The sequence below is a fragment of the Cryptomeria japonica genome, chromosome 7 (genome assembly GCF_030272615.1).
Source record: "Cryptomeria japonica chromosome 7, Sugi_1.0, whole genome shotgun sequence".
Classification (NCBI taxonomy): domain Eukaryota; kingdom Viridiplantae; phylum Streptophyta; class Pinopsida; order Cupressales; family Cupressaceae; genus Cryptomeria; species Cryptomeria japonica.
This window is the reverse complement of record NC_081411.1, coordinates 56,283,932-56,356,020: the sequence shown is the minus strand read 5'-3', so window position 1 is coordinate 56,356,020 and position 72,089 is coordinate 56,283,932. Positions and strand designations below refer to the sequence as shown.

The following is a 72,089-nucleotide window of genomic DNA, read 5'->3' as shown; positions in this document are numbered from 1 at the left end:
TTACAACCACATCACAATAGATGACGATGGTGTCCCAAATTGTTTTATGTCATTTATCACTAGAGGGAGTACCGATTTTTGAAATAGTGCATCGGTTTCAGAGAAGAATTGTGGATTTAAAATTGAAGGTGCTCCATCTACTTCTTTTCCAACAAGAAGAAGAACCTATGGCAACATGCCTTGCAGTCAAAAAAGAAAAAGGAAAAGCACCATTTTCATTTATCAGTAACTTAGATATTATTTAGTAAAATCAAGGTAAAATTAAATTGAAGGTTAATACTAAAAATTTTATACTAATATTTGCAAGGTTTGTTTGGAGTACAGAAAATAGCAGTTCTGCAAGCTCCCCACAATAAAACAACTGAAAACTTTCCAATGCATACAACTCATCAATACCTTTTATAGTTTGTAGCTTGTCACAATAGCTCATTGTAATCTTATGCAAACAGCTCAATCTGACAAGACTTGACAACTCTTGGAGCTCCGGACAATCTGATATGCATACATCTTTCACATTTTGGCACTTGAGCAACTTAAGATTATTCAACATCGCATATTTGTCGATGGTAAGAATCCCATGTTTGTCAATGGTAAGCTTCCCATAGTCATGTATCATCTCAGATTGTGAGAAGTCCGACTTAAAATAAACTTCGGACAGCTCAGTTGGGCCACATTGACAACTCCTCTAAGCCAAAACATTCATTATGATCCTTCCACCAAGGTTTGAAACAATGTGTACACCCATCTCATGAAGAAAATGTGGATGCATGAAATGAAGAAGTTTTTGGTAAGTCACTTGATCAATATGGTCACAAGGTCTATATTTTAGTTTTTAATCTAGTCAAGGATGAAATTTTTTAATTTTTGGATCGATATTTTAAAAGGTAGCAAAATTTTGAAAAAATTCAAAACATTGATCCAAGTTAAGAGATCCAACAACCTCCCTTGAGAATTAAAAATATGGGGACATCATAATGGATAAACCATTTTAAATAAGTAATGTGACACAAGCATTTAATGCCTAATGAAACTATTAAACTCCCAAAAAACTAAAAGTAAATAAGGTGGAAATGACTCCATTATTACTAACTTCTAGAATGCCACCTAGTACCTAGAAGTAAACCTAACATGTGAATAGGTCCCACTAATGACTAGTTAGTTAAATAACTTTATTCATGCAAAAAGACCCCTTTAAGTGCAACTAAGGGAGATGAAATTATTATGCAAATGAAATAATATGCAAAGATGGGTCCTAGGCATTAAGCAATGTTAGGTACCCATTTACTAATGACCTCTCACAAATGGAAAAAATGAGAAAATCCATTGGGACAAAACTCCTCTCCAAAAGAGAGAAAAGATATAATCAAGGATGTCATGGAGGACTCAGTGATATTCCCAAGAACTGTATCCATCATGAAAAGATCCATCACAAAATCAATTAGTCTCCCTCTATACAAAGGATGGCAAAACAGACTATACAACCTACCCTTTCCCCCTCCCCATAATGAGATAGTGTGTCAAAAGAAGCACTAGAAGCACTATGTGAAGTGAAATTGAGAATATACACAACAAAGAACAAGATAAATATATGAAAATAAGCAAATATAATAAATCCTACTATTAAGGAACAATTGGAAGACTCCCAAAAGTTAGCACAACCTTTGAATGTGATAAAAAATATAGTTGTTTGAAAAATAATCTAGAACTGAAATGAATTGCAATGATAAAAATTGCACCTTCCTAAGTGATAGTATGTGCACGTAATCCTTCAGGGTACACAAGGGGAAAGAAATGATATAAAATATGCCTTAGGTTGAAAATGGAAAAAGTACATGGATGGCTATGAAGAGTTCTTCAATACCTTTCCAACACAACAAGAATCATGGATATTGGAAATAGTGGCAAAAGATTTATGAGCTTAAGAACCAAAAAAGAAGATCTGAATTCAATAGTAAAAATGACACCAAACAATAGAAACTCCAAAAAAATACTTACTCCATTGGATAGTACATTATAATAGCTTTTTGATGATATCTCATTTTTTTAAAAACAAGGTCTTATGCACTTGAGGGCCTATTTGACATTCTATTTTTGCTTGTGAAAAGTGAGAAAACAATCATCGACTGTAAATTGACCATTAATAAGGATCATAATTGGGAACATATATCCCCTTAACACAAGACTAGTAAACAACTTGAGGGTGAACCCACAATAGTGGGTTGCACTTTTTTGCCAACTTTGACACTGCAATATTCATTTTGAGAAAAAAAAAATTCACATTCGGACACCGATTACTACTAAACCGTAAGGAATTTGTAGATGATGTGAACTAATGATTTGTGACATTTTGTGTGTAGATTCTAAAAATATTTTTTTGAAAACTTTTGGAATCAAATGATTCCATTTTTCTATCTCCCTCAAAAACTGGTTTTTTACAAAAAACAACATTTTTAAAGAGTGATACTCACTTGGTTAGGCATAACTTATTTTCTAAAATAGATATGAATGTGATTATTTTGAATTTAGTATTGTAACATCCATATCTAATATTTTTAATTGGTTTCTTAACATTATCTTCAATATTTCATATTTTATTAATTTTGAAGTCAAGTTAACTATATTTTTGACATATGTCCATTTGGTTGTTCATAACTTGTTGTGTATGGAACAAATTCTATTTTTATTTTTTTTGGAAAGACTTCAATACCTAGTGCATAGATATTTTTCAGAATTTTTTGCATTTGTTTACTATTTTTTCATAAGCGTTGAATTCATAAGTTGATGTTTGGTGTGAAACCTATATTTAGTTAATCTTAATAAATTCAATATATATTAAAATTATAATCATTGGATCTCACTTTGAGCACTACTATCATGCAATTGGGTTTGTCAAAATTCATCCATTTGAGCCCACAATTTGAGCTTCGAAGCCCAAAAATTTGCAGAAACCATGAGAGTTTTGGGGGGAGATCTCTAGCAAGCGAGTTGGATAGAACATATGTTCTATCGAAAGGGGTTCTATTTAACCCCTTGGGGTTGTATCAAACCTATGTTCTATCGAACCCCTTTAACCATAAAGTTTTTAAAGACCGTGTTCTTTTTTTTAAAAACCATTAAAAAAAGGGGTTTGATTGAAACCCTTCTTTTAATAATTTTATATTTGATCGAATGTATTTAAAATAATACAATCGATCGAATAGTTTTTTTGGTTAGATAAGTGCAATTTCTTTGTCCAAAAAAGTGTAACCCACTATTGTGGGTTTGCCCTTGAGCAAGGAGATATCCAAAATTTTCCATGACCAAAACATAGAGAGATAGGATGAGAGGTGTTTATTGTCTATTGGATGGGTAAAATGTATAAAAGGAGGAGATTGCCAACTAGAAATGGTAATACAAGAAAAAGAATCTATAAAAATCAATTGAACTAATTGGATGAATCGCAAGCCAAAATCAAGTATCTGGAGAACAACCATTCCATGTGATCATAAGCCTTATCATATTCAATTCTAATAAAAACTCATGGTTGTTGAAAATGTTGGTCTTGTTCCATTGCTTCCCAAATCACTATAATGTTATCCAGAATATATATGAATTTGATAAAACATGCCTACTTAGATCTAACAAAAAAAGATAACAACAAGCATAGATTAAGGGCCAATGGTTTGTCTTTGATCTTATATGATACATTAAAAAATGTGATAGGGTACCAATTATTTATATCCTTTGGGTTGTTAGTTTTAGGTATGAATTTATTGTTCCTTTTGTTGATTAAATTACCCAATGACCTTGTTTGCATGGCTTCAAGATAAATGTTGTGTAGGTCACTACCAACTATGTTCCAAAAGTCTTTGAAGAATTAGAAAGATAATCCATTGAGGCCAAGAGAATTTGCATTGGCCATTGAAAATATTTCATCATAAAGATCACCTTGGGAGAGGATTTGGTCAAGAAAAATGCATTGAGTATTTGACAACCCACAAGTCATGGCTGCAATACACCATTATAACTTCAGTCATCTTGTAGGTGTGTAATCCTAAACAATAAGCACGTTCTCATAACGTGAAATAAATTCCTAGAAAACATCAAGAAACTCTTGGAAGATTTGATGTTATTTATGAATTATCTTAATGGTATGAGAGGATTGGTAAGCCCATAAGTATTTGAAATTATTCCTTCAAGATCTTATACCCAAATTTAAACCAGTGCAACTTGGATTTGATCTAGGGTGGATCTAGGCATTGTAGGTAGCATAGGGATCAAAAGTATTATTTTGTTAGCATAGTTGTCCTAGCCAAAATTTAAGTGATGGAAACAAATGGTTGAGCCTCCAAAGTGATTATGGCCAAGAAAAGCTCTCCAGGAGTAGCTCCATTTGAGAAATGTGGAAAGAAAGCCACTTGGAACTCATAGATGTAAAAAAATTGGGGCATACAAATAATGACTTACCATTTGATCCTACCAACTCCATGAAGGAGATGTAGCTCAAGATTCTAGACATATTGGATATGAGCAGATATGGCCTTGTGATTTACTAAAGATGTGTTCAAGAAGAACTAGCTAAATCATGTTAAAATATCTACACAAGATAGAAGTGGTTATTGGAGATGAATTGTCTATCTAAAACCAGAGAGAGAGAGAGAGAGGGTATGGGAGGGGTTGAGGTAAAGAAAATGAGAGACTAGAGAGAGGGAGGAAGGTAGGGGTTGAGGGATATGAAGAGATAGAGGGATGAAAGAGATGGGAGGGGTTGAGGGAAAGAAAATGAGAGACTAGAGAGAGAGATAGAATGATGATAGGAGCATGCTAATTACTAAAATTTGATATTCTAAAAACTAGAATCTACATTAGAACTCCTCGAGATCTAAAACCACTCTCAAACATCCTACCAATATATACATAAAATACATTTTAATATGTCTTTTTCCTCTTTTATACTTGAATTATATATATATATATATTGCACTAATGAATAGAAAGAGGGGGAGAGAGAGAGAGAGAGAGAGAGAGAGAGAGAGAGAGAGAGAGAGAGAGAGAGAGAGAGAGAGAGAGAGAGAGAGAGAGAGAGCTAGAGAAGAGAGAGAGAGAGAGAGAGAGAGAGAGAGAGAGAGAGAGAGAGAGAGAGAGAGAGAGAGAGAGAGATGGAGATGGAGAAATTATTAATGTAATACATTTGGCACTTGCCAAACTTAGTGTTGAACACATTACAAGACTGAGACGGTGGTGAATGAGTCTCAAAATTCAAAATAGACTAATTATAAATAACATTAACTTACCTAGAAACAACACAACAATCATCAGCCATCAACACATGAACACTAGATTTATGTGGAAAATCCAAATAGGAAAAAACCATGGTGAGAATATAAATCACAATATATATCAATGGTTTACAATAAATATGGCTTCCTACCAAAGAGCTCACTACTCTAGACTTCTAGACCAAGGTGCACACATAACCAAATCAATACTTTCTTTGTCGATACAAAATCAAGACTTATTTAGTTGAAGATCACTTCTTTAGGGAAAGATACAAACTATTGTCACGAATCTCATTGCCAATTAGAAATGAAGGAAATAGTTGAATCATGTGTTGTAAAAATTGGATCATGTTTTTCTTTGAGCATTTACCATTTTAGCAATATATTGTATTATGGGAGGCTACATAGTCTTTGTCTCTTTCCAATTTATGGTACAACATGTTATATACTTATGATGGATCTCATCATTTGCAGCTCTTGAATTCTCAATCCATCATTTTTCATGTTTGTATATTTTCTCTCTTTTGGAGAGAAGTTTTGTCCCATTGAATTTTCTCCTTTTCTCACTTGTAAGAGATTACATTGTAAATGGGTACCTAACATGGTCTAGTAGCTAGGACCCATAATCAAAACCATAATCATCATCATTTTTGCTTCATTTTTATTTTTCTACATATCCCTAAGTTGTACTTAAGGGGGTTGTTGGTGTGGATAAGGTATTTTTCTAATTATTTCACTACTTGGTCTTATGCACATGTTAAGTTTACTTAGGTCCTAGGAAGCCTTATAAAGGTCTTAGTGGGTACTAGATCTTATCTTATATTGATTTTTACTTCTTGTTTCCTAGGTTATTTAATATTTTTCATGTTAGTTGTCCCCATTTAGGATCAAGGAACATATCATGATCTTGTCTAATCTTGTTTGTCTACCTTTCCTATATAAGCAAGACATCATATGTATATTTGGTAAGTCCATCATCCAATCTAATCGATTGTGGAAATAATTAAAAAATAATTTTCTCCTTTTCTCTCTTGTGAAAGGAATATTTTAGTTTTGCATGTGATCTAAGAGGATTGAGATTATTGCTGCCTAATGAATTTGAATTCTATATGACTTGCTTGTTATTCATTATAAAATTGTAATGACTTAAACTTCACAAAATGATGATGCAAAAATAATTAGTTTCCAAACCATTCCTTTATTGTAGTGCTTGTAGCTAGTTCAATTATCTAGAATAGTTCAAAGGCAATTACAAATTTCGCTTGCTTTATTTAAAAATAATGTAATAATATATTTTCTTCTTTGCCAACTTCACATTGAATGCATGTGAATGAATTTTTTAATATTATTAAGTGCAAGAAGTAGTGTCCACTTAATGTGGAAGTTTTACAATTAGAAAAAAAAAAGTGCAAATTAGGCAGAGAACATGGAAGACCAAATGGGATCCCATTTAGGAAAAGGGGTCCCAAGCCAAAAAAATAACGGGATCTCGTGGGCCTCGGGATCCTGAGACTAAAGCTTGAAATGGGATCCCATTTAAATCCTGTTTTGAAAAATATAATTTAAAAAAAAATGGGTTCTAGTTCATTTTTTTCCAAATGGGATCCCGATCAAGGCCATCTAGCAAGCCGCTAGCAAGCTTTCCATGCACGCTCCCTGCTATCTTTTTTAATAAGTTTTACTCTTTAATATTTTTTTGAATTGTTCATAGTTATAATAGTTTTTTAGTTAAAAAATTATGTTTTTAGTTAAAAAATTATTTTTTTTGTTTAAAAATTAGCTTTTTAGTTTACAATTTATTTTTTAATTGATTATGAATTTTGTTTTTTTGAATTTATTAGATTAGGTTTATTTTTTAAAATGTTAATCTAGGTTTTAATGAAATTATTTTTTTATAGAATTATTTTTTTATGGTTGATGAATGAAAACAAAATGTTGAAAAAGGCACATAACCAAAACCAGAAGCATTCATAATATGAAAATTAAATGTTCAAAACCTTGAAACAAAAAATTAAAAATGAAACCAAAACCCAAACAAAAATTTAAACCAAAACAAAATCCAAAATCAAAACCAAATTCAAAATGAAAACCAAAACCAAAACTACAACAAAAATGACAGTGAAACATTATTAAAAAACCAAAGCAAAACCCAAAATATAGATAAACCAAATCCAAAACCAAAATGTAGATAAACCAAAACCAAAACCTTTCAAGATGAAAATGAAAATGTTGAAAAACCAAAGTATAGGATCACATATGACCATATGACCCATATGGTCCCCAATATGATCATTTATGATCACATAGTGTCCTAAAAGGTCATATGTAGTCCTAAGGAGTCACACATTTGTTCTAATTAACACACATGTGTGACCCCTTAGGACCACATATGACCCCATAGGATCACATATGACCCCTTTCAACCTCCTAGTATCTTAAGGGGTCATATGTGGTCCTAAAGGGTCACTCATGTGTTTTAACACGTGTGACCCCTTAGGACAACATATGACCCCATAGGATCACATTGTGTCCTAAGGGGTCATATATAGTCCTAAGGGGTCATACATGTGTTCTAACACATGCATGACCCCTTAAGAGAATATATGACTCCTTTTAACATCCTAGTGTGTACAACATACCCCAAGTAGGACCCAAAATGACCAAATAGGATCACATTGTGTCCTAGGGGGTCATTTGTGGTCCTAAGGGGTCACACATGTGTGACCCCTTAGGAACACATATGACCCCTTTTATCATCCTAATGTGAACACATGTGTGACCCCTTAGGAGGACATATGACCCCTTTTATCATCCTAATGTGCACAACATACCCCTTAGGACCCAATATGGCCATATAGGATCACATTGTGTCCTAAGGGGTCATATGTGGTCCTAAGGGGTCACGCATCATGTATTCTAATACATGTGCAACCCTTAGGACCACATATGACCCCATAGGATAATATAGTGTAGTAAGGGGTCTCACATGTGTGACCCCTTAAGAGCACAAATAACCCCTTCTAACATTCTAGTGTGTACAACATACCCCAAGTAGGATGAAATATGACCATATAGGATCATATTGTGTCCTAAGGGGTCATATGTGGTCCTAAGGGGTCATGCATGTGTTCCCAAGGGGTGCACAACATACCCCTTTTAAAATCCTAGTGTGCACAACATACCCTTAGAACCCAATATGATCATATATGATCAAATTGTGTCTAAAGGGATCATATGTGGTTCCAAGGGGTCACGCATCATGTTTTCTAACACATGTGCAACCCCTTAGGACCACATATGACCCCATAGGATAACATAGTGTCCTAAGGGGTCATATATAGTTCTAAGGGGTCTCACATGTGTTCTAACACATACATGACCCCTTAAGAGAACATAGGACCCCTTTTAAAATCCTAGTGTGTATATACAACATACTCCAAGTAGAAACCAATATGACCATATAGGATCACATTGTGTCCTAAGGGGTCATAGATGTGTTTTAACACACACTTGACCCCTTAGGAGCACATATGGCCCATTTTAACATCATAGTGTGCACAACATACTCCTTAGGTCCCAATATGACCATATAGAATCACATTATGTCCAAAGGGGTCATATGTGGTCCTAAGGGGTCACGCATCATGTGTTCTAACACATGTGTGACCCCTTAGGACCACATATGACTCCATAGGATCACATAGTTTCCTAAGGGGTCACACGTGATCTAACACATGCATGGCCCCTTAGGAGCATATATGACCCCTTTTAACATCCTACTACATCCTAAGGGGTCATATGTGGTCCTAAAGGGTCACTCATGTGTTTTAACAAATGCTTGACCCCTTAGGACCCCATACATGACCCCTTTTAATATCCTAGTAGATATAAGGGGTCAGATGTGGTAGTAAAGGTCCACTCATGTGTTTTAAGACATGTGAAAAACCCCTTAGGACCTCATATGACCCCATAGGATCACATAGTGTCCTAAGGGGTCATATGTGACCTCCTAAGGGGTCACACGTGTCCCAACATATACATGACCCTTTAGGACCACATATGACCCCATTAAACATCCTAGTGTGTACAACATACCCCTTAGGACCTAGTATGACCATATAGGATCACATTTTGTCCTTAGGGGACATATGTAGTCCTAAGGGATCACGCATGTGTTCTAACACAGGCATGTGACTCCTTATGGCTGTATATGAGCTATTATAACATCCTAGTGTACCCCTTAGGACCCAATGTGACCAAATAGGATCACATAGTGTCCTAAGTGGTCATACATGGTCCTAAGGGGTCACACATGTGTTTTAAACACATGTGTGACCCCTTAGGACCCCATATGATCCCTTTTAACATCCTTGTATCCTAAGGGGTCATATGTAGTCCTAAAGGGTCGCACATATGTGTGACCCCTTAGGAACACATATGGCCCGATAGGATCACATAGTGTTCTAAGGGGTCATGTGTGGTCCTAAAGGATCACTCATGTGTTTTAACACATGCTTGACCCCTTAGGACCCCATATGACCTAGTGTGTAAAGCATACCCTAAGTAAGACCCAATATGACCATATAGGATCACATTATGTCCTAAGGGGTCATATGTGGTCCTAAGGGGCCATGCATTTGTTCTAACACATGCGTGACCCCTGAGGAGTACGTATGACCCCTTTTAACATCCTATTGTGCACAACATACTCTTAGGACCCAATATGACCATATAGGATCACATTGTGTCCTAAGGGGTCATATGTGGTCCTAAGGGGTCACACATCATGTGTTATAACACATGCGTGACCCCTTAGGACCACATATGACACCATGGGATCACATAGTGTCCTAAGGGATCATATGTGACCTCCTAAGGGGTCATGCTTGTGTTATAACACATGCATGACCCCTTAGGAGCATATATGACCCCTTTTAATGTCCTAGTACATCTTAAGGGGTCATATGTGGTCCTAAAGTGTCACTCATGTTTGTAACACATGTGTGACCCCTTAGGACCCCATACTTGACCCCTTTTAACATCCTAGTAGATCTAAGTGGTCGTATGTGGTCCTAAAGGGTCACATATGTGTTTTAACATATGCATGACCCCTTAGGGCCACATATGACCCCATAGGATCACATAGTGTCCTAAGGGGTCATATGTGACCTCCGAAGGGGTTACACATGTGTTCTAACATATGCACGACCCTTTTCGAGTAGATATAACCCCTTTAAACATCCTAGTGTGTACAACATACCCCTTAGGACCCAATATGACCATATAGGATCATATTTTGTCCTTAGGGGCCATATGCTATCCTAAGGGGTCATGCATCATGTGTTCTAACAAATGCACATGATATCTTAGGACCACATATGAACCCATAGGATAACACAGTTTCCTAAGGGGTCATATGTGGTCCTAAGGGGTCGCACATGTGTTCTAACACATGCATGACCCATACACGTATATATACACACACACACACACACACACACATACATACATATATATATACATATCTAAAATATATACATATATACATATACATATATATGCATATACATATATATATACATATATACATATATACATGTATATATATATACATATATATCTATATATATAGATATATATGTATATACACATATATATATACATATACATACATACAAATATACATGTATATATATCTAGGGGAAAGGACCCAGTAGTTGTGCACCCTAACTTCGCATTGCTCAAAATTCTATGTAGAAATTTCAAATCACTCCAATTTTTTTATGAAAACTTACTTGGCAAGTCCCCTACTTATAACTAAGGTTCCAAGGCCACATCATCAAATATGATCTCAAATCAACATGCTTTTTGCCAAGCTGTCCAAAATAGCCTAAAAACAAAGTGAGACCAATAGGTGTGTAAAAGGGACCTAATACTTGTGCAACTAATGTAGCATCACATGATTGGATACTTTTCATAGCAAATAGTATATTTCATTCAATTATTGGTACTTATCATACAATTATTGGTGCAATGTTGTACAAAAGTTGGAAATTAAATCAACAAGTTTGGGGGTATTAAATCAACAAATTCTATCACAAGAATTGGAACGCGCTCAACTACTGGATCCTTTCCCCTATATATATATATAAATGAAGCAATTTTATTTAACTAGAACATACACATACTAAAATCTTATATAAAAGTTTAATCCATGCACATCTTAAATATAAAAGTTTGATCCACATCAAAAATTTAAAAGTTTCAAGATCCACATCTTAAATATATATTAAAGTTCAAGATTCAATCTAAAACATTAAAAGTTTGATCCAATCTAAGACATTAAAAGTTCAATTTAAATATCTAGAGGAAATAACATTTTAAATTTCATCCCTACACGGAGACAATTAGATTGTTAAAACATCTATAAATTAGATTCCTGTCAAAGAGACAAATTTGTTTAAATTGTACATGATACTTACATGCAAAAAAAATTAATGAGTACTTCAGTTATTAAATGTACACATTAAAAATAGAAATTAACCAAACATTTAACAAAAAAATGATGCTTACCAATTCATTGGAAATCTTGATTTAATTAGATTCATGAACTCGTTTCACATGAGACCAACAATAAAAACTAAGATAAACCTACAACAACAAAAAAGTAGTTAGATATATATTATAAATAAGAAATAGTTAGATATATTATACATGGCTTAAGGGAAAATTAACTAATTAGGACATGAGGCTTAAGGAGATCAAACTAAATAGGACATGTTGCCTAAAAGGGGATCATTTGAACTAATTAGGACAAGGCAAGTAAGGGGATCTATCTACATAATTGGGACATGTGTCAAGGAAGGGGATCGAACTAAATAAGACATGGCTTAAGGGGACATAAAATTAGAATTTAGATGGAAGTACAAATGGTTGAAATTTATTAAAAGAAATTTAATAATTTATCATTGAAAAACATCATAAATAGAAATTAAAACTAAACATTGAACAAAAAAATGATGCTTCCCAATTCATTGTAAATCTTGTTTTAATTAGATTCATGAACTCGTTTCACATGCCACCAACAAAAAAAAAAAAAGATAAACCTACAACAACAAAAACTAGTTAGATATATATTATAAATAGGAAATAAGGGGAGTGAAAAGTTAACAAGGGCGTAGGCTTAAGGGGAAATTAACTAATTAACATGAGGCTTAAGGGGATGGGCGTAATTGGGACATGTGACTTAAGGGGATCAAACTAAATAGGAAATGTGGCTTAAAAGGGAATCATTTGAACTAATTAGGAGAAGGCAAGTAAGAGGATCTATCTACCTAATTGGGACATGTGATAAGAAAGGGGACCAAACTAAATAGGACATGGCTTAAGGGGACATAAAATTAGAATGTAGATGGAAGTACAAAATGTTTTATATTTATTAAAAGCAATTTAACAATTTATCATTGAAAAACATCAAAAATAGAAATTAAAACTAAACATTTAACAAAAAAATAATGCTTACCAATTCATTTGGAAATCTTGATTTAATTCTAAAGTTTCATGAACTCATTTCATATGCCACCAACAACAAAAAACTAAGATAAACCTACAACAACAAAAATAGTTAGATACATATAAATAGGAACTAGGGGGGTGAAAAGTTAACTAGGACGTGGCTTAAGGGGGAAATTAACTAATTAGGACACATGAGGAAAGCTTAAGGGGATGGGTGTAATTGAGACATGTGGCTTATGGCTTAAGGGGGTCAAACTAGAAATAAGACAGGTGGCTTAAAAGGGGATCATTTGAACTAATTTGGAGATGGCTTAAGGGGAAATTAATTGATTAGGACATGAGCCTTAAGGGGATGGTTGTACAATTGGGACATGTGGCTTAAGGGGATCAAACTGATAAGGACATGGCTTAAGGGGACATGTATAAAAATAGAATCTAGATGGAAGTATAAAATGGTTGAACATTTTAAATGAGTTATGAAAACCTGTATTAAAAGCAACTTATCAATTTATCATTGAAAGACATGTAATTTTAAAAACAAGTATACGTACCTCTATATAAATTAAATACTTATTCCATTACATGTACCAAAATTGTGTAAGCTCAATAAGGGGATGGCCATATATATCAAACATTAATATTTAAACCATAGATCAAATGGTACAATAAAAAGAAATTATATATAATATATACATGTGCATACATACATACCTCTTTATTTAAATACTTATTCCACTGTACCATCTGCATCCTCTCTTTTTTCCAAAGCATCTATAATTGTCTCGTGATCTTCCATAGAAATTGTCCACAACTTTTTATTTCTAAGTCTCCCGCGATATCTCACAAGTTGCATATTTGTTGCAACAATCAAATGTGAGAATTGTATTATCTTCTTGTGTGTTTCATAATCTTCAAAAGTAGGAAAACCATTCTTCCTTGTCAAATATTTCCTTAGCCGAGTTCCAACAACTACCACTGAAGCAATTGGATAATGAAAACCATCATCATCTTCTCGAGGATTAACTAATTTGTGTTTAGTCTCAACACATCGAGCTAACCAATATTTTGCTTCCTCCTCATTGTCCTTGGGTGCAACAACAACATACACATGTCCTACACACAAAATTAATTTTATCATTTAATTTATAATAAAAGTTTGAAACTAATTATTAATCATTCAAATTACAAACATATATTTATTCAAATACAACAAATTAAAATTAAATAAATTTTACCTTTATATATATATATATATATATATATGTTAAAGTTTGAAGCTAATTATTAATCATTCAAATTAGAAACATATATTTATTCAAATACAACAAATTAAAGTTAAATAAATTTTACATTTTTGTGCAAGGTCTAAAACATGTTCATAATCATTTGATGCAAACAGTTGATCATTATCTTCAATTGTGTCAATCTGATCTTGTACTTGAGTAGGAGTCAACGATCTTTGATTCCAATCTTCAACCCATTCAGTATTCTCACATACATTAGAATCACTTGAAATATAAAATTGACAAAAGTATGCAAGTTCCCTTGTCCATATAGTCCATGTGCTTGGATTTGAAATCTTAAATGAATGCCATTATGTCGATCCGCTAATTGCCTCACAATCAAGTCTGGGCACAACGTTCTCTTCTTCAACTAACCAAAAGAATCGCTGAATTGTGGAGTTCACACCTGATCTAGTAGATAATATTGTATTGCACCAATCTACAATTGCACATGCATCTTTAAATTTTACATTATTTCAAATTTTAATTGCTCTCTAGCAAGAATTATTTTAACACATGCACCATCTCCATCATGTTCTCCTTTGCCATGTCCAGCTTCAAAAAAACTCCATATATGTTGGATATTGTATTTCTTGTGAGCACTGCTTAACCAATAAAATAGTCGAGCATTCTTGAATTATTAGGTGCACAATTATCTAACCATATAAGATGTTCTATCATATGGATTCATCTTTCTCTTAGGTTTTTGTAAAATATGTTGAAACAATATTGAACAAACTCTGACGAGTGCATCCGATTATCACTTACTTAGAAATGGTACTCCCTTAAGATTTTTCTATCACCCTTTGTGCTATCATCTGCATGTCGATAAACAATATGAATAAAAATAGAAACTTGAGTGGAATTGTAATGCTGAGACTGAATTTCCTCTTGTGGCTTAAGAGTATAGTTTTCCACAAAGTCCACCACTAATAGTATACTTCCAATTGGAAATGAATTTCTACATGTGCGAAATTGAGCATCAAGCCATATGGCATGTTGAGAGTGTGTCACATATTTTGGTGCAATCTTACTTTTAAATTCTGACATGAATACATGTACACTAACCTTTTTTGTGATTAAATAGACACACTTTCCTGTTTTCCCATCCTTTAAGGGATACTCAACATTCTTAAACCTTTTAAAATCGACTAGTTGTTGTTCAAAATCAGTTTCATTGCTCTCATCCATACACTCTTCTAGTGATGAAAAATTGCCACAACTAGAACATTGTCCAAAGATACATGAACGTAAATAAAATAAGTGTCCATCAGTTCTTTCACAAAATAAACTTGCTACAAATTCCTTGATTGATTCACATGGCATATGAATACCACATTCCTAGCTAAGCATGTTACTATACAAAATAGAACTTATGTACCGAAAAACATCATAATAGTAACAAAATTGCACGTGAGTTTTACAAAAGAGATTCTTTTCTTATTAATTTTCACATACCAGGGCTTGCATTTTTCAAATGATATTTGACTTATGGTAATTTTTCTAGGTAACACAACTTCATCCAAAAAATTTCTGTAAAATTCTATTTGAGTTGTGTCTAATAGGTGTTTTGGATGAGGGTCACAAATTTTCAACCCCACTCTCAAGTTTAGAGCATATCTAGCATTAGATGATACCCTTGTATTGTCATGCCAAAACTTTTCAACCAAAGAATTCACTTCAATATTCAATTTCATAGCTGACCTTCGAAGTCTACCACTAAAACTCCAACTTTGATTGATTGGATCATTTTCAATACTTTATCTTCTTTTAGCTACTCTAACCAATATCTTAGGATGCATCTTTAAAATTCCACTAATGTTGCTTACCATCCTTTTATTCAAGGTTGATTTATTCACTATAGAAGTTGTTATAGCTCGTCATGCTACATTCTTATCTTTAGATCGACTCATTGTTCCAATAGATTCAATGGCATTTGCAACAGTAGACATAGCATGCTTAACTAATTCATCTTTTTTGTAGGTTTCACAAATATGCCTATTTTTTTCATCATTTTCCTCATTTTCCACATTCTCATCAATTGAATCATCAGTTGACATTGAATTGTAATTTTTCAGAAAAAAATTCTTTGCATATTCTATTGGTATAAGCTCTTATCTATCTCCAACAATTATTACTAGGAAGATTATCAAAAACATTTTTTTTCAATTTTTTATAAAAAGGTTTTCCCGACCTTCAACAATAGGAGGATTTTCATTTTCACCATGTTTATAAGGATTTTCACTTTCAACATTCAAAGGAATTTTATCTTCACCAATAGGAGGGTCTTCATTTTCAATATCTCTAATTTGCTTCATTTTAGAGTCATGGACAATTGTATCAACCTCAACATTGGTATATCCAACTTCTACTAAATCATCAACATGAATATCATCTATAATCACATTATCCATGTCTTTCTGAGAAGGATTTGAAGATGTACTTATATAATTGGAAGATGTACTTAGATTTGAAGATGTAGTACCTGGAATATTCTCCATAATTATATCATCCACATCAACATCATCGATAATTGCATCATCTATGCCCATCTTATCCCCCAAGGCATCATCTTGAATGTTTGTCTCTTCCATTGTTGTGGATCTAGAAGCATCAAGATTATTCATTTGTTGAATCATCATTCTTCTATCTCTTGGATGTTTGGCCTCCTTCTCTCTTTCTGTGGCAGTCATTTCCCTCCTTTTTTTCTTCTTCTGACATTGTTTAGACCCCATGACTAAAAAATTAAGCAATGATTGCCACTGCAAAAAATGGATCTAAAATTACAACAAAAGAGCATCCAAAGGACAACTAGATCATAAAATGTTGAATAAAAAGTAACACATAAAAACACATATTTTATCAACTCAAACAATGCCTTTTTATACATATTTAAAAAAATAATAAAAAATGAAATGGGATCTCATTTTTCGTTTTGCCACTTTTAATTAATTAAAATAACCCATTTAAAAAAATATGAATGTGGGCCCGCATCTAGCTTCGGAATTTGGCTTGAGAAATGGTTTGGAGAGCCGAACATGGGGCTTGGACCTCGTTTGATTTGCAACTTGAAGGCTAAATCAATCTACTTACAAAAAATGACTTCAAAACTATATTTTAACACCTAATTTTCAGAATTTTTTAAACAATTAAAACCTATTACAGAACAAACTGTCTAGATTCCAAATATATAATTTAAAAAAAAAATGGATCAATATTTTTCTTTTAAAAATAATTTCTAATGAAAGAGGTCCATAAATTTGAAATAACAAGGTTTTTTAGTTTTTTAATAACTTTTTTGTCTTTATGTTTTTTGGAAAAAAAATTATATGGTATCAAACTAGTGACACTTCTATAAAGTTAAAAAAAAATATCAAAAAATATTAAATTTAGATCAAATTATGCTTGTTGTAGTACATAGGGATTTTTCAAAACAGTGTTCATGCCCAATAAAAAATTAATTAAAAAAATACATACAAAAAAAATTTACAAGAACAATCCTCATCAAAGGTGAGTGAGTTATAGATCTTTTCCCAAAAGCTTTAAGAAAAATACTTTCATTTAGGTCAAATTATGCTTGTCGTACATGAGCATGGTATGGTCTTGAAAAGTGACTTTTAAACTATAGGTTTTAGTAATGCCTATTCAAACTTAATTTTTAAGATCTGGGTATTAAAATAAATTAAATATTTGGAATGTAGACTTCGAGCACTAGATTTTCTATTACTAAATTTTTTCAAGATTTATTCTTCAAGTGCTTCAAATTTTTAGGTCAAACATGGCGAAATCTAAAAAACAGGGAAAACACTTCCACTTTTTGACCAAAAAGTGAACACAACTTCTTACAGGCACAATGAATTTCAATGCCCTAAACTCCAAGGATAAGAAAACCTTAAGAACTGATAGAAAAACTAGAAAATTCCAACATATATTATAATAAATATTCGGATTTAGAGTTAAATGCAAATCTAGAGTACATTTTGATTGTTTAAAGCATCAAAATCATATATGGCATCTACATGCTTAGAATATTGTCTTCAAGTTTGTGGAGTTGATGATAAATTAACCTCAATGATCCATGAATTTCTTCAAAGGTGTTTGTAAACATCACCTCAACATATTTAGACATAGAGAAGGCAAATACAAAAATACTTATGTTATTTTTTACTAGATCATTCTTGCAAGACACCATCTAAATTTATGTATCAAATTTGATTTGTATGACCTAGATTCAAACCCAAGACACTTGAAATTGAACCACCTAAAATTGTAAAACTATTTTAACTAAATCAAATTAACAAGATCTTAAGGATAAAATTTATGTATCATAACACAAATGAATTATATATATTATCAATATACATTCTTTATCATGCATCTTCAAACTAAATACATTTATCCACTACATTTGTCTTCTAATTAACACACTAAACTAATGAACACTTATTATCCGCATTTATCCGAGTAGCTTAAAAGTCGTCCCGATCAAATTTACCTTATACTTTTATAATTTTAAAAAGGAACCTTAGTTTTACAAAAATGACTTTTATGATACTACTTTATCTATCAAAACAATTCTATACTATTAATGAAGATTAAAAATATAATCAAAACTAATTTACATAAATGGTACAGAAATTAGTAGTGTCAACTAGTATAACCCAAGCTTCATTCAAAGTGATGTTTATTCTTCAATTAGTAGAGCATCTTTTCTATATACATAAAATGATGACAATGAAATTTTCCTTAATTATTATCATGTTAGTTTTGCATGATTTAAATAATAATAAGTCATGCAAAAGAGCTTCAACTTCCATGAAACTATTTTGGATTGTTTTCACCTTTAGGTAGCTAAATTTCTCAATTTTTTATTTTTTTTTGGCCTCTAGATTTTATTTTCTTTGCTTGGACATCTATTAGTTTTGAGATAAATATGTCTCCTTCATGAATTTATCCTAGTCCGTCCCTCTAACAATGATTAATTTATTGAGAGTGTTTAGTTCTATTTCAATCAAGGTTCCTTTTCAACATGATGTTCTTAAAAATTTGTATTATTAGTCTAATCTTTGTGGATGTTCTTATGACTATAAGCTTTTTATTGGAACATACATCTTGGTGCTTCTTATTTTAAGAAGATCAATTCACCAATGTTTGATAAGATCTATGAAGGATTGATCTTAAAACTACATAATTTTAAACTTGTACCTTTTATTTATTCTCATCATGACCTGCATCTTTAGAATTGTCCCTCACTTATCCTTAAAGGGGCATCAAATTTTATCTTCTAGACATAATATTCTAGTGTAGGTGTCATCCCTCTAATAATATGCCTACACCATACATGACGCACATCCATCAGTGCACTGTCACACATCACCTTATCATAATGAGAAGCTATGTTGAACTTTACCAAATATTTTTCTACTATAATATCTCATCTCACTGCTACAACCATTTAATCTTGTATAGTTGTGACTACTTCATCCAACCTAGGTCAATATCTTCTACCATTTCTGTGGACACCAAATTATCCATACACAGTACTCCTTGTTCTATACTCATAATCTCCATCCTAAGAAATTTACAGTAAACAATTACATATTTTTTTTTACTTTTATTGAACTCATAAATAATTACATATTTTATATTTTATCTAAACTCAGATTAAAATTTAATATTATATTTTATTGAATTCACAAATAATTACATATTCAATTTGTAAGATTTATATTTATAATTAATTAATTTACAATTTAAAACTAATTAGTTTATTTTTAATATTAAATATAGTTTACTCTTTGTCAATATTGAAAGTGAAGTATCTGTTCAAGAGGACTACTAATATATAATTTAGCAATAATTTGGAGGGAGAAGTTTATTTAATTTTACTTTAAAGAAAATTTATATTATGTATTTTTGGGGAGCTTGTATTAGTTTTTGAGAAGTGTGGATGGAAATTATAGGTGAAGAGATTCAAGTTGGAAGTTTATTAATTAATTAAAGGAATATAATAGATTATAGAAAATTTTAAAAGCTATGTTCTCAAATTTTTTATTTTAATTTTGTTTTGTTTTATTTTATTATTTCTTTTGTTTAAGTTTTTTTTCAATTTTGTTTGAGTTATATCATCATGACTTATTGTACTTTTGATTTATCTTTATTTCTTGTATGAATAAGAACCCGAACAAACCTACCACTAATAAATCTAAAACATATTGAAAAATCTTTTTTAATGAGAGGATACTTAAGTCATATAATTTTGTTTTCTTTTATTTACTTTTTTTACTTGTTTGAAACAATTTTTTTATGAAATCTTTTTCAAAGTTTAGTCTTTCATTAGAATTATATGATTATGTCTTATTGTATTTTTTATGTATCTTTGTTTCTTATATGAATAAGAATGCCAACAAACAGGTATTACTTATAGATAAAGGGAAGACCTATAACAATTGCCTCTTGGCTATTACTAATTTTTTTAACAACTAGTTCTAGCTTATGTGATCAAACATCTTCCATTTAACTTAGAAATGGTGACTTTATAACTTTTCCAACCACAATCGTGAAAACAAATCTACACAACCATTCATATGCTTTCTAGAAATTGGTATGCTCCCAAAGTTAGGGCCATGTCTAGATCTAAACCTAAACCTTAAGGGATCATTTGAGATGGCCCTAGGTACCTAGATATATTTTTTAAGAACTAGTGGCTATGTTGTTTATACATGAATAATAGAGAGAATTAATCATCTCCTCTTGTATTAGATTTATAATTTTTTTACCTTTAAATCATGACTATTCTTTAAAAATCTGCTTTGAAATTAGTCAAGTTACAATAGATTGATGATAAACACATTCAAATCATACATGTTGGTTTCATATCAATCATTATTATATAAAACACAACCACATGGAGAAAACATCACTCCAACATCTCATTTTTACAAAGCGGTTGGCTCAATCATACATCAATTAACACAAAAGGTTACTAGCTTATACACATATCATAGGTATAATAATGACTAGACCATACACACATAAAAAATACAATAGTGTGTAGCTCATACACACATTGATACAATGTGAATAAATCAAAAACACAAGTTCACATAAAATCAACTACTAAAATGGAAGTGGATATAGCCTATTAAATGCATAATCCAACAACCCAGTTCACAATCACATAAGCTTGTAAGTATATCCTCTCTAAAAATGGAATTTTTGTGAATCCCATGCTAAAAAATGGATCCCATCACTTTCCTTTCTTGTAGAGATATTTTTAATGAACGTAAATCCTTTGCATCTAGGAGGCTTGCTACTCTACTCAGAATGGTGACATAATCTCTTCCATCCATATATAGGTAGGCTTGGTGAATAATCTTCATCTGCTCCAATTGATTAGGTTTCTTGGACTTCTCAAGAAGGTGCTCATTTATATGGACCATTTGGTTATTCTCCTCTACATAATATTGTTACCCATGAGTGATTTCCACCTTAGCATATGTATCATATTTAGGAATGTGGAAGATAATTTCAATTGCATCAAGAGAGATATCTAAAATGATGTATCCTAATGGGTCATAATCCCTTCTCTCATTTGAATTATAGTTTGTTGCACATTCCACAACCAAGTCTATAGACTGCAAGGAAACAAGAAATATAGCTATTTGCCCCAACCTTGAGTAAACCAAAGATGTAGCCCCTAGGGGTCCTCCGATTTGGATTTGACATTCGCCTTACGAACTCATCTAGGCCTGTATGTCCTAGATCAATGTTTGTGATCTCCCTATCTAGTATGTGCAATTTAGTAGGAGAAATATAATCATTGAATTTGTATTTCATTGGGATGACCTTTTGTTGAGACATTATCGACTCTACACAAAATGTCTTGAATTAGGAGTCTTTATTAAATGTAAAAAAATACTACACTATTGCTGAAAACATCTTATTGAAAGTAGAGACTAACTAAGCATTGAAAGCAAATAATCCACTGACTATAAAACATTCATGTCTTTACCCAATAAACAAACCTTTGTATTTGAGGGGTCGAGGATGGCAACATCCTTGATCCTACTTTGAAGCATATAGGAGAAACATCATGTGTCCAGGATATTGAAATACACACAAAAATTATGTATAAAGTGATAAGGGGTCAGGGATGTTGGCATCCCCAATCCCTGATAGCATTGTCTATCGTTGGGATTGGGGACGTGACCATCTGATAGGGAGATTGAGTGAGAAGTTACTCAATAAGCCTAAATTGGTCTAAATTGACAAGTGGAAAAAAAAATGTTCTTTTCTAATGTATTCAATTAGTGTTTGGCAACATCAAAACTCCAACACCCATACTTCTCCTCAAACAACCACCCTATTGTGTGTTATGCAACATTTTTCTAGTTTGCTTCCTCAAGTTACTCAAGTCCTCCACCAGGGGTCCAAACTCCAAAACCATGTCTTGATTGTCTAAAATGATGGGAATAGGTCCATAGCATGTATTTCAACTATTTTAGAAAGCTTGGAAGGTTCATACTTTGTTTGGACAATCAGGTTCAACTTTTGTGAAAATAGGGCTAAAAAGGGCTACTAGCCCGTGGAGGGCTAATTGAGTGAAATTTGCTTGCAGAGGGTAATGATGACCACAACCTTCACAAAAACTAACATGGATGGTGTCAATAAGGTGTAAAATCAAATATTTTCTTATTTTTAGCCCTTGAGAAGTTGGTATGGTGACTTTCCACTTTTTTAGGCTAAAAAGTAGGGTTTTGAGAGGGTTTCAACCAAGTTACAAAGGAAGTCAATTCTAAACTGCAAACCAAGCCCCCAAATTCATGTCAGACCTTTGGCACACCATTTGAATCAACTTTCCATCACTTCCCTGCATGACAATCTGACAAACACTTGCCACACAAACATTTACTTGACTGTTTTATGTATTATGACTGCACTTTCACTATTTTTGTTGCACTTTCAATGTTATAATAGCATGGAAACCTCCGCCAAGGTCTGTGGTAACTTCATAAAACCTTTCCAACATCTTCCAAAATATTCCAAAGCATGGATATATACAAAAAGCAAGTTTAGACCCAAAAATTCATTAATTCCCCAAAACTGGGTACTTGCTGCCAACTTGAGTTAACACACACTCAGACATTAATAACTTCCAAACCCGAAAACAATAGTCCAATCTATCTGGTGGAGTTTTAGAAAAATTGATTAAGCAAAACATATCCAAAATTAATAAATATCCAATGGTGAAATAAATAGTTATCATCTCTACACTGAGACCAATTTTGACTGTCATAAATCTAGTAAATGTATGCTTGCTGCCAGGTAGAATTAACACACACTTGCAAGATTAAAAGTACATTTTTTGGGGCTCCAAATGGATCCAAAACCCCTTGAATTCTAGTTCATACCTCTGCCTCAAGTTTTCTTACTCAAATTGATCTTGAGCACGAACAAGTTTGGTCTTACTCACATTGCTAGCCAAATCCATCACCAATTTGCCTAGCATATGCTCAAAAACTCTTCTTTCTCACAACCCTGGCCAAAATGTGAAATATTTACATGATACACGGGCCATACAACTTTTCTAAGTCCATCCATGGGATCCCAAACTTGGATTTAGACAAGTTGATGTATTTTTCAGACCCAAACCCTTGACAGGGCAATCATAAGCCAAAAATGAAACTAATTTGTACAAACTTCCAAATTATTAACAAATGAAAATAATACATTAAATGCCTTGAATTCAAATTAAGAAAAATCTACAGCAAGTACTGTACAAAAAGAAACTATCCAAGTACGGACTGTCACAAGAAAATGAGTCTAGAAACCATTAAAAGCCAGAATTCTTGATATTTCCAATTGAGAATGTCTTCAAATACAATTGAAAACCCTATAAAAAGAAGAGGGAGGAATATTTATACCACCATGAAGTATTTATGATGTCCTGTATGGACACACAGCTGTAGGAGGTTTTCTTTTACAATTTTTTCTTAAAAATGACAACTTTTCCAAACAAGAAAGCAACTTTTGTTGCTCCAAATGACTTTTTTGAGAAAACTAACTTATCTATCCCTCCTAGACACTTAGGAATGATTAAAATAACTCACAAAACATGTTCCAAAACTTTCCCAACCATTTCTAGGCCTATAAGGCAATTTCTCACTTTCTAGCCATTTTTGGCCTAGAAGCACAAAATTGACAATTCAACCTCTAAGAAGCAAAATTTGATCTCTCAAGCACAAAATGAGATAAAAAACCAATTAAATGACTAAAAACAACCTATTAAAACATTTCAAAACTAACCAGACACTAAAGCGTGAAAAATACCAAAAATGGAGAATATAAGCAAAACTAGGTGCTCCTGCACCACCATCCCTGATCCCCGATGCTTGGCATCAACATTTCTTGAGTTAGGCTTCGTGGGTCTAGGATGTTTCATTCCCAACTCTATAATGGGTATTGGGGATGGAACATCCCAAATCCCCATGGGATTGTCTTCTGCATTTGCCAAGATTCTAATAGTTAGGTGTCGAGGATAGCGATATCCCTGATTCCTACTAGGGCATTGCTTCATCAAAACACTTATCATTTTTTAAGAAAACATTTTGAAAATCATTCAATCATCTATCAAAAGGTTTATAAGTCTATTTTAAAGAATGAAATGTGGGGAATAATCTCGTTTATTGACAAACAAATGAAAATAAAACTAAGGAAACAAACAAATGAAGTATATGCATAGCTTGTTTGCAAGCTTTCCTTCAGACACAAGATTGAAGTAAGGATGTCATCAAAGGTTGTGGAGCCTACCTTTACTTATTACAATTACTTTTTCTCAAAAGATCATGAACCATTTTGAACGAATCTAGTTTTGAAAATATCCTACCTAACAAGGCAGTTTATGTAGGCCCCTACCCTGTTTTAGGTTCCAACCATTGTCCATGGTTGCTCCTCCTGCTTGCCTTCTTTCACAATTGTCTATGTAAATCTCCTTACAATTGAAGCATAAAGACTAGATATCACACATTATTTCATACAATTGAAGCAAAAAGACTAGATAGCCAAGGGGAAGGATGCCATGTCTTATTAATAGCATGACAAACCCCCCTTTTCTCTCGTGCCATCACTAGTTAATGTGAATTGTAGGAGGTCATCCAACTTTCCTCTCCCTTTCTTGTACATTCATTTCTTTTTATTAATTAATATTAACTAATATGTTATCCACATAATGCCCAAGTTAAAGGGGCCTAATGTAGGGATGTGATAAGACCATTGACTTTTATTTTATTTGACAATCATACTTTATAACTAATGTGATAAATGACAAGCACACAAAAGAAATAAGGTAAAATAAGAATGCTACTAATGTACTAAATATAAAAGTAGAATACTTTCTTAAATCTAGCAATGATTAAAAATAATTAAAATAATATCTTAAATCGGTGCATAAGCAACCAATTTGCAAGAAAAATTATAAACACGAGTAAAGTTGAATCTTCATCTAAAAAGAGAGAATGCTTGGGAGTGGTGGATGGTTGGGGGAGATGTTGTACAATGAAGGTGAACAATATGAAAATGCAATGGCAATTAGTATCATAATGGATTATAGTCAAGGAATTTTTTTTGTCATCTCAAAGTCATCATTTGTATCAAAACTGAAAAGGTGTTAGCAATATGAAGATGCAATTAAAGTCAAAATCATAGGTGGCATGGTCAAGGGAATCACATATGAGAAAGTATTCAATCATATATCTAGATTCAATCAATTTAGAAATTAGAATTCTAAAGAGCTCATAGAAACAAATGACTCTTTCACAACAGGATAATTTGAAGATGATGTTGAGGAAGATGATAAATTTTGAAATAGAAAGTGATGGTGGTTCTAAAGAAGAAAAAGAAGATGAGAAGAATGACTTTATCTTAGTATATGAAAACATAATCATCAAAAATATTCGTCCAACTTTTTTATGCATATTGAAAGGTCCATTTAAATTTTTCTTTATATAGTATATACCCAAGTGAATTAATAATAAAAGGTATTCCTCAATTGATGTTTTCATGACAATTATTCACCTACTATTTCATGCCTTGTACAACAATTTCTTAACATGCTTAAATTTTTTATGACTATCCTTTTATATTTGGATATCAAATTGTCATGAAAATGAAGTAATAAATTTACACAAAATAATAAAAATATTTAATAATGCATAGAAATCCAACAATGAGAACTGATTGAGAGATGACTCTATAACATTATATTAATCCAACTTGGTCCATCAAACTCATGTTTACTTGTTTTGACTTCTAACATATCTCTCAATGACTATTGAGATTCACAATAAAATATAAAATCTGATTTGGTTTTCATGACTTTTGGTTTTGCAATGTTCATTTTTTTAAACTGAAAAAGATATGTAATTATATATGAGCAAGAAAACATCCTAACTAGATCTATTTTAGATAGAAACATTTTGGTTGAATCTATTTTGAATACATTGATACCATTAAACATTTGACTAAACCAAGTTTGAGATCTTGAATAGACATTCTAAGTAATCCTTATCCTCAAACCCGCCACTATATAAATAAACTAATATATCTTATGTTACTAGTGAAAGCTATCTTATCCTCAAAATCCTAAACATTGTAGTGTGATTCTTTTGATTCAGAACTGATTAGATCACATTAACATGTTACAATGACGACTCATTTTTTATAGTTTTCTTAAAACCTATTATAAAGTGTGATAGAACTTTAGAATTTCACTCCATAAATCTAGATGAATTGAATAAAAAATGTAAATATTTAAAATTCTGAAAAATTGTTTTGGCGCTCCATTAAGAAGACATCCTCAGCCCATTTTGTTAATATCCTGCAATCAGGGCATTTCATGTGGACGTATTTCTTTGAGGCATTTTGTCAAACAGTTCACATGCCTTTCCTATGCTTTCGCATTTTGCATATCTAGAAACCATGGCACTCTCTCAAATAATTCTTCAAGCCATTCTGTCAAGCAGTTCACGTGCCTTGTCGAAGCCAACACATTTTGCATGCATACCTACCAGGGCAGTTGCAGCTACAACATATGACAGAGTTCCTCTATCATTTACGCGGTGATGGATGCCCGTACCCTGTTTTAAAGCTCCCATTTTCGCACAGGCTGTGACGATACTGGTAAAGGTTGTGGAGTCTAGGTTTACACCCACCAATCGCATTTGGTTGAGAGTTTCTGAATCCTATTCAACAAATTCAATTTGTGCATATCCTGCAATCATAGCGTCCATGATACCACATTTCTTTGAGGCGTCTAGTCAAACAGTTCGTGTGTTGTCTTTCCAGCTGCAACCTCTCATAGTAATCGCCCTTTTGTTATGCTTTGATGGATACTGATACCCTGTTCCAAAACTCCCATTTTGGCAGAGACAAGTAGTACGCTGGAAAATAAAATTGATTGATATGGAAACCTGTTGCATCAATTACATCGTGAGGATGCCCATGTCTTCTATCCGTTGAAAAATCTATTTGCATAAAGCAAGAAAGGCCCTAAAAATACCTCAGAAGCTATGGCATGCAACTGGTAAATACTTCCTTGACAGCGGTGAGACAAATGGGAGTGCCCGCTTTATTTTATGCGAAAACACTTTGAAACTTTTGGGCGGGATCGGCGTTCAAATTCAAAGTTAACGGCGACTCTTATTTGGACGGGACGGAGGGGAGGAAACGGACGTTAGGCGAAATAAACGGTGGAAACAAACAAAGCCGTAAACAGAAACGTTATGAACGGGAAATCTCTTGTTGAGTGGGCCCGGCGACCTGAGCAGTCAACGCTTAGAGTGTGCCGGTTAAGCCCGGCCCTTTGTGTGATGCTTCTTCGCTCCTTCCGCCGGGTTTCCAGCACAGATCCTAGCCTGAACCTTTTTTTCAAACTTAATTACCCGGAACGAGTTTGGGATGCTTCTGCCTTTCTTCCCTACGCTACCGACTCCCTCCTCTTATATATACTTGGCGGGCATTTCTCCTCCTCAAACAAGAATACCCCTTTCATTAGTATGTCTTTGTTTGTGTTCTGTTCAGTCTAATTTCATGGCATCTACTTCTAGGAACCCCGAACTTGAGATTACAAACGCTTTTGAAGGAATCGCACCATCTGCATCTACTTCTGGTAGATCCACAATGCCAGAGAGAAAGTTGCCATACGATGTATTTATTAACCATCGTGGCCCTGATGTCAAGGACACACTCGCAGCTACTCTCTATAAAACCCTCACTGACATGGGATTGAGGGTTTTTTTGGATAAAAACGAGCTTCAATTGGGGGATTTCTTGCCCATAGAAATAGAGGAGGCAATGCGCAGTGCTTCACTTCATGTAGCAATATTTTCTCAGAATTATGCAGAATCCCCATGGTGTTTGGCAGAGCTTTCATTTATGATCAAAACAGGCACTAAAATTGTTCCTGTTTTCTATCATGTTGAAACTGATGTTGTCCGATATGCTAAAGAGGTCTATGCTAAAGCATTTTCCCGGCATGAAGAAAAGGGTAGATACACCTTGGAAAAGCTTCAGGAGTGGAAGGATGCACTAAACAATGTTTCATATAATGTTGGCGTCATCACCCATAATGAAGAGTGAGTACCAAATACTCTTATCTCCTGTACATAACTTTTCTATCAATCATCTGCTTTTGGGGCATTTTTTTATTTCTTAATTTTCAGTATGCATGTCATGTTAAGCGATGTTTGTTCTGTTCTATTCTGCTGCTGTTGTGTATGTTTAGTGAAGAGGAGAGCCTGTTGAAGAAAATTGTTGGCTGTGTCTTGAAAGATATAAAAAATGTGCCATTTGTAGTTGCCAACCATCCAATTGGTCTAGATGAAATTCTAATAGACTTTGAAAGGACAACACTTCAATCTGCAAATAGCCATGACAATGTGCAAGTTGTGGGAATATGGGGTATGGGTGGATCTGGCAAAACCACTTTTGCCAAACACTTATATAATAAGAAATACAAAATGATGGGAAGGTCTAGTTTTCTATTAGATGTTAGAGATGCTGCTTCTAAAGGTCTATTGCATAATAAACAGAAAAAACTTCTAGAGGACCTTGGTCTCCGTGGAGTATCAATTGAGAATATAGAAGAAGGAAAGGGGATTCTTGCTAGCCGTTTGAGATCTCTTCAGCTGCTCATTATTCTAGATAATGTGGATAACTCAGACCAATTGGATGCTCTAGTGCCCCAGAAGGATAATCTTGGATGTAATAGTTTAATTGTAGTGACCACAAGAGAACTTGAAGTCCTAAGATGTTGGGGTATCTCATCCATTTATAAAATGAAACCATTGAATCCATCTCATGCCAAGCAGCTCTTCTGTTGGCACGCTTTCTTGCAGCCCTCTCCACTCCAAGAGTTTGAAGATTTGGTTGAAAGATTCCTACATGTTTGCAATGGATTACCGTTTTCTCTAAAGATTTTTGGAGCACAATTATATGATATCTCCAACAAAGAGAATTGGAAGAGTCTATTGCATAAGATCTCTAGAGTACTAAACAAAGACATCAAAGACAGACTAAAAATAAGTTATGATGTCTTAGATGATGAAGAGAAGCAGATCTTTTTAGATACAGCATGTTTCTTCATTGGAGAGAAGAAATCTTCAGCCATTGCAGTTTGGGATGGATCAGGGTGGAGTGGCCTGCATAGTTGGGGAAAGCTTCTGAATAAGTGTCTTGTTGAACTTGATGATGACGATCGCATCAAAATGCACGACCACTTAAGAGATTTGGGCAGAGAAATTGCAAATAATCAGTCACCCTTCCGTCTCTGGTCTCCTCAGCTGATAGACCAGTTTATTAATATTGAAAATGTAGATCAGGTAAGATTTATCGCTTTCTTTGTTTTTCACATTAAACAATGGCATGCCAACCTTCTTTGTCTACTTGTATTTGTTTGGTTCTTGTCTGCATGTTTAAATAACTTTTTATTTCATTTTTGTTTGAATTTAAAAGAAAATTGCCATTCGAGGAATAATGGCCACAACAGATGAATCCATCAAGAAGATTGAGCAGTTTGCTCGATGTTCTTGTAGCCTAGCACGCGCTTTTCCTGAATTGAAAATTCTTCACGTTAGAGGAAAATTTAATTATGAAGTACTTGGTGATCTATCAAGAAATCTGGTATGGCTTCGTTTGTCCGACATTGAGCAGAGAAATCTTCAGTCATTGAGTCTATTGGAAAATTTAAGGGTTTTAGACCTCAACGAATCATCGCTGGAGAAATTACAGCTAAGAGAACTATGGATTACTGACAGTTATGTAAGTATCTCCCTTTAACGAGTTCTTTTCGAATATTTACTTCAATAATTTTCATTGTTGGGTATTTGCAGTGGATCTCATTGACAATTTGTTGCAGGCCCCTTTGCAGTTGAGAGAGTTGGTTATTTCTGGATGTCATAATTTCCAAAGATTTCCAAAGTCAATAGGATGTCTCAGGCATTTGAAAAAGATAGTCATGGAGCGTATGAGTTATATCACGAATCTACCAGAAGAATTTTGTCTTCTTCAATCGCTGGAGCACCTGAAGTTGAGGTATTCAATGGTCTGTTCGCTGCATAGCAGTTTTGGTGATTTGAGAAATCTGGAGCACCTTGATTTGTCCTGGTCTAAAAATCTATTATCACTACCCAACAGTTTTGGTGATTTGAGAAATTTGGGGCACCTTGATTTGCAAGGGTGTAACAATCTATCATCGCTACCCAGCAGTTTTGTTGAGTTAAAAAATCTGAGGTACCTTGATCTGTCCTATTGCCATGAATTGAGGAAGTTGCCAGTTTCTTTTGAAGAGCTCACACTCCTGCAGCACCTTGACTTCTATCATTGTGATAGCCTCACCTTGGAGTTGAACATTTTGGAGAACATGATCAAGCTAGAGTATTTGGATCTCCGTTGCTGTCAGCAATTGGAAGAGTTGCCTCCTCACATAAAAAATCAACACTCCCTGATAGACCTCCGTTTAGATACAGGTAGTCTAAGGGAGATACCAGTGAATATCAGTCAACTGAGCAAATTGCAAAAGTTGACTATCGTTGGGAGGTTCTTGACCAGCCTACCAACATCTTTGGGAGATTTGCCTTGCTTGACTTCTCTTGAAATTCGGAACTGTCACAAGCTGGAATGTTTACCTGACTCATTGTGGTGCCTTAATCTATTAGAGAATTTAATATTAAGTAATTCAGGAGTGAAATCCTTACCAAAATCAGTTGGGCAACGAATTAATCTTCGAAAATTGTATATAATGTGGTGTCCAATCGACGAATTGGATCTCGGGGCAGGGTTGTTTACTTGTTTGAAGTGGATAGAGCTAGATTCAACTGAAGTGTCCAAGATCTCCATCTCCACAGATTGTTGTCCCGACCTCAAGAGTCTGTTATTTTGTAAGAATGACAATTTAAAGAAGATAGAAGTCCTACCAAATTCACTCGAGTACATAGCTTTGAAAGGGAGCCCCAAGTTGAATGCGCTTCCTAGTTTTGCGCAATTTTCTTCTCTCCGAGTCCTTGTACTTCAAGATTGCTATGGAATTATGAAAATGCAAGGTTTGGAACATTGCTCAGCGTTGGAGAAGCTGATAGCACATACAAAATGGCAGGAAGCAGGTATAGAAAGTTTGGAGCGCATGGAAAGATTGAAAAAAGTGCAACTCAAAGCAATCAGCAGATCAGGTGTTGAAGATCGCATTCAAAGGATGCAGGTAATTGTAGTCTATAGGCATTTAGAGTTCTAATTATTTTCAGTTGTTAGTGGATTGTCTAATGTGTTGACGTGGATTTTTTTATTTGCAGAAATGGCCAAAAGAAGAAATTGTAGTATGCGCGCGGGCAATCCCTGATGCAGCCACACGTCTACAGTCCTTTGCCTTCCCCAATCTCTCTGTCCTTTACTCCTTCGCTAAACGGAAAACGAACTCCGCTCCACCCCTCGAATGGCCCTCCACTGCTCGCTGCATTCTGCTATGTTTTGTTGTAAACAGGGAATTTTCACAAATTTCTCAGTTACGCCTCGAGATAGAATCTGGACGATATGGATCACAATATTTGGATATACATATATATCCTATGGAGTTGGAGGCGGGCAAATGGATATGGATGGCTATCTTGCAACGTTCCTCTCCCAGTATTATGGGTAGTGATAGAGAATTATGGGTACGTATATACTCAGAAAGTCAATTCCCAGACGAAGTGGAGAAAGGAGTTCTTGTGACGGGAGAAGAGAACAGGGTCATAGAGGCTTTCACCCGTTTATGGGCATTGCTATCATATTAATATTGGGAACTTTATTCATATACTTGTGGACTGGTATAGATTCGTGCTAATTTTTAAAAGTATTTTGTTCGTGGCCTTGCACTATAATTTACATTTTAAAATTTATTTATTTTTGTTCTCCTTACATTTACATTTAATTATATGTAAACAATTAATCCACTTTTATTGAAAAAATAAAAATTATATGTAAACAAGTTTTAGTTAATATAAATCACCCATTGCAACTAAACCCTTGATTTCAATAAAAAAAAATCCTCAAACTATTACCACTCGTATATGTCTTTAAAAAATAAGTAGGATACATGTTTATGTAGATGCTTGAACCTCAATCATTATGTTTTATACATCACTAAATTTGTTCTTATAGAATTATTTTTGAAGTGCAATCAAATTTATTGACAGTTTAAAAAAAATATAGATTGTATGTTGCTTTATATGTAAGAAACCTTGTCCGTACACATTTCCTACATATCTTATTATTTGGATAATTTTTATAATTATCCAAAGAAATTTGCTTCTATTGTATCAATAAAAACAATCCTCAATTGTCAGTTGCAAAGGAGAGAATGATTCAGTCGCCAAGGCAGAGACCCCAATGTTTTAGTTGGCGCGATAGTTGGAGGACCTGGAACAAGGCAGCCACTCTTTGGGAGTGTAGTTCTCACATCATCTATTTCATCCACAAATCCAGGTTCTCCATTAGTACATTTCCAAAATTATAGTCTGTGACTGATGCTTCAACATTTAAAGGAGTCATCTCTGACTTATGCTCAGTAGAAACATCATTCCAAAGGAGATAACACATGGAATTAACTCTTGCAATCATCGATTGTTTATCAGATGTTGCTGAAAGAAGAGAACCACTCAGCAAATTTTTGAGCGATTTAATCAAGTATCCTTTTGTTTGATGACCAGGTGTCTTCACCTGCGGGAGCTGCAAGAATGTCTCTGCTGCTCTTGGAAGCGTAAACGTATTTGACTAACCAAATTGCTAATTGACGTTGACAATAATCCAGATCCTTGATCCAATAGTTCATTGAGAGGCTCTGACAATCTCAATTGCTCGCACTGGTGTGGCCTTTTCATGTTCAGCTCATCATTGTCATTGTTGCCATGATCTTTAATGGACCGCGAATCCATTACTGCTGGTAAATATAATACCATTAAAATTATTTCCAAGTAAACTTTAACTACAAAACTCGAAATAATAAAATATTTTAAGATTTAAGAATCTGTAAACTTTATGATGCAGAGCATCTTCCACGTGGGAGAGAATCTCTTCCACATTTTAAATTCTCCTATGCTGGGCAGGGTAGTGGAGTCCTTCCGTTAGGACCTAATCTTAGCAATGATTTATGGGTTTGCAGGTAACCTATGGGGCTTAATTGTTTTGTTTTATTTGGAAGTTTTGGTGGCTGTTTCTGCAAAGGCTGCCGTAGCATTTAGTGTAGCAGGGGACTGGCTTTAGGTGGAAGTGCTGTTTGAGTGAGTTTCAGTTTGGGGAGAGAGTTTTGAAAGGGGAAGAACGATACAGTGACTTTTGGGATTTTTGGTTCTGAGGGTAGAAAATAAGGCATATTAGGTAGTTGCGGGTCTAAGGATGGTCTTGGATCTGAGTTGAATGTTTCTTTTGGGAAGTTGTTAGGTTAATCTTTTTATTATGTAAACCGATTCATACTTCAATAATAATATATATCTGATTTTGTTGTATTAGTTGGTGTCCCAGTATCTGTTTTCTTTTCTGATTTGTTTTGAATTAGATTTGTGAAGTATTGAAGCTTGTTGCAGGTATTGGTGTGAAGGATTTGCTGTGCTATTGTATCACTTTATTGATAATAGATCAATAGATCATGTTAATGCACAGTATAGCATGCTAGGAGTATACCTCCAATGCTCATGGATTGTTGTTACCAGCTTATATTTCTGCCTGTGTATATATTTGCCTCTCCTATTCTCAAGTTGTTTCTCAAGTTGTTGGGGCAAGCAAAATATATATAGCTCAATTAGCAGGCAAAGTGGCATTAATGGATTTAGCATGGTGTTGCCCTGCAGTTACCCTGTTTCTCTATATTATCTGTGCCTGTGGTGCCTATCCCCCTAGTTACCAGAAACATGACGGGAGACATCCGTTTCATGTTTCGACGGCCGAAATGGGTTTCCCATTGCTGATGGTCATTTCTGTTGATAAGTGATGCTGCTCTAGCATGCAGCTCCATGCAACTCCAGTTTGGACATGAAGCTATCCATTCATCACCATGCATAAGCTATTTTTAGTTAATAGTTTTATTTGTTTATTCATGCAAATAAAGCATGTACTCCAGCATGCATGAATCCTTAGGACTATTTTTAGTTTTGCTTTTTGCATGAGTTTGTTTTTAGTAAATAAAGCATGTTGTGCATGCACTTATTGTATTCTTAATTTAGGGAGTAGTTTGCTTTTTTTAGTTTGAGAGCCTTAGTAGCTTTCCATGCAAAGCTAGGAATATATTTAGAACTGCAGTTATTATTTATTCTTCTAGACTGCAAATTCTTTATATATACAGCCTCTATGTAAATTTTTAATTAAGCTTCAATAAAGATATTGGTGTTTTTCTTCTTTTTGCTGTTATTGTTTGCTAATCAGTTGGTTCAGAGAGGATAGGTTAGGTTCAAAATTCTACAAGTGGTATCAGAGTAGGTAAAATTGTTTTGGGTTAAAGTTTTATTGTTGGAATTTCGCCAAAGTTAATCATGTCGAATTCTAACCATATGCCCGTTCCAGAATTTGATGGGAATGATTATGATTATTGGTGCATTAAGATGCTGACCTTTTTGATTGGAAAAGATTTGTGGGAGATTATTGAATCAGGTTATGAAGAGCCAACTGATTGGAATGCCCTTACAGCCAATGAAAGAACAGCAAGAAAGGAAGCAAGGAAAAAGAATGCTCAAGCTTTGTTTCACATTCAGATAGCTCTTGATAAGAGCTTATTTCCAAGAATATCAGGAGCAACAACTGCCAAAGATGCCTGGAAGACTCTACAAGAAGCTTACCAGGGTAGTGATCAAGTTAAAGTGGTCAAGCTTCAGACATTGAAGTGAGAGTTTGAGAATTTGAAGATGCAAGAAGCTGAAAGTATAAGTGATTATTGTGTCAGAGTCAAAGATGTAGTCAATAAAATGGCTACACTTGGAGAAATTGTAAGCAATGAAGTTTTGATTAAAAAGGTGTTGAGATCTTTGACACCTAGATGGAATCATGTAGCAATAATCATAGAAGAAAGCAAGGATTTGACAAAACTACAGTTTGATCAACTGGTTGGATCCCTGATGTCTCATGAAGAAAGATTGAAAGATTCTTTTGAAGGTGTAGAGAAAGCGTTTTCCTCTAAATTGCTAATCACAAAAGATGAAGATACAAGCAGCAGTAGTGCCAAAATCAATCAAGGCCAAGGTAAAGGGCAAAGCCAAAATTCTTCAAGAGGTAGAGGAAGAGGTGGCTCAAGAGGAAGTGGTGGTTTCAGAGGAAGAGGTAGAGGCAGATTTGATAAGAGAAATGTTCAATGTTACCATTGTAATAGGTATGGCCATTTTGAAAGAGAATGCAGATTGAAAGAAGGTAAAAGTGCTAACTATGCTCAAGAAAGTAGTGACAATCCTCCTGATCACTTATTCTTATCTTATGCCAAGGGTGAAAATACTAGTAAAGATGTTTGGTACCTAGATTCTGGATGCTCTAACCATATGACAGGGAATGAGAAGTTGTTCTCAACAAAAGATGGAAGTTTCAAATCCAAGATCCAGCTTGGTGATGATAAATCATTGGAGGTTGTTGCCAAAGGAGCTATGGAGGTCCAAACAAAAGAAGGTATAAAGAGTATTCATGATATTTATTATACTCCACAATTGAAGCACAATTTGTTAAGTGTTGGGCAGCTATGTGAGAAAAATTATAAAGTAGTCTTTGAGAATAAGACTTGTACTATCTATGATAAGAATAAGGATAATAGGGTGATCATTGTTGTTCCTATGACAAGAAATAGGATGTTCCCCTTGAGGTTTGGTGAACATAACAACAGTTTGGCAAATATGGCTTATGAGGATTCAAGTTGGTTATGGCATCTCAGGTATGGGCATTTAAATTTTCATAGTTTGAAGTTTCTAACCTCACATGCATTAGTTTCTGGTTTGCCCAAGGTTGAGGAACACAAGGAGGTTTGTGAAGGTTGTGCTAAAGGAAAGCATGCAAGAGAAAAGTTTCCAAAGGGCAATGCATGGAGGGCTCATCACCCACTTCAGCTTGTTCATTCAGATATATGTGGTCCTATGCAGACTAAGAGTTTGGGTAAGTCATCATATTTCATCACTTTTATTGATGATTACTCACGAAATTGTTGGGTATATTTTTTGAAGGCCAAAGATGAAGCCTTGGATACATTCAAGAAGTTTAAAGCCCTTGTGGAAAATGAGAAAGGGTCCAAGATCAAATGTTTAAGGACTGATCATGGAGGATAATTTTTCTCAAAGGCTTTCCAAAATTATTGTGATTTTAATGGCATCAAGAGGCAACTTACTACTGCATACACACCTCAACAGAATGGAGTAGCTGAAAGGAAGAATCGTACTGTGGTTGAAATGGCAAGGTGCATGTTACAAACCAAGGGATTGAGAAATTCTTATTGGGGAGATGGAGTTGCTACAGCGGTGTACATCCTCAACCGTAGCACCACCAATACACTAGAAAAGATGACTCCTTATGAAGCTTGGTATGGTAAAAGGCCTAATGTTAATCATTTCAAAGTTTTTGGTTGTTTGGCTTATGTGCATGTACCGGATCAGAATAGACAGAAGTTAGATGCAAAGAGTGAGTCATGTATTTTTATTGGGTATAGTGAGAAAAGCAAGGCTTATAGATTGTATAATCCCCTCACTAACAAGCTTATTGTCTCAAGAGATGTGATTTTTGATGAAGGGGGAGTTTATGGTCATAAAAAAGGCCATGTTGAGAAGCTAAAATCTATTTTGAATGATGATATAATTGCTGATATTGATCATGAGCAGCCATCTAATGTTTCTATATCCAGTGGTTTAACTCCACCAAGCAATCCTTCATCAAGTACTTTAGTACCAAGTTCAAGTCCAGCTTCTTCTCCAAGTTCTACAAGGAAAGTAAGGAGATTGAGTGATATCTACCAAAAGAGTGGAAATCAAGTACATGAAGAAAACCCAATAGGTGAGACAGTGAATTTTGCTTTATTAGCCAAGGCTGATTTTGAACCATCATGTTTTGAAGATGCATGTACTAATGAGGTTTGGGTGAAAGCCATGGAAGAAGAGATGGATTCCATTCACAGGAATGACACTTGGGAGTTAACAGAACTTCCACATGACAAAAAAAAGGATTGGCACCAAATGGGTCTACAAGACCAAATTTAACAGTGATGGGAGTGTTGAAAGACACAAGGCAAGATTAGTTGCTAAAGGCTTCACATAGAAATATGGAATTGACTATGAAGAGACATTTGCACCAGTAGCAAGACAAGAGACCATACGAATGTTGATTTCATTAGCAGCTCAGAAGAAGTGGAGCATACATCATATGGACGTGAAAAGTGCCTTCTTGAATGGGTACTTAGAAGAGGAAGTATATGTGGAGCAACCACAAGGTTTTGAAGTGGAAGGAAAAGATAATTATGTCTACAAGTTGAAGAAGGCTTTGTATGGCCTCAAACAAGCACCAAGAGCGTGGTATGCCAGGATTGATGGATACTTTTAGGAGAATGGCTTCCAGAGAAGTAAGAGTGATCCTACCCTATACTACAAACAAGAAGGTACTGATATTCTCATCATAAGTTTATATGTTGATGATCTTTTGTATATGGGTAGTAGTTCTAAGATGAAAGATGAATTCAAAGCTGCTATGATGAAAGAATTTGAGATGAAAGATCTTGGTCTAATGAAATATTTTCTAGGAATGGAGGTTTATCAAAGTAAGGATGAGATTTTCATTTGTCAAACAAAGTATGCACAGGATATGCTGAAGAAATTTAATATGACTGATTGTAACCCTGCCTCCACTCCAAGTGCTCATGGAGATTTGTTATGTAGAGATGATGGTGCTGATTTAGTTGATGAGACAACTTATAGAAGTATTGTGGGGAGCTTGATGTTTCTAACCCACACGAGGCCAGATATTGCTTATTCAGTTTCACTTGTTTCAAGGTATATGACAAATCCATCTGAAATACATATGAAGGCAGCCAAGAGGATTTTGAGGTATGTGAAAGGGAGTTCAAGTTTTGGTATTCATTACTACTCTTCTGAAAAGTTCAATCTTGTAGGCTTTAGTGATTCAGATTGGGGAGGTAGTATGGATGAACGTAAATCTACATCTGGAAATTGTTTTTCTTTTGGTTATGGTTTGATTACCTGGAGCTCGAAAAAACAAAGTATTGTTGCCCTCTCATCTACAGAAGCAGAGTATGTTGCAATTACCTCAGCAGGTACAGAAGCCCTTTGGCTCAGAAAAGTTTTGGAAGAAATTGGAGAAAAACAAATTCAGCCTACAGTAATTTATTGTGACAATGTGAGTGCCATCAAGTTAGCTAAGAATCCGGTTCATCACAGCAGAACAAAACATTTTGATTTGAAATATCACTTCATACGAGATTTGGTGCAAAAGAAGGATGTCGAATTGAAGCACATCAACACCCAGGATCAACTAGCAGATATATTCACCAAAGCGGTTGCGAAAGCTCAGTTTATATCACTACGAGATAAGATTGTCAGCCCTCTCAGCATCAAGGGGGAGTATGTTGATAAGTGATGCTGCTCTAGCATGCAGCTCCATGCAACTCCAGTTTGGACATGAAGCTATCCATTCATCACCATGCATAAGCTATTTTTAGTTAATAGTTTTATTTGTTTATTCATGCAAATAAAGCATGTACTCCAGCATGCATGAATCCTTAGGACTATTTTTAGTTTTTCTTTTTGCATGAGTTTGTTTTTAGTAAATAAAGCATGTTGTGCATGCACTTATTGTATTCTTAATTTAGGGAGTAGTTTGCTTTTTTTAGTTTGAGAGCCTTAGTAGCTTTCCATGCAAAGCTAGGAATATATTTAGAACTGCAGTTATTATTTATTCTTCTAGATTGCAAATTCTTTATATATACAGCCTCTATGTAAATTTTTAATTAAGCTTCAATAAAGATATTGGTGTTTTTCTTCTTTTTGCTGTTATTATTTGCTAATCAGTTGGTTCAGAGAGGATAGGTCAGGTTCAAAATTCTACAGTTTCCAAGTGGTTCCAAATTGCTGTTAAAATTTAAACAAAAGTTTAGGCAACTTGGAGGTGGAGTTAACATTAAGTTATAAATGCAAGCTGGAGTTTATAACTACCAATACTGGAGTTTACATTAATTTATAATTTTTGTACAACCAGTTAACTATGACACATTTATTTTTGTTCTGGTGATTTAGTTTTATTATATTCATTGTGAAAAATGTTTTATTTAAATTATTTTAAAATGAAAGAATGAAATTAAATATTTTTTTAGCAATGTTGAAATTTTTAATTAGAGATATGTGTATTATAGTTTTTATTTTTAAAATTAATTTTTATTTATTTTACCAATATATATATATACACATCTATACAATCTATTTCTTATACACAACCTTTTAAAATTTCGTTTCTCGTCACGTTGCTGTTGTGGTTGCATTTCTCGTTTCTAGTTTCTGGTAACATAACTAGGTCCCCCTTCCATCGAAAGGATTTTCTTTAAATGCATTCTCTCAACTTCTATCCTACCTATACTTGTCAGTGGATTAAGGAGTCATGTTATGGTAACTGGAATCTTAACACTGCAAATTTCCACATCTCCGATTATTGTAAAATGGCGAGATACAAATATTTTTAACTTGTATTGTTATTTGGAGTTTTTAGATTTGACTGTCATAACAGAGGTTTCTAATCAGCCTTGCGCTGCTAAGATACTTCTGTTGGAAGTGGAAACACTCTGAGAGGGGGGGGGTGAATCAGAGTGTTACAAATTTTAACAAGAAATACTTTTATGAACTTGACAATTTTAATTCACAATATGCACAGATGACTGAGACTTAACACCTTGATGAAATACTTTAATGAAGCATGAAATATACAATAGAACCAATTGAAACACCTGATTCAGACTTTTCAAAAACAAGAAAGGTATTGAATCTTTTACACAAACATGAAACATCTAAATGAGTACTTCAAAGATTTCATTACATAAACTCAACAAAACAGAGTATGAAATAAAGAGAGCTAAAGATATGACGTATCAGAGCATTAACTAGTAAAACAAAATGAGACAAGACAATGCACATAACTCCATAGTTTTCATGAGTGGAAAACCCTCCTGGGGTAGAAAAACCACTCGGTAAGATCCCTTATATTAATTCAAAGAGCACCAACTCAGTTCACAAGTTTTAGAAACCACAAGGCCTCAAGGAGCACCAACCCTTCTTCTTATCCAATAAACATTTCAACTCGAGCTACAGCCACTGGTGATTTTATGCATGCACTTAAATCTTGCAGTCACAAAACCATCAGGGATTGGAGCGAGAATATTTTTCCAGTCTGTACAGATGATTCTTTCAAAAAAATTTGCAACAATATTCTTCAAGGATTTGAATCATAATTTAAATGAAATCAACACTATCAGAGAGAAAAAATTCAATCTCTGAACAAAATAGTTTTAAACAATAAAGCCTCATGTACTCTGCAACAAAATAGAGTATTGATTCTCAAAACCCTCGACTATCTCTGGTAAACTACAGCACTTCTTTTCTTTTTAACAAATGCTATGTCTTTCACTTTATTCACACTCCTCTCGCAGTATTCCTCATATAAAACTGTTCTGTATATAACTGTTTTATATCCAAACAAAGCACCAAATGTTCTTCCAGAATAACCCTCGTATAGGGTTACCAAAACCTTATAGGAATTGCAAACTGAAAAACCAATAACTGTTTTTAACTGTGCAACGGAAAAAAACTGAAGATACTTGATTTCCCAATCATGAAAAACAAAAGTAAAGCATGAACATTTTCCTTATTTTCATTTTGCATAACTGAAAACCTGATTCAAAACAAAATCTGAATCTTTTAATCATATGATCAAGAATAATACCTGTGAAACGCAACCTTATTGATAACTGAAAACAAACTAACCAGCAAACCATTAAGCTCCCGGTTAAGACCATTTTTGCTTCATTCTTTTTAACTGAACAACCTGATTCGAGCTCCTTAGCTACAGCGGCGGCTGCGTCTCTCATGGCGTTAGGGTTTGTGACGGACTCCAAACAAGTTCGAAAACAAAATGAAACACAAAACCGTTTTCCAAAAACTTTTAACTTGTCCGACACAAAGAGTATTCTGAGGAATATGCCCTTTAGTCCATAGACAGATTAAATCAAAGATGTCATTAAATTAATGCAAAATTAGAACTATTCACTTATCCGTGTCACCAACATGGCTCGAGAGTAAGATGCTTTAAGCATATAACACGTCATCAAAACAATGTGTCCGTGTCACTAGACTGGCCCATGAGAAAAAAATTTTAAATCAATAATCACATGCTTATTAAAAATGTGAAACTTAACCAACACAGCTTCCTTTTTTTTTTACTTTCTTGTCATCGAGGACAAAAGTACCAAAGAGCAACAAACTCCCCCTTTGTCCTTGATGGCAAAAAAAGAAAAAAAACTTAAACCATCATTGCCATGAAATATGTCATCAACTGAAAGGACCAAAATCAATGTAAGGAATTCCACTGTCAACAAATGCAATATATACAATCAACACTGAACCTTGTCATATGCAAACCTGTAAGTCCTCTGAACCTGTAATATGCAATTCTATAAAGAATAAATACTGTCAGAATAATGAACTCCCAATCTGATCTGTATCAAACAAGAATACCAAACTGTAATACCCAAATAAAAATGTCTATGCCACTGTAATAAAATTCCAATGCCTGAAAAAAAACCAATTGTCACTGTAATATCACTGTAATATCAAAAATGCCAATGCCAATGAAATGCCAATAAAATGCCAAGTCTGTAATGCCAATGCCAATGGCAAGTCTGTAATGCCAATCAAAAATGAAATACCAATATGTGAAATGCCAATATCCAATGTCAAAAAAAATGAAATACCAATGTCACTGTTCACTATTGCACTGTGTCACTGTTCACTGTTACACGTACAATGTCACTGTTCACTGTTGCACTGTGTCACTTTTCACTGTTACACGTAATGCCAATTTCTCCCCCTTTTTTTTTACTTTTTTTAAAACACAAGGACAAAAGGAAAGAAAATCAATAGAGCAACACTCCCCCTCAAAGTATGCTTTAGGTGGAGACAAGAGCAGACTGAGAAAACACTCCCAATCTATCTCTTAACCGTTCAAAGACTTCTTTAGACAAAGCTTTTGTAAATATATCAGCAACTTGGGCTTGTGAAGGAACAAACACTAATTGAAACTCATTAGCCAACACCTGATCTCGTAGAAAATGGAGTTTAATGGCAACATGTTTAGTGCGAGAGTGCATAATAGGATTTTTTGAAAGATTAATCGCACTAGTATTGTCACAATAGATTGAAATGGGCTTAATAGTAGAAATGCCCATATCAGTAATTTGATGAGACATCCATATCAGTTGTGTGCAACATGCAGTGGCTGCTATATATTCTGACTCTGCGGTGGACAGAGTGACACAATCTTGCTTTTTACTGTGCCAAGCAACAAGACAATCACCAAGAAAGAAGGCAGCTCCACTGGTGCTTTTACGATCATCTAGACAACCGGCCCAATCAGAATCAGTGAAGCCAACAAGAGTGAAGTCATTATTACGGGGATACCAAAGACCATAATCTAGTGTGCCTTGAACATATCTAAAGATTCGTTTTACAGCATTCAAATGAGATTGTTTAGGTGCAGATTGAAAGCGAGAGACTAGACATACTACAAACATTAAATCTGGTCGAAATGCAGTTAAATATAATAGACTTCCTATCATTGACCTGTACTCAGATTGATTTACTGCAGGTGAGTCATCAGATTTGGTCAATTTACAACTTATTTCCATTGGAGTGCTGACTGGTTTACAATCTGCCATATTAAATTTTCTAATCATCTCTTTGGCATATTTGGTTTGTGACAAGAAGATACCTTGCTGAAGTTGTAACACTTGAAGACCAAGAAAGAAATTCAGTTCCCCAAACATAGACATTTCAAACTCAGATTCCATGATTTTAGAGAACTTTTTGGATAAAGAGTCATTATTACAGCCAAAAATGATATCATCTACATATATCACAACCACTAGAATATCATTACCATCTATTTTAACATATAAGTTGCTATCTACAGCACCTCTAGTGAATCCATTTGCTCTAAGATGATTATCCAGTCTAGAGTACCAAGCTCTTGGAGCCTGTTTAAGGCCATAGAGTGCTTTCTTTAATCTGTATACACAATCAGATTTGTCTGCAACTTCAAAACCTTCCAGCTATTCCATATAAACTTCTTCATCAAGATAACCATTCAGAAAGGCAGTTTTGACATCCATCTGGTAAACTTTAAATTTTTTATAGCAAGAGTATGCAAGAAAAATTCTGATTGATTCTAATCTAGCTACTGGTGCGAATGTTTCTCCAAAATCTATTCCTTCCTGCTGAGCATAACCTTTACAAACAAAACGAGCTTTATTTCTAACAACCTTCCCAGATTCATCAAGCTTATTTCTAAAGATCCATTTGCCTCCTATCACATTCTTATCATCTGGCCTAGGTACTAACTCCTAAGTTTGATTTTTCTCTATTTGACTGATTTCATCTTTCATTGCATTTAACCAACATTCATCAGATAAAGCATCAGAAACATTTTTGGGTTCGAAATCAGTTACCAAACAAAAATGTTCAGCCAGTTGAGCTTGTTCAGTTGTTTTTGCCCTTCTTCTAGTCAAAATACCTGCATCTATATTGCCAATAACTTGACTTTGAGGATGTCTCTTTGTTATAATTTTTGAGGGTGTATAATGGAGAATACCTGTCTCTGCATTTGAATTCTTTGTATTTTCTTCATCAGAACTTGATGAACATATTTCATTTTTCTTTTCTGTTTCTGCAGGTTTAGGAACTTGATCAACCTTTGTTAAAGTAGTTTCCTCTTCCTCAATATCCTGCAAATCATTACTTAACAAAAATTGTTCATCAAAGCTTACATTTATTGTTTCAACAATTTTATTCAGTCTATTATTGAAACATCTATAGGCTTTGCTATGAGTAGAGTATCCAAGAAAGATACCCTCATCAGTTTTAGCCTCAAAATTTCCTAGATTTTCTTCATCTCTTTTTAGATAACATTTGGCACCAAAAATTTTGAAATATTTGATAGAAGCAGCTTTTCCATACCAAAGTTCATAAGGAGTAAAGGTAGATTTTACCTTGATTTGTACACGATTCAAAATGTAAACAGCTGTGTGTACAGCTTCTTTCCAATACCTGTCTGGTAGATTTGCCTCATTAAGCATTGTGCGAGCCATTTCTTTGACTGTTCTATTTTTTCTCTCAACTACTCCATTTTGTTGAGGTGTACAAGTAGCAGCATATTATCTCTTAATACCATGTCTTTCACAGTAATCAATGAATTCTTGTGAAGTGAATTCACCACCCTTGTCTGATCTTAAGCATTTTAATTTTAGATCAGATTCTCGTTCAACCATTTTTCTGAATATCTTAAATCTATCAAATGCTTCAGATTTGTGTTTGAGGAAAGTGACCCATACCATTCTGGTATAGTCATCAACAAAAAGCATAAAATATTTTTCACCATTTATTGACTATGTCCTTGTAGGACCACATAAGTCTGTGTGTACAAGCTGTAATGGTCTAGTAGAAGAATGTTCTTTAGATTTGAAAGACACTTTTGTTTGCTTTCCTTTCAAACACGCTTTACAAACTGAATTGAATGGTTTACTCAAAATAGGCAAACCTCTAACATTCTGATTTTTACTGATTCTAACCAGATTGTCAAAATTTATATGTCCTAGGCGTTTATGCCATAACCAATTTTCTTCTATTTGACCCATAAGACAAATGCCTTCATTATTCTCATAGTCAGTGGAATCAAGCAAACTGTAGACATTGCCAATTGTTCTCAAACCAGCGGCAACAATTTTATCAGATTTATTTTTGATAGTACAATCTTTAGAGCTAAAAGATACACTGTAACCACTATCACAAATTTGACTGACACTCAATAAATTGTGCTTTAACCCTTCAACAAAGTACACATCATGAATAGGAGTATCATCATTTAGTAGTAATATACCTTTACCTCGTACATAAGCTCCTGAATTATCCCCAAAGCGTACAAAGCCACCATTAAAGTCTTCAAGATGAAGAAATTTATTTCTATCTCCTGTCATATGGTGTGAACAGCCACTGTCCAACACCCATAAAGATTTCTTATTTGAGAGAAGTGCAGTTTGCACTATCATTGATTGCTCAATACCAGATACAAACTTAGGTTTCCATATTTTATTAGGGCTTGCCTTTGTTTTGCACTGTATAGTAGCATGCCCAAAAGTGTTACACTTATTACACTTTACTGTGTTTGAAAAGTCATATCCTTGATTGTAACCAAACATAGGAGATCTTTGTTGCAGAAATCTACAAGTATTAACCTTATGACCAAACCTATTTCAATAGAAACAGTATCCATAAAAAAAGCCAAACCTAAAAGGTTTTGTTCTGTTATAAGTCTGAAATGATTTTCTAGTTGCAGGCTTAGTGTTTTGTCTTGATGACTTAGCTTTATCAAACCCTAAACCAGCCAAATCTTTATGCAACTTTTGCTTGCTCAAGATATCATTTAGATGTATTGTACTTTCATACTGTTCAATTTGTTTTTGAAGTTTTGTGGACTGTTGTTCTAATGTTTCAATTTTCTTTTCTCTTTCTTCAAGAAGGGACTTCAAGTTTGAAGTCACTAAATTTGCATCATTCAACTCGACTTGTAAAATCTGATTTGAATTTTCATGTGAAGCTACAAGTTTCTTTAACCTCTTTATTTCTTTTAAAGCACAAAGCAATTCTCCTTCAAGATCAATTTCTCCTTGATCTAAATCTTCAAATTCATTTTGTTTGCTAGTTACATCTTCTAATTCTGCCATAAATAGAGTTTCATCACCTTCACAAGGTGAATCATCTGATTAATTTCCAGAGTCTTCTTTAGTAAAAAGACTCTTCTTTTTCTTGAAGGTATTAAATCTCCTTTTAGGATTCCACATTTTCTTTTTGTAGAATTTTTCTGGTTTTTCCTCTTCACCGTTTTGATCACTTAGAGGACATTGAGCAGCAAAGTGTCCAGCTTTGCCACAATTAAAGCACTTAAAAGGTAATTTGCCCTTATATTTCTTTTTTAGTTTTCTAACAAAAAGAGCTTCTATAGCATCTGAAAGTTCAGATTCACTATCAAGTTCTTCTTTCTTTTCTACTTTAAAAGCTGTTTCTTTTGAAGAAGAAGGATTATTACCTATCCTCATCTCATAGGCAGTAAGAATGCTTTGTAGGTTATCAAGTGTCATGGTAGAAAAACTTTTCTTTTCTTCTAAGGTTGAAACCTTAGTTTCAAACTTGGGTAACAAGGTTCTAATCACTTTATTGACAACTTCCTTTTCTTCAACCTCTTCACCAAGACCCTTTCTCGAATTTACTATTTCATCAACTCTAAGAAAATAGCTTGCTACTGTTTCATCTTCTTTCATTCTTAAAGATTCAAACTGATTTTTGAGTGTAAGAATTTTAGACTTCTTAACCTTAGCATCCCCTTGATAAATGGTTTCAAGTTTTTTCCAAATATCATAAGCAGAAGAACAATGCATGACTTTAACAAAAACATCTTTAGTGAGACCACATAAGAGAGCATGCTTAGCTCTGGCATTTAACTCATACTTGGTTTTATCATCAGGATCAGTAGGAATAATGGAAGGAACTGTATATTTTGTGGTCACAATATTCCACACATTAAGATCAACTGAAATGAGATAAGTTTCCATCCTAATCTTCCAGAACACATAATCAGTTCCATCAAAAAGAGGAGCTCTTGAAAGTGAAGCACCTTCCTGAGTTTGAGCCATAAAAAAAACTTCCAAGTGACCAGGAACAATCCCTAGGACAGACCTATATGAGGGACCCTATGCTCTGATACCACTTGTTGGAAGTGGAAACACTTTGAGAGGGGGGGGTGAATCAAAGTGTTACAAATTTTAACAAGAAATACTTTTATGAACTTGACAATTTTAATTCACAATATGCATAGATGACTGAGACTTAACACCTTGATGAAATACTTTAATGAAGCATGAAATATACAATAGAACCAATTGAAACACCTGATTCAGACTTTTCAAAAACAAGAAAGGTATTGAATCTTTTACACAAACATGAAACATCTAAATGAGTACTTCAAAGATTTCATTACATAAACTCAACAAAACAGAGTATGAAATAAAGAGAGCTAAAGATATGACGTATCAGAGCATTAACTAGTAAAACAAAATGAGACAAGACAATGCACATAACTCCATAGTTTTCATGAGTGGAAAACCCTCCTGGGGTAGGAAAACCACTCGGTAAGATCCCTTATATTAATTCAAAGAGCACCAACTCAGTTCACAAGTTTTAGAAACCACAAGGCCTCAAGGAGCACCAACCCCTCTTCTTATCCAATAAACATTTCAACTCGAGCTACAGCCACTGGTGATTTTATGCATGCACTTAAATCTTGCAGTCACAAAACCATCAGGGATTGGAGCGAGAATATTTTTCCAGTCTGTACAGATGATTCTTTCAAAAAATTTTGCAACAATATTCTTCAAGGATTTGAATCATAATTTAAATGAAATCAACACTATCAGAGAGAAAAAATTCAATCTCTGAACAAAATAGTTTTAAACAATAAAGCCTCATGTACTCTGCAACAAAACAGAGTATTGATTCTCAAAACCCTCAACTATCTCTGGTAAACTACAACACTTCTTTTTTTTTTAACAAATGCTATGTCTTTCACTTTATTCACACTCCTCTCGCAGTATTCCTCATATAAAACTGTTCTGTATATAACTGTTTTATATCCAAACAAAACACCAAATGTTCTTCCAGAATAACCCTCGTATAGGGTTACCAAAACCTTACAGGAATTGCAAACTGAAAAACCAATAACCGTTTTTAACTGTGCAACGGAAAAAAACTGAAGATACTTGATTTCCCAATCATGAAAAACAAAAGTAAAGCATGAACATTTTCCTTATTTTCATTTTGCATAACTGAAAAACCTGATTCGAAACAAAATCTGAATCTTTTAATCATATGATCAAGAATAATACCTGTGAAACGCAACCTTATTGATAACTGAAAACAAACTAACCAGCAAACCATTAAGCTCCCAGTTAAGACCATTTTTGCTTCATTCTTTTTAACTGAACAACCTGATTCGAGCTCCTTAGCTACAGCGGCGGCTGCGTCTCTCATGGCATTAGGGTTTGTGACGGACTCCAAACAAGTTCGAAAACAAAATGAAACACAAAACCGTTTTCCAAAAACTTTTAACTTGTCCGACACAAAGAGTATTCTGAGGAATATGCCCTTTAGTCCGTAGACAGATTAAATCAAAGATGTCATTAAATTAATGCAAAATCAGAACTATTCACTTATCCGTGTCACCAGCATGGCTCGAGAGTAAGATGCTTTAAGCATATAACACGTCATCAAAACAATGTGTCCGTGTCACTAGACTGGCCCATGAGAAAAACATTTTAAATCAATAATCACATGCTTATTAAAAATGTGAAACTTAACCAACACAGCTTCCTTTTTTTTTTACTTTCTTGTCATCGAGGACAAAAGTACCAAAGAGCAACAAGTTCCGCTGGTTATTCTTCATTCTACCCTTCCCTTAGGGTTTTCAAAGATCCCAGAACAGTTAAGCAATCATTAAAGTCGGTTCCTGAGTTTGATGATGATAACATTTTGAAGCAGCATATACAGATTGTGGTTTTCTGGGAAGAGGAGGTTGAGCAAAAAGAATGGCTCAACAAAGTCACTTTAATTTGTGAAATTATTTTTTATTTCATACCTCCAATAAAACAACTTTAATTTAGGAATTTGAAAGCCTCCACAAGTCTCTCCATTTCTCCCCTCACAACATATGGTATTTCCACATCATAAGAAGGGATTGTTTTTATCATGCGTTTGGGACATTGTGAGATTGTCGGGCTTGTTCTTGTGATCCCCCCAGTTTATATGGGGCTGGAAAGTGGTTCTTCCAAACTGGGAAGGAATGCTGAAAGAGATACGTTCATTCGATATTCCTTTGCTGTATGCCATCTGGAACCTTGTGAGCACAGAGCTATCCGTGCCCATTTACCCTTCTCAAACTCCATCGAAGATATTTCTGCATCATCAACTAATAACGCCAAATTCGTTTTAAGAGATTGACATTCCACAACAAAACATACGAGAGTTCCATTGACATTCGAATTGATATTCTGGTTATCATTTGAGTCAATTACACAGAGATATCTAAATACAAAGTTTGCAAATGAACACTCGTCTGGGACTGCCCGCGTACATATCATAATTTCGTCTAGCCATTTCTGCAAATTCCTTGCACAACGTTCGGTAAATGCACAATCCATTGAAAATAATTAGAATTCTAAATGCCTATAAACTATTATTACATTTATGCTTTTAATGCAACCTTCAACACCTGATCTGCTGATTGCCGTGAGTTTCACAATCCTCAATCTTTCCATGCGCTCCAACCTTTCTATGCTTGCTTCCTTCCACCTCGCTTCTCCAACGCTGTGGATTGTTCCAAACCATGTATTTTCATAACTCTGTAGCAGCCGTGGACTTTAAATATTCGGAGAGAAGAAAACTGCGCAAAATTGGGAAGTGCATTTAACTTGGGGCACGCAGTTATCTCCAGATGTTGAATGCTTACCAGACGATCAAGACCCCATATTCTGCTCACCATTTTACAGCCTAGCAATATGATATCCTTCATTGTTATTGGCAGAATTTCTATAAACATTATGTTCGATTATGACAACAATTATTGGATAATGGTTAAAAAAAAGACAATAGAAATTTCTTTATCTTTAGAAAATCGTTTTTTTTTCAAATTTAGAATGTTTCTAATTACTTTCTGAAAAAGTTACCCTTAGAATGTTCCTAACTAGCAATTGCACTTTGGTGTGCAATGGGTACACCCAAAAAGTTTTGAAGGTTAATAAGGGCAATATTTTGGTCTATTAGTTACATCTATTTGTGTAGTACATGGGGTCAATTGGTAGACCCTTTAGAAAATGAAGTTGTTTGTGCAACACAAGGCTCTATGGAGAAGTGATAGATTTAAATAGAATATGCATCCACTTACAAGTATCATTTTAAAAACCTCTGAAGGAGAGGGATATGGAGAATAGAGAAATAAAGAGAGAGGGGAGAGGGAAAGATATGTATGGAAGAGATAAATATATTATGAGAGAGAGGGAAAGATAGCTTAAGATAGAGATAGACATGTCAATTGCTATATAGAGAGAGATAGAGAGAGAGGGATAAATGGAAGAAGAAATATGGAGAGATAGAGATAGGAAGGCAAAGAGATATAGGTATAGAGGTATAGAAAGAGGGAGAGAGATGGATGGAGAGAGATGGATGGATAGAGAGGGGTAGATATGTTTAGAGATAGAAGAAAAAAAATGACAATAGGGTTGAGATGAAGATAGAGGGAGATATGAAATGGGATAGAAATAGATAGAGAGATAGAGATAGGTAGTCGAAGAGATAAAGATAGGGAGTATCAAAGAGATAAAACTTGAGAGAGTGATAGATACAAAGGGGGAGAGAGAGAGAGAGAGAGATATAAGTTATAAGAAGATATAAAAAGATATTGAGAGAGGCAGTGGGTGCAGAGAGACATAGAGATACATAAAGAGATAAAGAGAGAGAAGGAGAGGGAGATAAAGAGGGATAGAGAAAGGGAGGGAGAGGTGGAGATAGATAAATAGGGGATATGGATGGAGCAAGGGAGGGAGAGATAAGGAGACTTAGAGGGGGGAGACAGAGAAGAGGGGTAAGATAGAGAGGGAGAGAGAGTTGGGTAGAGAGGTAGAGAGAAGAAGGGGGGGGGGGGGGGGTATATCCTAATATATAGAGATAGAGAGGGAGAGACAAACCAATAAATAGAGAGGAGAAAGGAGAGGAGGAGATATAGATTGAGGGAGATATAGAAAGAGATATTAGAAGAAGAAAGAGGGATAAAAATAGATAAATATAGAGAGAGGGAGAGGAATAAATATAGATAGAAAGACGAAGACACTAAGAAAGAGGAGATGGAACTCGATAAAAAGGTAAATATATTATAAATTAATTATATATATATATATATAAAGAGAGAGAGAGAGAAAGAGAGAGAGAGAGAGAGAGAGAGAGAGAGAGTACAATTTAATTTGTAGTACATTTAAAATATATTATAAATTAATTATATTTATTTATATGTATTATATGTAATAAGTATAGAATATAATATCTATTAATAGATATAACTATAATATTACTAATACAAGGTCTATTATGTCTAAAGGTGATTAGTGATGAAAATCGAGTAAAAAATCATCATGTGAAACCCAAAGATCTCGAGAGGAATTATTTTGAATCAATCAAAATATAAAACTTAAAATATTATTTTAGAAATGAATTTAATTATTTACATTATATAATATATATTAATACAATTTAATTTGTAATATGTAAAATATATATTATTTATTAATTATTGTAAAGTGGAAAATTGGATCCTAGTGACTCCCCACCTAGGAGAGAGAAAGGAAGCCACTACGATGATTTTCACTTGGGATGACTTTACATTCAAAAGAGGGGTTGAATCCACTAGATTCAAATCCAAGAGAAGCAAGGATGTGAATTCTGAGTGGATTGCAAGGGTTGAAGTGTGATTTACCCTCTTTTGTTAAAATGAGAAGGTTGGGTTATTGACTATGTGGAAAAGAGAGGAAATGTGAGGCTACCAATTCAGGATCATGCTGTAATTTCGGATCTGAGATAATTAGACTGATACAGATCTTTCCTACAAATTTGTAGAAAAGTCGTCAGGACCGTGGCGGGAATGTACATGATGCTCCACAAAATCCGCGAAACAAAAAGGGTTCTTCCATCTCTGCAAATGAAACCCAAACCTGCAATTACAATTGTGCACTTGCAACCTACACACAAAAAAGAGAGGGAGAATTGTTGTAGATAGGGGTTTGACTAAGTCAAACCTCTGTTGAGGAATCAACCTTGAAAGAAAGTAATTGCAAATGCTTGAATGCAAATGCATGTTCGATTCATGTCGGGTTCACCAAATGATGCATGCTGGAATGGATGGAAAAAGGCACACACAAGTTCACAAAAACATTAGTATGTTAGTTATACAAATGAAACACAAATGAACCTATGATCCTAAACAAGCATATCAAGAGAGAGATAAAATAAATAATGAAAAGCATACAAAAACGAAGGAATGAAATAAAACCCTCTAAGATGCTCTCCAACATGCTCATAGTTTCTCCTCCCTTGTTCCTCTCCTCTCCAAGTTCCACATGAGTGTAGCCCTCAGCTTTTTGCACTATTATGGATGTCTTATGGAGATTTAAGATTATGAAAATGAAGATAACTAATTATGCAAATGAAAACAAAGCTAATATGAGAAAATACCTTAATTATTCTATGTTAATTTTAGCCAAAATAACAAAGGAAAATGCTTCTAAATGCTCTCTCAAAATTACTATAAGTTTGATACATACAAGATTTATGGATCCCTTTGAAGAAGGAATGGGCTCTATTTAGAGGAAAAATAGAGAAATGGATGGTTGAGATTGAGTAATCTCAACAAGGGTCAGGATTGAAAGTTAATTAATCCATGTGGTGGCTTTCAACCCAACCCCAGGATGATAAATGTCATCATGAGATGGCTTGAGAGGAGAGGGAAGAAGCATTAAATGCTTGAGATGACATGAAGGTTACCCTGGGAGGGTTTGGTTAGGCCTGAGTTAGTGAATAAAACCTTTATCCAATGGACAATTCCTTTATCTAATGGACAAACTCTTGTGCAAGAGTTAATGGGGATAACCATGGTCAAAGCAACAAATACTTGAAAGTACCCATGAGTTAAATGGGGATTGAGTTAGAGGGAAAGCCTCTAACCATCTGGGCAAGTGGAATTAACCATTAATGGTTATGTAAGAGCCATTAATGGTTTGGAAGATTTTAGGGGTTAGCTTGTTGGAGACATAAAACCTTTAACACTTTTCAAAGACTTTGGAGGCCTTCAGAAGTGACCTCAAGTTTCTTAGGAATGTGACAATAATTAGATGATGGGATTAGGCTAATTAGGAATGGTTTAGAAGAATCTAGAATGGGTTTAAGATGCAAGTGGGTTTGGTGGGTCAGAGAAAATAAGATTTTAATTAAAATAAAGTTCATTTATTTCAACAGAATAGGTGCAACTTGCATTTGTAGGAGAATGCAAGTGGGGGGGGGTAGTTTCTGGATTTTTTTAAATAAATATTTATTTCTTTATTTAAAGGAGGAAAGGGGTTAAATTAAATAAATATGTTTTATTCATTTAACTGATTGTGAATTTGGTTTAATGAATTAATTTAAATAAATTGAATAACTTATTTAGTTAATAGAAGAAGAGGTTGAGGATGAATTAATTAAATATTAATTTAATGAACTGATTATTGATGGCTAATTAATCAAATAAATATTAAATATTCATTTAATTAAGTGGACAAATTTATGTGTCTACATTTTCCCCTCTTTGAGACGGTGCGGTTTATCATGTCGTTTCAAATAAAGAAAAAAAGGTGTGAAGAAATATGCCCCATAAATGTTAATTTAGTGGGTGGTATGCCCCCTTGAGAGATGGGCTGAATTTTTTTTGAAAAATCGGGCAATCTCTTGAAAAAGAGAAAGAAGTGGAGGGGAGGTGGAAGAGAAGAATTTAGAAATAATGGTGAAAGAATGAAAGAAAACAGGAGTAAAACAGGGAAATGAAAGACTTTGGAAGTTCATAGGGACAACGACGGTGAGTGAGGTGAATTAGGGTTAGGGTTAGGGGGGTATATATGGAGGGGAAGAGGTAAAAATAGACTCATTTGCACCTATCTCCCAGGTAGTTTGGAGCTCTGATAGTGATCTTTTGCGAAGGAGTGAGCAGCAGTCATCATGGTCATGCCTATAGCAGATCACTAGTTAGAGCGAATCCATCGATACCAGCCACCAGACGACTACGGACTAGCGGTATGCAAATCTTGAATTTTTCTTTTTATGCATTTTTGTCATATTTTTTCAAGCATCAAAGTCCACGAAAGACAATAGTGCTAAACCTGTGTTTTAGCACTTTTGTTGCCTAAAATAGTGCTAGTGTGCCGCAATGGCGCTATTGAGTAGTTTTTGTAGTGCGTTTGTTTGTTCAGCGCATGTGTGTCATAGATATAGCGCTTTTGAAGTGTTAGCACTTTTGTAGGCTTGTTGTGGCATGTTTGTTGTTAAATAGCACTATGGTATAGTTGTTTTAGCATGTTTGTACATAAGTTGTAGTGCTATTGTCAGCAGAGTGGCGCGATTGTTATAGATGCCCCAGTGTTTAGATACAATATTCTTTGATGCCTTTGTCGATGGATGGATGATTTGTTTTGGTGAAGGGTGAACTCACAAAGCTGGTTGCCACTTTTTGGTACGTCCTGATTTTTGTTGAAATCATACATTTAAAAAAAAAAATAATGATTTAAGCTTTAAGAGGTCCCATTTTAAGTAATTAATTGAAGAGAGTTAAATCAAAGGCTCTTAGATCAAAATTTCTTAGATAGAACCTTTCTACTTCTAAATCATACTTGCAATGGAGTCTCCTTTGCATCTATCAAATGCTGATCAAAAAACCAATTTTACATTAGCTTTTGAATTAATTCATTTAAAAGTTTTTTTTTTTAATTATTTAGTCCTTATTATAAGATTTCCAAATAGTATAACTTTTAATATATTTAATTTCATTAATATATTTTTATTTTATTTCTTATGAATGTAGGTTTTTCACCGAATATGAACTTCTTTGTTCAATGCATTGGGAAAAATAGTAAACTAATTCAAAAAAATTCTGAAAAATATCAATGCACTAGGTATTGATGTTTCTTTCTAACAAAAAAAAGAAAATTGAATTTTGATATATATAGAACAAGTTATGTGTTCAAACGTACACCTATATCTAAATTATAATTAGTCAAACTTCAAAACTTAATAAAATGAAAAATATTCAACATATCACTATCAAACCAACTGCATGCCCTCGGTATTGATGTTACAAACTAAATTTAAAAAGAATTGAGTTTTCATCATTTATAGAAAAAAATTATGCGTTTCGGGATACACATCACTCTTAAAAAATGTTGTTTGCTGTAAAAAACTACTTTTTGAGGGAGATGGAAAAATCAATAAAATTTTATTCAAACAAATTTGAAAAAAATATATTTAGAATCTACAAACAAGATGTTAAAAATCACTAGTTCATATCATCTTCAAATTCTTAACAGTTTAAAAGTTATAGGTGTCAGAAAGTGAAGGTTTTTTTCAAAATATTCATATAAGTGTCAAAGTTGGTCAAAAAATGGGAACTAGTATTGTGAATTCACCTAGAATCATCCCAACCTCATTGAGACTAAGGTCATTGTGATAAATGCCTAATGTAACTAGGATTCACATGATCGATTACCTATTGAGACCCGAAGATACTTGATCAAAGTATCTATTGATTGTCTAGGTTGAAACTTAAGAAAGTTTGTAGCAAAACAACTGATGTGTGTGTTGATATGTGTAGGAGGATCTTCCCATCTTACAGATGCGGGAGAAGCATCCCACCACACAGCAGCTGTGTGAGCAGTTGACGAAGGCGGAGATAGATTGTATCTGTGTGACTGGTTTGTATGACATGATGCACCTACTTGTGATTCGAATGAATTGCGGTCTACTGACAGCATTGGCAAAGCGATGGCATAGCGAGACATGCTTCTTTCATTTGGCGATGGGAGAGATGACGGTGACGTTGGAGGACATATGGAGGATATTGCATATCCCGATCAGAGGGGAGCTTGTTACATATGATCGCCACCTAGGGACGACAACCATAGAGAGGATCTTTGCGGATGATGTATACATTGAGGATGGCTTTGTGGCATGGGAGGATATAGCAGCATTGTATGAGCCCCTACCCTCAGTTCTAGCAGGTATTGTTGGAGGTTTACTGTACCCCAATCGGCATTCACATGGATTGGCGGTTGGGTGGGGTCAAGTACAGATGGTGACAAAGGGGACCGGCTATGCATGGGGCTATGTGTATTAGCGCACTTGTATAGGGATTTACATGAGGCAGTGTACCGAGAGACGAGATTACTAGGGGTAGGGATCACTTTATTACACATCTGGGCTTGGGAGCACTTGCCAATCACATGGCTAGTATGTTTGAGATTTAGGGTGATAGATCAGCCCTATGTGTGTATGTATGGAGGGATGATGACCCAGCCCCATTTAGGGAAGTTGGAGTTTTGGTGAGGAGCATTGGATGACCTAGATATAGTCATATGGAGGTCGTACCTTGATTGCGAGCCCTAGGAGGATGATGTAGAGGTGCTACTATATGTATTTGTGATGCATTTTTTGATCGGTCACACATCTTACTATGTGGAGAGACATTTGCTAGGGAGAATGATGAGATAGTTTGGATAGAGGCAGGGTTTGTTGAGGGCTTCGGGGGAGTATGCATGGGCAGTGCAGGAGAGATTTCAGTGGGGGCCAGTGTTACCTTATGATTAGGCCCTAATAGAGTTTCAGACATTAGAGGCAAGAACATGGCAGATGAGGCCAAAGATTGTAGATGTAGTGTTGAAAGAGGAGTACACACAATATTGTACTGCGCATCTAATTCCATGGATTTCAGATCCTATAGAGCCCATACCACCTTTTGAGGATGATAGAAGATGACGACGAAGGAGGAGAGGACGCAGGGGTGTAGGAGGAGGCAGTGGAGGTGGTGGAGGAGGACATGGAGGTGGTGGAGGAGGAGATGGAGGATTTTTTGGTGGAGAAGGAGGAGGTGGAGGGCATGGGGGGGTGGATTTGGGGGTGGGGGTGGATTTGGAGGTGGAGGTAGTGGAGGAGGACGATTACAGAGGAGTGGCAGAGGTGGGAATCCTTTACTACTGTCACAAGGTCCACTGATACAAGAAGAAACAAGAGTAGGAGGGAGGGATGTTGGTGGAGGAGAGGATCCTATGGAGATGGGAGGGGGAGCCATAGGTTGAGGAGAGGATCCTATGGAGATGGGAGGGGGAGCCATAGGTCGAGGAGAGGGAGACCTACGAGATTATATGATATTACACTTGCAAACTCAACTGACAGTAGCCGAGGCACAGTTACAGGAGAGGGATGCAGAGATTGCAGCCAAAGATGTCCAGTTGTTTGCACGAGAGGTCGAGTTGACGGTAGTGATGTGAGAGAGAGATGATGTGGTCGATAGAGTAATCTAGCTACAAGGTAGAGTTTGAGTGTTGGAGGGAGCACAAGGACCGGATCTGACTGGGGAGGTGTTGAGGGAGATGCGGTGGGTAGGGGAAGAGATTGACTATTGGTAGGGATTATATGAGCAGGTTGTGTAGGTTAGTCAGTGAGTGATGAGCTACTCCCAGATGCGGCAGGTGAGATCCAAGCACTCTCAGAGGGTTCAGACCACTGGTGGTGTTATGGGTCCTCCTCGGTGAGATGGTGAGGGTGGTGGGGGAGCAGCATCTGGCTAGAGTGCTATTTGAGAGATTTTGGTACATCTTTGCCATGTTATTAGACTAATACTTGGATGGCTCTTGGTAGCGGATATTGTTGGACATCATTGTACTCTAATACATGTATTCTTTTTGATGCGATATATGATGAGATCTCATTTTTTTGGTGGTGATATGATATGTATCTATGTGATGACATGTATGTTTTTATGCAGGATGTTGATATGAATTATGCTTAGATGCATGCTATGGATGATTTTCTTTCTAGATGTACATGTTTTATGATATGATTTCTATATGCATGCTATGGATGATTTGCTAACATGTGGATGCAGGTTTAATAGATGGATGATGCTTTTGTAAATGTTATTAATGGGATGTAATGATGGTGATGTATGCTAAATGATGAGTTTAGACAATGAATAATGATTTTGTGATAGATAATACTTGTTTATGTTGATGATATGATATGATGATATGAGTAAATGATGCATGTTTTTAAGATGAATCTAAATGAATCAAATGTTTATGAAGATGTTATGTATGCTTCTAGATGAATGCACTTAAATGGATGAACAAACGTTTATACAAATGTTATGTATGTTTTTAGATGAATGCACTTAATGAATAAATGTAGTTTACATGAATGCAACTAAATGATGTGATGATATGAAATATATCTAAATGAATCTAAATGAGTAAAATGATTCAAAATGTAACTAAGTGATAAATGAGTTTTTAAATGATAATGAAATGAATGCAACTAATGGATAATGAATAACTACACCTCAATGCAAGTAAAGGATAACAAATGCATCTTAATGAATCTAGATGAAACTAAATGGTTTAAAATGCACCTACTAAATGAATCTAAATGAAACTTAAATGATAATGAAATGAATGCATACTTAATGATTAAATGAATGCACTAAATGGATAGATGAATGTTCTTGATAACAGAGAAACAAATGCACTTAAATGAAATGAAAGTAAATGGTAATAAATACACTTTTATTGATGAGTAAACAAACTCACTTAAATGGATATCAAAATGGATTTAATGCATCTAAATGCAAGTAAATGATAATGAACTACATGCCTTCATGATATATGAATGCCAATTGATGAGAAATTGAGAATGTGGAATGCGGATGTGAGATGATGTATCAGAGAACTCTGTCATGATTATACCCAAGACAAATTTATATTAGGTGCTTTTTCATAGAAACCTGAATTATTTGCATGCAAACAATAGATATGAATAATGAATGAGCAAATGGATGGGTGATATGCAACAGAATGCAATATAAACAGATGAGATGAAATGACGATCCATAGATTATTTATAGTGCTTTATTTTCATCATCAAGCATGGTAGTATCATTCTTGGCCAAGGTAGCAAGAACCAAGTTTGAGCATTACACTTGTAAGCAAGCATCACAAACAAGGAAAGTTACCCTCCATTCTGGTTCATGTGCAAATGGTCGAGGTATATGTTGTAGTTAGTAAGCCATAGTGAAGTATGACTGTATTTTTTCATATGATCACGTAACTTAGTGAACTTCCCACGTAGACACCATTAGTACATGCCCCTAAACTTCATTGGAACAATCCGTAGATAGAAAACAAAGAAAAAGATATTAGGAACCATCCCAGCTACTCTAATCACTTGTGGATATCCTGGAGTAGCATAGGAACCTGATATGAATAAATAAAGAAATAACAAATCGACCAAGTGCTTAGCAACGTAAACAAAATTTTCTTGTCAAAGAAAATGTTGCCATGTCTTTGTTTCGTGAGGAAGGATGCATCCTTGCGAAGACGATTGTGTGTAGACATTTTGATTGGTTGGTTGATTTGATAGGTGGTCATCGTTTATGGTAGCATGTGCCATTGGCTCACTATTATTTTTGCTCTTCTTCAAGGTTCATTTTAGTTTTTTGATATATTAGAATTTAATACTCTAAAGGATCAATATAAGATTTTTAATATATATTACTAATACTTAGATTTGATTTTTAAAATTGTTTATATCATAATATTTTTTTTGAAGTATAAAATATTTAAATTTAACATATAATATTGTCCACCCATTTGGCCAAAATGTTTTCTTGGGCTCAAGTGAGTTCACTATTCTGACTAGATTTGGATTGCATGCAAATTCTTAATATTCCTTTGAATTAACATAAGTCCTAAATAATATCACTTAGCTCAAAATGCATTTGAAGTTGACCTACAAAATGGCTGAATTCATATGAGGTGTAGACATAAGTTTATGTCATAGTTTTTAAATAAGGAATTTGTAGGACTTGTCTTGCATGAGGAGTAGGGCAGGCCATGCTTTTTGAAACCTTTGTCTCGCTACTCCTGATAATTCTCTTCTTTTTGTTTTACTTCATTTTCAAAAAACACCCTCCACAGCTTCTTAAAATCATTATTCATCTTCCACATAGGTCTATTTGCTCTTCTCTTCTCCAAATTTGCTTTCCTCCACCTCCTTGTAAACTCATATAGCCCTTACTACATGAGTTCCCCAACTTATCCTTTGCAACAAGCAAAGGATCCTTCTCAACAATATTGGATTCAACATAACCATGTCTGAGAACTATTGTGTGGCTATCATTCTTGTTTCAAACATTAAAAATCCTAGGATGCCTCATCAACACGTTCACCAAATTCTATGGAATCCAAAACAGAGAAAATAATTCACTTTCTGATGTCCTATTCTCAAGTATAGGCACTAGCTTCTAAACTATTTTAAAGAAGAATCAATGACTAATATTCATCAATAGACTAATATCCTTAATCTTTTGCTCAATATATGTATATGTACCCTGACTCTCACCATGTACAATCAACTGATACTTTCAATATCCACAACGTGCAGGCATAGACAAAGATTGAGAACCATTTGAATGAGAAATATCATAATAATTATGCTGCAAACATTATTTTATTTAATACTTACAACTTTCCATTTCACTTTTTAATTGAGGATAATTAATGGATACAACACAATTGGCCATTTTCCTTTTGGATTGAGGCATTTGACCCAAAAGAATTTAGTCACCTCTCTATACTTTCCTTGGAAGTCCTATTCTAGCATGAGTAGGGAGTATGATGTCCTCTTCCTTCACCAAACTTCTTTCTAATCCTCGAACAAGGGCCTCCAAGCCAATCTTCTCTCAATTTCCCATGATCAGTAGAAGGTAAAGACAATACTATTATTCTATGTTGATTGAAGTGGCCTTAAAATCTACCAAGCTTTCCAATATTCTAGTTTTAGTTTCATGATAATAAGTTTGTGCATAAATGAAACATTTCTTCCCCTCAACAAAATTAATGAAAAACCTATACAGAGAACATTAAAAAGCTATATTTGCACTACTACAAAATAAGGCAGAGAAAATTAGCAACAACAAATGGAACAAATAAAACAAGGAGGAACATTTAACAAATGCATGTATATTTGTTGCAACCAATGATAAAGAGTAACTTAAAATAATTGATCAATATAATTTCATTCACAAAAAATTGAGCATTAATACTTACATAACTTAAAAAATTTGATGTAAGAATGAACAAAAATCCCAAAAGCGTGATCTGAAAAAGGTAAGGAAGATCTAATTAAGGAGGAAGTCCAAAGATGACAAATATTCATTATACTACAGACTAATTAATAATAAAAAAAAAATGGACAGAATGATTTAGGGTTCCACACAAGATACTAACCATGTTGGCCTATTGAGATTCACAAGATGTGCAAAAAAAACAAGCACAAGATTAAGTTAGCCAAATATATCAATAGATTGATGATGCAAAAATACTTGAATTTTTTATAACTTGACATAATGTAAAAAATTTGTTTGGGGATAATATTCTCATTATGTATTTTGAATAATAAGAGGCATAGTGAATACTAGCTCCTTAAAGATAGAACTAACTACACCGTAATTATGGATATAAGGATTGTATAGCATTAACTGGCTTACTCCTATGCTTTTTTCTTTCCTAGAGTTCTCATACTTCATTTTGTTTCTTTAGAGAGCATATATACATTATTGGCTCATCTACTTTCCTTGTTATTTATGTTATCTAAATATCTTCTATATTTTTGTTGAGCATGATGTTACCTTTATTGATGCTTAATATCTCATTGTTTATGTGTGCATATAACTAAAGTTTCAGTTTTTTATCCTTTCTAGGTTAACATTGCAGCAACATTAGCTCACTACCCCCACTGTCCTTGTAAGTATATTTTCTCAACCATAGTGACACAACCATGTAGTCATCCTTATGGAATCTCTGAGAAAAGATGCAGTTCTAAGTGATGTATGCATTCATTTATCTTTTTTAACTGTCAAGAACAATATATCTAATCTCTTACTTGCTGCCCACATCATTTGTCAATTTAGCTCACCGTGTAACTAGATATACCTTTTTTTTTCCTTCAAAACTTTCCCACTTCATTTGTCAATGAAGCTCACTGTATAAGAAGATATACCATGTTTTTGCTTTCAAAACTTTGTGGTTATTATGTTTGGATTTGAAAAGAACTCAATCCTTTCTCTTATTGCTATGAATTTCTCATTACCCCTGGTACATGAAAATTTCACCTGTCTCCAACTTGTATTCATTATCTTTGGTCTTTCATGATGAGTTTCCTCCATAGATCTATGAAGTGTTCTCTAAGGACTGTCTACACAACTATGACTGTCACATTAAATAACATATAAGATCTTCCCTCCTTAGAATATTTACAACTCTTTGTTTATTATCTCCAATCACTTCCAAAGATTGTCTTCTCACTATCCCTGCCAAAATATTGCCAGTCTAGTTAACATTCTACATAATGGACTGACTGCTATTGTATTTGTGAGATTTTGCCAAGATCAAGGGCACAATGAAAAGCACAAAAGATAGACAAAAGTATGATAAGAACAAATCGTATTCTCATCAATATACAAATGATCAACTGGATTGACCAATATAATAATATGGGCCTCCTTATATAGGCAAGGCCCAAATGGATATTTGAGCACACAATCATGACATGTGGCTCAATGAGAAACAAGGGTAGGTAAGAAAAAGTATGGGTAGGTAGGAGAAATAATATAATATTCCACAAGAGGTGGATGACCCACCGAATGTGGAGTGTAATAGAAAGATAAGACCACAAAAGGTGGAATTTCTCCTACAAGCTACATCCCTATGTGTACACTTCCCTAAGTGTCTCATATCCAAACTACGATGAGATGCATTATCCTAAGTTAACTTAAGTAAAGTGTAATTATATCCTATAAGAATAAATAATTACACCAACACCCCTCGTTAAGTGCAACTTATGGGAATGAAGACTCAAGTCAACAATGCAAGATGGGTCCTGGCTACTAGGCCATGATAGGTACCCATGTACAATATGCAAATGCAAGCAAATATATGCAATGCAATCTCTCACAAACGGAGAAAGGAACCCAGTGGGAAAAAACTCCCCCCAAATAGAGAGATGAATGTACAAAAGACTCTTAAAGAAGAAGGACAAAACCTCAAAGAGGAAAAAGTCCCCCCCATAAGAGAGGAAGGAGAAGTCAACTGACCCCCCCAAATGAGACATCCCGCACCCCCAAGAGAGCTCGCAACTACTGGAACTTAGTCTCGGTGAAAGGTTTGGTGAATATGTCTACAACCTGCTCTGTTGTAGGACAACATGGCAAATCAATGACCTAATCCTAAATCAGCTCTCGGATGTAGTGCAGATGGATCTCAATGTGTTTGGTCTGCTAATGCTGGATCGGGTTCTTTGAGATGACAATAGGACTCTGATTGTCACAATGTAGGACTATTGGTTGTGGAGTGGTGAACCCAAACTCTGTGAGAATATGCTAAAGCCAAATGGTCTCAATCGCTGTGTTAACAGCCCCTTGATACTCAGCCTCAGTTGAAGAGAGAGCAATAGAATGCTACTTCTTGCTTTGCCAACAAATGGGGCCCGAACCAAGGTGGAAGCTATAAGTTGAAGTGGACATATGATCATCAAGATCGCCAGCCCAATCAGAGTTTGTGTAACCAACCAAGTGAAGTACTGTGCCTATTTCATAGTGAATCCCATACTAATGTGTACCCTGGATGTAGTGAAGGATGCATTTGGTGGCTTTCCAATGAAGCTCATGTGGTTCCTGCATGAAGCAGGAAACCATGCTAACCACAAATGAAATATCAGAGTGTGTGTGAGTCAAGTAGGTGAGACTACCTACAAGCTGACGATACAATGTGGCATCAACTGGTGGAGAAGAGCACCTAGCCTCAAGCTTAACTCCTGAAAGAAAGGGAGTCGATGCAGGCTTACAATCAGCCATGTTAAAGCATGCAAGTAGATCAAGAGCATACTTGAGCTGTGAAAGAGTAATCTCAGAAGATGACTGTGAAATCTCTATCTTGAGAAAGTAGTGCAAAAGACCCAAGTCAATCATAGCAAATCTGTCATGTAGAGTAGATTTGACACTACTAATGATGGATGTGGTGCTCCCTGTAATGATCAAATCATCAACATAGAGTACAAGTATCAATTGTGAGTCATCTTGTTGCAAAATGTAGACATTCGGATCAAAATGACACCTGGTGAACCCTACGGAGAGAAGAAAGGAATCCATCTTGGCATACCAAGCTCTGGGGGCCTGCTTAAGGCCATAGAGGGATTTCCTTAGTCTGCAAGCCAAGGAAGAATCTTGGATGAAACCCTGTGGCTGCTCCATATATATCTCCTCATTAAGATCCCCATGAAGAAAAGAACTCTTCACATCCATCTGATGTACATCCCAACCATGAGTTGCAGCAATAGCAGTGTCAAGCGAACGGAGTTCATCTTTTCTATAGGTGCAAATGTCTCAGTATAGTCAACACTTGGAACTTGAGAGAAACCTTTCACAACAAGTCGAGTCTCATACTTATCTACACTACCATCCACTGCAAACTTGGTCCAATAGATCCACTTACATCGAACCATCTTTCTCCCCTTAGGGAGAGGGACTAACTCCCATGCATTGTTCCTCATCAAGGAACTATACTCTTCCTCCATAGTTTGGTCCCACTTGGGATCCCCCAATGCTTCTGGAAATGTCTGTGGATCGGAAGTGGTAGCAATGTATGCATGTGGAAGGTCCTGTTGTTGTGATCGAGTCCTCCATGTATCTAAGGGATCCCAACAAGAGAACACGCTAACTCGAGTATCTGTCGAGCCCAACAAGGTCTAGGTGGAGGTGGAGAATGAGGCTCCTCAACTGCAGGTGGACCCTGCGGAGGTGTAACCCTGCAGGTCAGAGTTGAAGGAGTCTCATCATATGAATCACTTGCATCACTATCCACAATGGAGGAAGGTGGAGGAGGTAGAGAGGCTAAGCTAGGAGAGCTTTCCTGAAAATGAACACTCCTCTCAATAAACACCTCATGTGTCTCATGATACATCAATCAATATGCCTTAACACCCTCAGGATATCCAACAAAAATACAAGGCCTACTCTGAGGTTCCAATGCCTTGCATTTTTTGCGGAGGAATGCGAGCCTATGCTGGACACCCAAAGACTCGAAAATGTCTCACAATCAGTTTTCTACTAGCCCAGGCCTCAAAAGGAGTAATACCTATCAAAGCTTTGTGAGGAACCTGATTTTGGATGTTTGTGGCACAACTGATAGCCTCTGCCCAAAAAGTGGGATCAAGAGAACATGCATGTATCATACAACTAGCCATTTCTTTGAGAGATCTATTCTTGCACTCTGCAACTCTTTTCTGTTGTAGAGTGTAAGCAACATAATGTTGCAGATCGATCCCCTCAAATTTACAAAAATCCTCAAGTCTTTTGTTCACATATTCCCTTCCATTATCTATGTGAAGAATCTTGACCACTTTCCCTGATTGCTTCTCTACACGAGCCTTGAAGTCGAGAAATCTGTCAAACACTTCACTCTTATGAATAAGAAAGTAGACCCAAGTGAAATGGGAGTAGTCATCAATGAAGGTGAGGACATGGTGGGCCTTACTAAATGAAGGTGATGGAAATGGACCTACTACATCGTTGTGAACAAGTTGAAGAACTTCCAAAGCTCTCCAAGCTTTCCCCTTATCAAACTTCTCCTCAGGATGCTTGCCCATGGAACAACATGAACATACACCCTCTAGAAAAATGATTCGAGGTAGACCTGTGACCATGTCTTTAGCACCAAGCTGCTAAAGATAGTGGTAGTTGAGGTGACCCAACCGCTCATGCCATAGCTTACTTTCTAAATTTGAATGAGTAAGAAAGGCTCTAGAAGGAGAACTTGGCACAAAGTGGGAGAATGAATAAAGTCTTGAGTTGTCATTGACTTGTCCCACTACTACCAAGGCATCATTATCAAGTTCCTTTCCCACAACTGAATCAAGTGTAAACTCAACCTTTTTCCCATTCCCATAGTGAGTGATTTGGTACATAAAGAGAAGATTGGTAGACAAGTTAGGAACATAAAAAACATTCTCAAATGTTCTATCATCCATGTCAATTGAACATTTCCCTTCAACAACTTTGTATCATCATCTATGTAAATTTGAGGTACCTTTGATGGCTCCAATGAATAAAAATTCTCCTTTGTAGAACCCATGTGATAAGAGGCACCCAAGTCAAGTATCCACTATTGTGAAGTACCTGTTGTAGCCACAAATGTTTTCCCTTTTCCCTTAGACTATGAGGAAGAGGAAGGAGATGAATCCTTCTTGTTGTAGGTGGATGACAAGCTGATGTTATTTTTCTTAAGAAGATTTGTCAACTCATCAACTTGCTTGGTGTGGCATTGATGCTCATTATGACCATACTTCTTGCAATAAGCACAAGTTGGTTTATCCTTCTTAGGTGGAGTCCCCTTCTTGGAAGAGGATGAAAAATCGCCTTGTGATGGAGAGGATGATTGTCCTTTTTCCTACTATGGCTTTGACTTAGATTGCATCTTCTTCTTGTTGGAATCTTTGCCTTGACTCCCTTGATTTACTTGATTAGCCACCAAAGCCTTGGACTTTGAAGACTTGAGAACCCCCATGTTCAACAACTTAGATTGTTCCAACATCAACATTTCTGTGAAAGCATCAAATGTAGGCATAGTTTAGGAACTCCCCACTATCAAACGATGAGTTTGGAAGCTAGAAACAAATGCTGCATATTCAGGTTCAAGCTTGTCCAACAAGTTGAATATCAACTGAGCATCCTTTTTGGCAAATCCACAATCCTTAAGCTTTGCTCTTAGCTCATTTGCTTTGGTGACATAATCTTGGATTGTATCAAAACTCTTGGGATCCAAGTTGGTGAGCTCATTGTCATTCTTATAACCTCTGATTCCATCAACTTGACCATACAATTTATGAAATATTTCCCAAGCCTCTTTGATTGTAGAACACTTCTCAATGTGAAAAATGAGGTCATCTGATACATACTTACACAAAGTTCCAAGAGCCATGCAATTTTTAGTGAGCCATTCTAACTGAGCATTAGGATCAGTTTTAGGATCTAGTGGTGCTGCTATTGTTCCATCTATGTAATGCATGAGTCCTTTTTCTATTAATTTGCTCCATGTTTTAATTTTCCAAGATGCATAATTATGTGGAGTTAAACGTGGAAATTTATGAGGCCTCATAGCAACAAAAATGAAAGAGCGCAAGGAAAGAGAGACACAATCTTACAAGACACCCCCCCAAATTCACTCAATCAAAGAACCACCCCACCCCCCAAAAAATGATGATTTGACACTTTATACTTAGTGCGTGTACAATGGGCCACTTGCAAAAAATGGCAAAGTGGACTTTTGATTTCAAATTAACAACTGCCTCAAAGAGGCCAAAGGAGACTCAAAATGATAATGCAAGAGATCTAAACTAAGATCCAAGAAAATTACAAGTACCAAGTAGGCCAAAAATGACCAATATCTGAAAGTATAATATCCACTCAAAATATTTGCAAATTGATCATAAATTATGAAAGTAGACAAAAAATTATGCACTTTCAAAAAAAATGACACCTAAAAAGGAGATCGTATGAGCCCAAATGAAGCCTTTGAAGTTGCAAAATCGGGGATTGGACAGGTACAACTGAGAGAATCCAAAAATTCTAAAAAAATTGTGCACCAAAATAAGACAATAACCACACCACTGCAGAGAGCATGAAAAAATAGCCCAAATCAAAACAACTTGCACCCAAAAAGGAGCAAAATTGAGCAAGTTATGAGCCTCCAAAGTTAACCCAAAAAAACAAACTGCTCAACGGAGAGGGGTCTAAAATTTTTAAAAAGATGCTAATGTAGGCTGACATCAACAAAGCACTGTGTTAAATTTGATGGCCGTATGACTGTCAAAATGGTCATTGCACCCCTGGCTGACTGTATGGAAAACTAAGGTGGCGGTTGACTGGGCAGTGACTGGGCACTGTCGTGGTGGCTGACTGGGCGTTGACGTGGCAGAGTTTGTCCACGGGCCAAAGGCCTCCTGGCATGTGGTGGGCATGGATTCTCCGAGGTATAGCGCTGACAGGGCCGATGGCTGGCCGGTGGCCGGTTACCGACGGGTTGTATCGGAGCTGGTGGCTGGTGGGGTTGCCGAAGTCGATGGTCCACGAGTGATGGTTCGATCGTCGATGGGTGAGGAAGGTTGCATCGCTGGGGTCGGGGGCTATGGAAGCTGTGTCGTCGAGGGCTAGGGAAGCAATGTCGTTGGGGGTTGGGGTCCGGGGAAGCAGGGTCGCTGGGCAAGTAGGGTCGTCGGGGGCCTGGGTTTGGGGAAGCAGGGTCATCGGGGGCCAGGGTCACAGAGGAGCATGATCGCTAGGGGCCATGGGGCCAAGAACCATGGAAGCCGCATTGTCAACGGCCTTGGAAGCAGTGTCATTGGGGGCCGGGGTCCGGGGAAGAAGGGTCATCAGGGGCTGGGGTTTCTGGGGAAGTAGGCTCACTGGGGGCCTGGGTCCGAGGAAGCAGGGTCGCTAGGGGCCGGTATCACTGGGGGTCGCGGGGCCGAGAAGCCGAGGTTGCTGGTTGCCGGGAAAGGCAGAGTCGCTACTTCTAGAGGAGAATGATGATCGGATAACGATGCTCATCAGGGATGGTACTATGCTTGCCGAAGGACAATTGGTACAGCCTGTAGACTACAATTTGCAGGTACGGGGGGTGGGGTCAATGTACTCCCCTCGACAAAATTTTTTTTTTTTTTTTTTTAAAAAACTTCCCAAAATTTTTTTTTGGCTTTTTGATATAGTAATTTTTTTTTGCAATTTTTTTTTTCGAAAAATCCATACTGTACTGCCCAAATTGGGCAAAATTTTTCTCCACACCCAAAATCTAACTTTCGCCAAAATAGGTTGAGTTTATACGTGATTTTTATGAAAACGGCCTTCCGGATGCAATGGTAAGGTCAAAAACACTCTAGGATGCCTCCAAAATGCATAGTACCTCTGATTTGAAAATAGACGCCTTCCAAGATTTCTCCCAAAACCAATCAATGAAGCCCCAATGGCTCTGATACCATGTGATATTTTTCCGAGATCAAGGGCACAATGAAAAGCACAAAAGAGAGACAAAATTATGACAAGAACAAACTGTATTCTCATCAATATACAAATGATCAACTGGATTAACCAATAAAATGAATATGGGCTTTCTTATATAGGCAAGGCCAAATGGATATGTGAGCACACAATCATGACATGTGGCTCAATGAGAAACAAGGGTAGGTAAGAAAAAGTAGGGGTAGGTAGGAGAAATAATATAATATTCCACAAGAGGTGGATGACCCACCGAATGTGGAGTGTAATAGCAAGATAAAACCACAAAAGGTGGAATTTCTCCTACAGGCTACATCCCGATGTGCACACTTCCCTAAGTGTCTCATATCCAAACTACGATGAGATGCATTATCCTAAGTAAACTTAAGTAAAGTGTAATTATATCCTATAAGAATAAATAATTATGCCAACAACTTATTTCTAGGTATCTTTTATTATCCTTCTGCATTCATTTTGGTGAACTCCAAGAATTATTGACCATGCTCAACTCATAATGCCACGTACTAGTATATTTTCCTCTCATTCTTGACTTTGCCCCTCATTGTTTTCATGGGACCGCTATCCATTTTTCCTCTTATTCTGATTTCCTTATATTGAAGGGTCTTTTGTATTGGGATCTTGAAATGCACACTATGGTAACAAGCTCTTATCAAGAGATTTGAATAACACAACTCTTTGAGGAGTTTCCATAGGCAGTACAACACATATACATTCACATTTGTTGCCCTTAGTCTATGTGCTCAGTTGTTTAGATTGTGAAATTCATCATTGCATACTCTTGCAACTCTTCATGCTATGAAACTATCACTTACTTTTGAGCACTGATATGAAATCTGCCTCTTTCATTTAGTGTGACTATCTTTTTTAGCTTCCTGTAGTTTCAAGATTTCATATACCTGTTCCTTGTTAGAGAACATAAAATAAATATTAAATAGTGGGAAGATCTACAAAAGTCTTTCATAACAGACCCATTGAGTAGGTATCGTAATGGTGACATGAACAACCTTAACCTTAACATATAGAGCTCATATATTGGAAATTTATTGTCACGGGTCTAATTAGCCATGCCACAACTCTTCAAAACACTGTTATCTCATAATTATTATCTTTGTCTTTATTATGAAATATTTTCCCACAATGGGCTACTTTATCGAAGGCTTCATGATTATTTTATGTCGGCATGAAGTGGCATTAAAGTACATATTTATTGTTGTTTAATTCATTAAAACCACTTTCAATGTTTCAAAAATATTCAACTTACCCTGGAGTTGAATATATAATTTCGTCTAATAAATTGATATATCACTTAATAGTCCCAACAATTTGTGAGTCCTTATCAATTCTATAAGAGCATTTGGATAAAAAATAAAACACAACCTAATATAAAGCAACATGTGAAGCAGGGAGCTTCCCATAGACATAGACACAAGAAACTTAGAAATGCAATCAGACATTGCCATTGTTAATAAGACACAAGCTACTAATTCCCCTTTTCAATCAATTTATATAGTATTCATACACAAAAATATCACAACCTTTCATATTGCTTTCTCTTAGTGCCATTTTGGGCTTTGATAATAACACTCTTTGCTAGAGAACATGTTATAAAGTTTCATGCAAAAGCCAACGAAGTACGTGATGATTAGTATTTTTATTTAATCATTTTAATTATTTTAAGAATAGCTCTATTCCATGGTACAAATAACTTGAAATGTCCTACATTTATTTTGATAGCTTTGTAAACTTAAGTGTAAATTCCCACTTCGAATTTGGTGAACATATGCAATTCTTGTTTGAGATCTGGAATACTTTGTATGACCATTTCACATAGAAATGTCTTTGATTACATTGAAAACATAAATATGCATCCCATGCATTTATGAAAATAAATAATAATTGTACAAGCTATCTTCTGGATTGCATAATCCCTTACACCATTAGTTATGATCATGTCATGGTATCATAGTTATTTGCTGAAGGTTTTCTAATACTCTGATTTTTTGGACTAGTTTATCTGAAGCACATTGTTAAAACCGTCAAAACTTCCATCCAACAACTATTTGTTGGAGGTTTTCTGAGGCTCTGATTTTTTGGACTAGTTTTTCCTAGAGCACATCTTAATTTTGTTAATTTTGTAGGTTTCCAAATGCAGAAGCTTAAAACAGTCAAAACCTCCATGCTGCAACTACTCAACAGCATAAAATTTTATTAACATATC

At 35.2% G+C, this 72,089-nt stretch overlaps 2 protein-coding genes across 2 annotated transcripts; both read left to right on the top strand.

Moving 5' to 3' along the window:
- Positions 1–27,963: 27,963 nt before the first annotated feature.
- LOC131047201 (TMV resistance protein N) lies at positions 27,964–32,446 on the top strand. The gene is made up of 5 exons (XM_057981063.2): positions 27,964–28,689; positions 28,839–29,934; positions 30,068–30,373; positions 30,471–31,808; positions 31,900–32,446. The coding sequence occupies exons 1-5, from the start codon at positions 28,013–28,015 to the stop codon at positions 32,377–32,379; spliced, it is 3,897 nt and encodes a 1,298-aa protein (XP_057837046.2). The 5' UTR covers positions 27,964–28,012; the 3' UTR covers positions 32,380–32,446.
- A 23,922-nt stretch (positions 32,447–56,368) lies between these two features.
- LOC131856415 (uncharacterized) lies at positions 56,369–56,869 on the top strand. The gene has a single exon (XM_059208199.1). The coding sequence runs from the start codon at positions 56,369–56,371 to the stop codon at positions 56,867–56,869; it is 501 nt and encodes a 166-aa protein (XP_059064182.1).
- Positions 56,870–72,089: the final 15,220 nt, after the last annotated feature.

What these genes read in the sequence shown, in the direction of transcription:
- LOC131856415 (XM_059208199.1), top strand. Translation starts at nt 56,369, where the DNA reads ATGCGGGAGAAGCATCCCACCACACAGCAGCTGTGTGAGCAGTTGACG.
- LOC131047201 (XM_057981063.2), top strand. Translation starts at nt 28,013, where the DNA reads ATGCTTCTGCCTTTCTTCCCTACGCTACCGACTCCCTCCTCTTATATA. An exon ending in GTCATCACCCATAATGAAGA is followed by an intron (nt 28,690 to 28,838) that starts GTGAGTACCAAA and finishes GTGTATGTTTAG; the next exon opens with TGAAGAGGAGAGCCTGTTGA. An exon ending in ATCGCATTCAAAGGATGCAG is followed by an intron (nt 31,809 to 31,899) that starts GTAATTGTAGTC and finishes TTTTATTTGCAG; the next exon opens with AAATGGCCAAAAGAAGAAAT.